We start from the raw sequence: 63,268 nt of genomic DNA on the forward strand, positions 1-63,268 counted from the left end.
TATGGCGAGCACGGGCATCTTCCTCTGCCTGTAATTGAGCAGCGAGTCGAGCGTCGCCATCTAGAGTATGGTTTCCAGATCCCGATGAATTGTACGGGTTTGCCGAGCCGAGAAATTTCTTGTCACTGGCAGCAGCCAGCGTAGAGGGTTCGGCGGGACCCGAGGCGTCATAGGATGGTGGCGGCTCGCTCGGCGGTCCATGTATTCCTGCATCTGCTTGGGGCGGTCCCTGGGGACGCTCCCATTGTGACCGACCAGTTCGGAGGTTTACAAAAAACCTGGGATCAATGTCAGTCTACCCGCTATAATGATCATCAGGTGAGTTGGACAAATGCAAACCATTGCTTATAACGGTCATCAAATTGGGCCTTCCATCCTTCGGGAACAGAAGGAGTGGGAGGGCCGGGTGGCGGGGCAAATGACATAAATGATATAAATAGAGAGGTATCTTTTCTTCGCTCCGGAGAGAAAGACCTTTAGGTATCAAGAAGCTCTGATCCGACCTTTGAATTTCACTTTGCGGAAGAAAAGATTGTCGTATGGACTTTCCTCATAAGCGTGAGTGAAGAGGGAAAGGATTATATACGTCGAGCGATACTTGACTCCCATGGGCATCGCCCCGTGGCGCTGCTCAGCCACGTGATGTCATTGCGGATAATCGGAGATTGGCATCATATATGCGCCAAAGGCGGGCGGTAACAATTAAGAACAATAGACACTTGCCCATGATCGATAGCTCGATCCAGTTCGCTATGTCATACATCATGGGAGAACTCATCTACCAAGGGGAATTTAAGAGACCAAGTCAGGATACCCAATAGAACAACACAATTGCAAGCATTGGTTGACCATCCATCTCGGACTACCGGAACAGCCTGCACGTAGCGACACAGCATTCTTTACACCGAGCTTCCGCGACCTCTCTTTCGGATGGATACCATAGCCTCGTATAAAACGTCCTTAAATCCAAACAAGAATGCTGCAGTAATTGCACTCTGCGTCACCTTCGGCCCAATTCCTGTTTGGCAGTGTAAGCTTCTTTATCAACAAAGACCGGTCCATTCGAATGAACTTGCCTTTGTACAAGCCAACATAACCCTCTTCCTCGATGATCCTCTTCAAACTCCCGTTCAAGCTCTCATTGGGTCCGTCTTTACTAGCAACATGCATGCGGCTTTTGACCGTAATGTAGGGGTACGTGATTGAAGTAGCGAGAATTTTACCAAGGGCACCCAGGTAGAACGCATCCTTGGGAGTCATACGTCTGCGGCGCTCGACGATGTTTTTCAATTGTTCGAAGATTGTGTATTGCAAAATAGGGTTGATCACCAAGATGAGGGCAGGTAGGACGCCAGCAAAGAGGGCTTTGGGGCCCTCACGGCGAAGCAAGTCCATAAGAGTAGCAATTGTCGACGCTCGCTTCTTTGCGCTGGGAGCACCAGGCAATGATTCTTGATCCGAGTCAGACTTGCGGGCTGTCATTCTGGTGTTCACTACCCAGATCGGATTGGTTATCATGACTGTTGCGATCCCGGCAATAGCCCCGGCAATCATGGACTCGATGGTTGTGAGTTTCTTGGACGCCCTTCCTGCCTTTGCGGCCGCCTTCTCGAAGGCCGAGCGCGTCCATTCGTACCAATAGTAGTAAACGAAATTGGTGACACTAATACCGAAGAGTGCTGACTCAAGGCCCGAATAGAGCCCGGCAATCCCTTCTCTCCGGACGATGCGACGAACTGCATCATAAGTGGTTGATTGGGCACGCTTTGATTCAACCTGTGCTCTTGTTGAGAGAGTGATGAGTGGATACCTTCGGGGGAGACCACATTAACAGAAACTCAGCCGCTCAGAAAGCAATACCTACGTCAACACCATCGAGAGAATACCACCTCCAGCGCCAGCCAATGCATGCGCTATGTTATCGCTCTGTTGCACGGCAGCGGATGCTGCCACGGCCTTCTTCTCATCCAAGAAACTCGCTCGAGACATTGGGTACAGAACTCTCGACACTGCGCCCAAACTGAAGCAAGTCTAGATCTTCTTCCAGGGAAAGCAGTCAAGAGGGGTTGGAACACCACAAGTATAGGTAGGCGAGCATAAGAGAGCAAACCCCTTTTGATCGAACCAAGAAAACTAGGGGATGAAGGGGAATGGTTGCATGAAACAATAAAGCCAAGAAAGTTGCAGGGTGTCGAAGAAACTAATCGTACCATGGGAAGGGGTAGAAAGGAGAAGTTGCAAGAATCAATCTTTAAGACACCGAGATATGTAGCCAGCGGACGCGAGAATGACTCGGCTCAAGGAGAAAGGCAACGATGCTCATGACGTTTACCGAAATTTGAGCCTCGGCTGATAAATGCCCTCCAAAATGTTCCCCCTCCTCCTTTGCTGATCGTGCGTTTTCGGAACGGTCGCGCCTTCACCGAAGGTAACCCCTTGACCGCAGCGATATCAACCAGACTTTAGCAGACAGCCACCGAAAGGTGCTCTAGCGAACTGGTACCCTACCCTGATGTCCCTAGATGTATTGGCATGCCTGTGTTACGCTTACGTGTTATCGTTATCGTGGATGATAGATATAGTTATGTTACACCTGGGCAACATCTCATGCAAGTTCTCTTACTAGGGCTCTTGCATGGATTATGGCTGGACCGACTCGATTTGAAAAAGGAAAGAAAGAGAGAGACCAGTCGAGATCAAGGAGTCAGATCATGTTCCTTTCGACCTAGGTAACAATGTTATGTTAATGCCAGTGAAGCTGCGACTCCCTCAGCACCTTAGTAAGCTGGCGCGGAAGAGTCAATTTCGCATGTGACATTCCCTCCCTGCGGTACCCGACCACCCAATCCTTCCACATGTGGGGTGCCACTCATTCGTGCTCGTGAGGAAAGTAGTAGTAGGAGGGTGTATCACGCATATACCTAGATGAGAGTAATGAGAATGAGGAGGGGTACTGTATCGACAACGATCTACTCCCCTCACTAGACGTTCCGGCTCCAGAATTCACTGTCTTTCTGCATTGACTTATGGGCCCCAACTGACTAAACAAGGCAAAACAATCCAACTTACTAGAAGAGAGATCAATCAGTGAAATACTTAAGAAAAAAGACACTAGTGAGGAGGAGGTAGAAAATCGAGAAGATTATGAATGGGAACCAGCGGAATAAAGGCAAGAAACAAAGAACAAAGGAAGTAAATCGAGACCTAGGCAGGGGAGAACAAAGAGGGAAATTAACAGAAAGCAGGCGAGGATGAAGAATAGCACATCTGTGGTGTGACAGTGTATAAAGACAAAACGCAAGCCCTCTAAAGCATGAAAAATGAAACTAGTCCTATGATCATCCCAGCATGAAGAATCTGTAACCACGCCAGCATCAAGAAGACAGCCAGCAATGGGGCGCAGCCGGTACATCTTTCCCATAGCTCGTCTCCTTAACTCCTAAATTTTCCTTCTCCCGCCCAGTAGTTCGAAGGATGGCACTTGGAATAGTCGCCTAGCAACAGCCGCCAGAAGAGCCAGACTGAACTCCCTGGCCTTGACCGACTTGCACGGTAGGCTTGTTGTTAACGGTGGCAGTTCCCATGCGCTCTTTAATCTGTCTAGCCATCGTCAAGAAAGCTTGTTCAACATTTGAGGCGTTCTTAGCTGAAGTTTCCAAGAAAGGGATTCCCAGGCTGTCCGCGAACTCCTGTAGCAGTCACATCTTCGGTCAGCCGCTGACCGCATAGCCAAGAAAGGACAGCGATTATGAACACGCACCTTGGCCACCGTGTATTCCACAACCTTCTTGTCTTCCATATCGCTTTTGTTACCCACAAGCAACTTGTTGACGCCTTCAGTAGCATAGCGGTCGATTTCCTGAAGCCACTGCTTGACGTTATTGAAAGAGTCCATGTCAGTCACGTCGTAGACAACGCAAATGCCATGAGCACCACGGTAGTAAGAAGACGTGATAGTTCTGAAACGCTCCTGACCCGCAGTATCCCACTGAGAAATTGTTAGTGATTCCAAATCATCCGATCGCGATCCCGACATCCTTACGATTTGGAGTTTCACTGTCTTTCCGTCAAGTTCGATGGTACGAATTTTCTTTGGGGAATCTGTCAGCAAGTCGGTCGACGAAAGGGCCGTGCGAAAGAAGACCCTGGGTTCGGCAAGACTCACAAAATCCACACCGATGGTGGAGATGTAGCTTTCCGTGTAGGTATCATCGGCAAATCGAAGAAGGAGGCAGGACTTTCCAACACCAGAATCTCCGATGAGGAGAAGCTTGAAGAGGTAATCGTATCTAAGTATTTCGTTAGTTTGACTACGGATGAGAAGCCGTGCAGTTCATCCTCGTTCTCGCCATTTGCGGAGGGAAGAGATCGGGGCAACTCTAAACAAACACACAACGTTAGCAAGGTGACGGGCGGCTGAAAGAGAAGAGGTCGAGGGATTGCAAGGGAGACAAGACGGGATAACAGAGTCTGCGGTGACCGATGCAGCAGCACACGCCCGGATGAGGTGCACGGGGCCTATTACAAGCGGATCAAGGCACTTACAACTCAGGGTTCATGATGGAGGGAGGTAGTTTGGGTCTGTGTAAATATTTGTAGGTGCTCGGAGGCTCAGAAGAGGTTTTGAGGGATGTTTCTAAGCAGGCTGGACACGTTGAACGAAGGGAAAGATGTGAGGGCGGCAGCAAGCTGTGATTGTAATTGATGCTCGGAGTGTCTATTTAGCTGAGTGACCAGGCGGTCGGTCTCTTGGAAATGGCGGTTGTTGCGTTGCTGACTGCAGGAAGGCAGGGGAGCCCAACGCGCAGGTTCCAGCGGGCGAGTGGGCGGGCTTCTGATCTGGGAACGACCGTTTCACACCACTGGGCAAACTGACCCACCTACCTACCTCGAGCCCACGCACACCAATCGGGCTTTGCACTGGCACTGTACAGCCTGGAGGCAGATCATCTTACCTACACTACCAGTAAGCTACCTACCTTAGTTGCCTATCTTTACTACATGATCAACTTTCCAGCGACGCGCTCTGCAGAATGTGTCACGGGTACAGCAAGTCCTTCTTGATACCACTAGGGCTAGTCACGCCGGTGAATGACAGTCTGCAAGGGTACCCGTCAACTCGAGGCTCGAGGTCGGCTCATCATTCGTAGCTTCGCGCAAATGACCTTCTCATTCTCATGTCACGAACCCTACTCTAAGTCTCACTAGGTGTTGCTCAAGTGATTATCATAGCGACGCAGGCCTGCATCAGGAGGCAACTAACTACACACGAACCACAACCGCCGATCCTGAACAATCAAGCATATCCGTGAGCCCGGAGCCACTCTAGGACCGGAATTTCTTCTCTCTCTTTATAATGCACATTTGTGCGGATGCTATCAGCCACAATGACCAGAGCGCGATCATAAGCACTTGTATCCTTATCCTTGAAGAATGCGGAAATATCGGCTTCAATGGTGTGATCCGCAAACTTGGCGAGTCCCATGCGCACAAAGCGCTCGAAGACAACATTGTTTGTCGACAGACGAGACTCAACCATGCCCCAGTGCGCTTTCATGTATTCCCAGAGCAGATGGCGAGAGCTTGAGTTTGAAGCGAGTGAGACAGCGCCGTTGTGTATGTCCTGGATAGCAACCTTGTCCGAGAAGACAAAATTGAGATAGTCAGTAACCAGATCAGGGTTCTTCGTCCGTCCGAGAGCTCCTAAGCAAATCTCTTTGCCGTCGACAGAATCTGTTTTCAAATATTCTCCCTTTACAGACTCGTACGCTTGATCAGCGCCCTCCGAGACTGCAACACCAAAGATAACAGAACGTAAATTGGTATGCACAGCATTTTTATCTCTAGCAGTGCTCCAAAGTTTGAAGCGTCGGGTAGCCTCGGAAATCATGCTAAATCCAACCGTTAGTGAAGCTCTCTTCCGCGATCATGAATCTCAAGCCAACTTACCTTTTATGGCCAGCATGGCATGCCATTCCAACCAGAAGCTTGCGGAGCTGTACAGTAAGATAATCATCATCCGGCTTGAAGTCCCACCCAATTCTTTCAGCAGCGGGTGAGACCAATTCCAGAGTAAATTTCTTCAACCCTGACGCCACTAAATCGTTCTGGGCAAATACAGAACGTAGATTTGCGACGGAAGTTGAGATTTGAGACCAAACACTAGGATGCGATCGTTTTTAGAAATCTTTCGCACACATGAGACGCACTATTTAGGTTCATGGGGATACTAACAGATAATTTTTCTCTTCCTTGAAACCGCTCAATAGGGCTAATAGAGCGGCAGTGGTACCATTGCCGGAAACGGCAAGGGCAGCCGCATCGCCGATAAGGCCAATCTTGTCCTCAGTACTCAAGGAATGTAAGGACTGGCCAAGTTTAGCCAAGTGATCAGCAGGATAGCTAGTACGGTAGAACCCAGAGAGATTCTTGTTTATCTTGTAAAAAGATCCCTGGCCAACACCGGCGATTGAGTCTGATCTAGACACCAGAGCGCCAGTACGTGTGTTGGTCACCTCCGGTTCCGACTTGATTCCAAGGGGGATCCACCATGTCGTTTCGTCCTCCTCTGGTTTGGCATCACCCGTCGAGAGAAAGCGATTTTGCCGGATGTTGATTCGGCCCGGCTCCTCCGTGACAGTGACCACCGGGAAACCGATTTTGCGTATCCAAGGATCCTTCACCATGCTGTCAGTTCTACTTGTCAGAAGACGAATTTGAGAAACTTACCATGAAGCTAGTGACATCCTGGTTAGATGCTTCACTAAGAGCCGACCATAGGTCATTTGTGGTAGCATTTCCTGAACAGATTCATTGTCAGTAACCCAATGATTGCAAAAATTGTCGTCACTGCCAACTTGCCGTATGCGTGAGCTTTGAGATAAGCGGCTACCCCGCGTAAGAAAGTTTCCCGGCCGAGATGATCACTTAGCATGCGGATGACCGAGCTTCCCTTGAGATAGCTTATGTGATCGAAAATCTGGTCCACTTCGAGAGCGTTGCGAACAGGTACCTCAATCGGATGTGATGCTCGCAAAGAGTCGAGCTGGAAAGCTTGTTGGACACCTTCAGCCTGTGCGCAGGTCAACATGGAACTGAACACTCGGGATTACCTCGGGAATTGCGCACAACAAACTGAGACCAGATATTCCATTCTGCATGTGTGTCAACTAAGTTCTATTTGGCCATGGACACGCTTTAGTGAGAACTTACCAGGGTAGAAGTGATCTACAGCAAGCCAACCGACCCAGGTTGCGAACCCTTCGTTAAGCCATAGCTCGTTCCACCAATCCATCGTGACGAGGTTGCCGAACCATTGGTGGGCCAATTCTGAGGCAAAAGATGTCAGACCTATGTTCGCAGTGCTGCGGGAACTAGCGACTCACCGTGAGCGACTACATAGGCAATGCGATTCTTGTAACGGGTATCGGACTTGCCCTCTTCAAACAGAACAGCAGTAGTTCGGTAGGTTACCAGTCCCCAATTTTCCATGGCACCCATGGCCTACGCAGCATCAGCGTGCCTATTCAACGTCATTGAAAGATTTAGAAGAGTAACTCACAAATTCATGGACGGCAAGAAGATCTGCCTTAGGCAAGGGATACTCTATCTCGAAGATCTCGGAAAAGTAGTCAACGGTGCGATGAGCACATTCCAAAGCAAATCGAGCTTGCTCTTTCAGACCTCTTGTAGTATAGACACGGACTGGTATACTCTTTCCCTGATATTTACGCTGGGTCATCGCCTCCACGTATTCGAAATCGCCAACAGCCCATGCCAGAAGCTGGATTATATGTTTAGAGAAATTACACAACGAAAGTTCTGGGAAGACTCACATAGGTGCTCATGACAGGAGTTCTCTCGAAGGAAACGACTTTGCGGCCCGGGGTATGTCCATCTCTCTCATCTTTGATGGGCATGTTGCTCAAGGCAATTTGGCCGTTGGGTACCTCGATCTCGAAATCGAAAGTGGCTTTCAGGTTCGGTTCGTCAAAGCATGGAAACGCTCGACGCGCGTCGCAAGATTCGAACTGAGTGCTCAACATGTAGTGGAAGTCGCCTTCTTTGGGGGTATCTCCGGCGGGTTCCACGACGGGGGTGTATTTAGAGCGGTAGAACCCGGCCATGGCATTGTTCATAATTCCGGTGAAATTGACCGAGAGGAGAATATTAGAGGGCGCAATCTCCGACGGAAATTTGAAAGCCACACGTTCTGAGGTTTTATCGTAGACGATATCTGATGCTTCCAAGAGCTTGGTTCCTATCGCAGGCTGTCAATATCATGCCAAATGGTACCAATTGTGAAAGAAGCCATTTGCAGGCAGGTGTCAGTTCAACAGACCATCTTCTCCATGGACCTCGACCTTCTGAACCTCAATTTCTTTGGAATTGAGCACAATCTCCTTCGTGGGGCGGGTGACTCTGGCATTGACCTTGACGATACCCTTGTAACCCCAGGAATCACCGAACTGTAGATCAAAGAGAGACACATCGTAATGAACTGGCTTGGCCCTATCAAGCTTTTAATTAGGACTGAGGTTATCGGGTACAGCAAGTCCGTCACGGTCTGTAACTCACACGTCCGGAAGAATGTCCCTGTCTTTTGATACCATTGTGCGGGTACGAAAGTCGGAGGAGCAACACCGTGCGGAGGAGGGTAAATGGCCAGTACAAATGGAGGTAGGAAGCAAATGTGTGCGCGAGGAAAATGGAAGAATCGAAAGATGGCGGGAACGTGGTGAGGAAGCGAAAGGAGGGGGAGAGGGGGAGACGGAGGGGCAGGAGGGGCAGTAGAGGGAAAGTGGTCGGACCGGATGAACCAGAAATCTTCCACGGAATGCTCGAGTTCTAACACCAGTGCACCTGGCTGGCGACGCTGTGGCAGCTGTGCTCTTAATGCGACAATTTCTCCCCCACATTAATGCTAGTACTTATACTAGTATCTGTATCTAAAACAAGCCTAGATGGGGATCCCGTATCGGTCTACGGCTATCTTCAGCGCATCAGTGACACGAAACCTCATTTACCTGTATTGATACAGGGATTGGGTGGCATACATACATAACTAGGTCCAGTGAATTGAAGACGTCGACGGAAAATAGTGGCTGAGACTCGGGAGCCTGAAACGGTTATCAGTTCGTCACGTTCATAGAGGAGTGAAAAGGACGGGGACGAGGGGGGTGTTGTACGTAAAAGAAGCTTTCGAGTTGCCGAGTCGTGTCCAAACATGTAGAATGAATGGCATAAGACCATCCATGCATTATTCAATTATCATTGACATCAACCGGAGCTCCGTCGGAGCTTGGACCCTTTTCGGGACGCAGAACGATCCTCCACATTGAATCTATTACCTAATCCCATGGGTAAGTAACAAGCAGGATCAGTACGTATTGTACGATCAGTAGTCCACTTCTATGCGTGCGTGCGAGCCACAGTGTGTCGTTTTATAACAGTAACAGTACGGAGTATGTAGCCGCATAAAAGGTATGTGACCGTGGACCCGTGACCATATCGACTAGTCCCAAAAACAGCTAAAGCCAACCTTCTGAAGCATATTCAATTCACGTTCATTCATCTTGTCTCCAACCCTCCTCTCGCATCTCTCTTACGATTCTCTCGATGGCCGATTCCGATGAAGAGTATGTAGGGGAAATCTCCGAGGATGAGGTTGATGGTAATCTAGGTTCATCTCGAGGCGGAGCCGCCCAACCGTCACGTTCGAAGAGGAAGAGAAACCGTGGAGGCGCCGAATGGGAAGTTTCGAGGACCTGGGAAAGTTTGGTTGAAGGCGCAGACGGCACGATAAACTCCACAGTAGAGGGACTACTAGAAGCTGGGAAAAGAAAGAGGTATTAATCTTCAGTCTTGAATCTCTTAATGCACGTAAAGGAAAAAGAATAATGATTCCAGGGTATGGTGAAGCTGACATTGGCATCATCTTGGCAGACTTCTACGAGACACCACACCGCTACAACGAGGCATTATCCGCCATCTTATGCTGGTCCTTGATTTGTCACAGTCGATGGCCGAAAAGGATCTAAGGCCAACGCGATATCTCCTGTCCCTTCGCTACGCCCAAGAGTTCGTAAGAGAATTCTTTGAACAAAACCCCATCTCTCAGCTGGGCGTTCTTGGCTTGAGGGATGGCCTCGCAGTACGGGTTAGTGACATGAGCGGAAATCCTACTGAACACATCAGTGCAATCCAACACCTACGGGACCATGACCCGAAGGGTCTTCCCAGTCTACAGAATGGGCTCGAAATGGCCCGTGGTGCTCTTTTGTACGTTCTCATCCTCCAGAGCATTGGCACGGCTGATCTGCGCCCACGAACTAAACTTATGCTCAACAGCCACACTCCAACCCACGGCACCCGTGAAGTACTAATCATCTTCGGCTCCCTGTTATCCTCTGATCCGGGTGACATCCACCGAACCATAGCTACTCTGGTCAGCGAGAAAATCCGTGTTGGCATTGTGGGTCTCGCTGCTCAAGTTGCCATCTGCCGTGAGCTCTGTTCCAAGACAAATCATGGCGATGATAACACATACGGTGTGGCACTGAACGAACAGCACTTTCGCGAATTGGTAATGGGTGTCACGACCCCTCCGGCCACACTTTCCCAGAAGCAGTCCGCAAGCTCCCTCTTGATGATGGGATTTCCGTCTCGTTCTGTCGAGGCTCATCCTTCTCTATGTGCATGCCATTCGAATCCTTCTTGTGGAGGCTACTCTTGCTCTCGATGCAATAGCAAAGTTTGCGGCCTTCCCGCCGAATGTCCTTCCTGCGGTTTGACACTAATTTTATCCACGCATCTCGCTCGCTCTTATCACCACCTTTTCCCACTGGTGAATTGGGTCGAGGTTCCGTGGCAACGGGCCTCGCGTAGCGCGGCCTGCTTCGCTTGCGGTATCACTTTCCCCCTCGTGCCTTCCAAAGATCAATGGCAGGCGTCAGACGTACAGTCAAAAGGAATGAGCGTAAGCAGTCGCTACGAATGTACTGTGTGTCGGAATCATTTTTGCATTGACTGCGACCTTTTCGCTCATGAAGTTGTGCATAACTGCCCTGGCTGTCAAAGCAGAGCCACGTCGCCAACGTCGCCCAGGCCTGCTCCTGGTGCTGATATTACTGACAGGATGGATACATCGGCATGATCTAGTCGATATAACTCAGTACTACTACGAGACGCTCCGTTCTCGCCACCCACTCTACGCAGGACGTGCAATATCCGTAAGCCGTACACTATGGATGTTGGTCGGGAACGAGACACGGAAGTCAGCCTAGCAAAGCGGAGCGGCGGCCAGTGTATGGGCAGTCAGCAGAAAATGTAATCGTCATATGCGAGCGTCTTGAGCGTGGTATCGTTGTAAACACATCCATGACAGCGATCCGCACATGGCATCCTGAGCAAAGTAGTATCAGTATTACATTGGGTGTACGATTCCTCCTCCGTCAATGAATGCCTCAAGTCTTTGGATTGGCGAAGACTGCAACTGTTTTAATCTAAGTTGCTGGTTCTCAACTTCTGTAGAAAATGAGTAGAAGCACTGCAGGTATTACCGCGGAATGTGTGCAGCAGACCTCGGCTAGTCTTGCGTCTAGCGCCTATGACGCAGCCCACACTCACATGCCGCACGTCCACTACACACTCCGATTGGCAAGCTCCCCGATATATTACTTGTGGCAAAAGGATCGACTTACTGCGAACCTATGTCACCATAGCCCCGTTCACGATTATGGATTACGATTCTGTCTCACAGGAGGGCTTGATCCGGTCTTTTGATAAAACAACAGATCCACATGAAGCTGAACATGAAAAAGACATCAAGTTATTTGAAAAACTGAGACTATATCCATTCGAAAAGGATCCTGAGTTTGCTCTTGGGCTTTCGATAATCCTCGGACATCCCGGAACACCAGCATCAAAAGCAGAGATTGATCGCGACGACGATATTACATTGCAAGCCAAATGTTTCTACTTCTCGAGGTAAAATTCCTCCGTCAACAAGACATTTGCATGATAGAGCTCTAATCAAGTTTGGCAATACTATTCTCGGTTCAGAAAAGAAAAGCTCGAGTTTCCAGTCAATGTCGCAGGTTATCAGGCATGGCTTCAAGCCAGGCCTACGGCAGTTCAAGCTAGTACTGTGAACCAGCAGCAATCCAGCGTGGCATCTGCAGGCCATGCAAATTCACGATCAGGGCAAGCAGAGCCCGCATATCCTTCATCATTCGCTCACATAGTCGAACTCATTACGACCGGGCAACCCATACCTGGAATTCAGCAGGTACCAGACACTGTACTTTCTGGTCAAGATACACCAAGTACCAAATCGAAAAGACGGAAGCCGTGGGAGCAGGAAAACGGCGAGGAGCCTGGCAACTGAATACTGACTTCGGGCTTATGTTTAAAGCGGTGCTCAATCTAGCCGACGCAGGAATTTTGCTCTAATTGAATGACCAACTAGGTCCTTAGTGGTATAGAGTAGCTTATCATGTCATTATAGTCTATATTTAATGATAGGAGCCTCTGCACAGTAGGTAGTAGACTAGTGATCAATAACTTTCACTGTCCGTAAACCCTACGCATAATCGATCATGACTTAAATCCAATCTTGCCTTTTCTAGAATATTTTGAGTGATAAAGTCAAAGGTATAGATACTGTAGCTCCCCAACTATCTTGCTATTGTTCCGTTGCCTGTTTCCTTTTCCCCTCGACTTGCTTCAGATAGAATAGAAAACAGTTTTCCTGGACCATGAGCCACAATACACAGCATAGTGCTATAACAGCGCATATGGAAGAATAAGATGTGAGCTTCATCCGACTTAAACAAGATCAACCACGCACAAAGCGAAGCGCACCCTTCGGCAGTCCCGCCATTGAACGAAGTATGAACGGTGTATAGGGCATTCGGTAGTTACTTGGAATAATCGAGGTGAAAATTTTGTTGAAAGTTCCTCTCGTGATTCCAAAGGACGCGTTTGGGTCAACACTCTTCTTGACACTTTCATCGGAATGGTGGGTAATTAGGGTTCCACTGATTTGTGCGGGTGAAGCGCCCGCCATGTTGCCCAGAGATCTGGTACCTGTCATCGCCAAAATTGCTAAACCGATTGACTGACAAGCCGGCGCCTGGCCCCGGGCGAGTCGTATGAGAAGGGTTACAACATAGCATGGCCACACGGGAACCAAACTTCGAGCCACGCAAAGACACCATGTGTTTTCTGCATGTCACATCAGTAACAAGTTCTAGGCAATCCAGCTGACCGGTATATACCTAATATGGCTGGCGACTAACTCACGCTGATGCGGCGCGGCATTAATCAATATCCATTGCACGAGATAATTGCCATACTGATCTCCTGCAACTACGCTGAATCAGAGACAGCCACACACATTGGATAATAAACTTACTATCAATCAATGGCATCCTCGGGCGATCACTGCGGCCTGTGCATACTCGGGCAAGGTAGCGATCCAGGAACTCGGAGCCACCTATCTTCAGGCATTTCTCCACAATTTTCGAAGCAAATTGATCCATACTGTAATCCACTGACCAGGCAAGAATGTGTTCGATGGCGCGGCTCTTGTCGTGAGGAACACCATGTTCACAAACATGCTGGATGCACCAGTTTCCAAATTGGCCATGTGCAAGTATGTCGATCTTCGATAGAACCTCTTCAATGGCAGGGCGCTGCGCATCGCGTTAGCATATTGCAAAGCCAGCAGGGTGGTTAATGTCTTCTGAGCAGAATGTTCAAGCTTGGATCGGTTGTCTGGATGGTCCGGGAAAGAATGAGAAAAGGCGAGGTATCACCTTTTCATCCTCAACGCAATTCTCGAATATATTCTGCACCACCAAACTTCCCGTTTCGCCCAACGCGACTTCATGCCACATCCCGCATAGTGCTTCGTTTACTTTACTCATTATCTGCGGAGGTTCTGCACTCCACCGCAGTTCAAATAGCTTCTGCCAGACGTGACATGCGTACCTATGAATGACAGTTTCTGGTATTCTCCGTAAAAGCTCATGGACCATAACTGCTTTATGCTCTTCAGGAACGCAATCGAAGGCCTTTTGTATCACATGGCAGCCGAACGGATCCATACTTAGGCTCAAGGTATTTCCTTTGATAGCATTGGCAATTGCGATGATCTGGTCAGGGGTCCCATGTTCAAAGCAGCGTTGGACGAGGAAATTCCCAAAGCGATTTATCATGAGAGGGTAGGCTTGGTGTACGATTGCCTCTATGATCTCATATTTTTGCTCGGTTGTCCCAACCTTGAGTTTTTGCTGTAGAAATATCGAGGCCTGCTGGTCGTTATTACACACGATCTTATCGACTATATATTTCCAATCGCAAGAAACATTTTTGTCAAGCAGTCGCCGGTAATTGATCGGTTCCAATGGTGAAATATATGTTTGACTGGAATTTGTGCCAATCTAGATATGTAAGTTCAAACCAAAGCAGCAAGAAAGAAAACGAAAACCGGTTTTCTGCTCACCGATGATGTCTGCCACGAGTTATTTGCATTAAATTCCGTGGCTGTTGGTGAGAGTGGAGTTCCGACTGGACGTTGGTGATATGGGTGAACTGGGTATAGCCCAACTTGTTGGTAAGTCCCATTGGGCCTATCCACAGAAAGCCTCGAGAAGGTAGACTCAGGACTTAAAGCAAAGGCTCCCCATGGAGTACCGTGAGCTGGAAAGCAGGATCCACCCCGGCCGTTCTGAGTAAAGGAGCGCCGTGGCCCTAGCGCTGGCCCTTGAATGTACCTAATTTGTTCTTCGGGAGAGTGTGCATCAAGTGTGAAAGCTCCCGTGACTGGGCCTGAGAACACGCGATGTGATGGGAAAACATCATGGCTTGAAACACTGGGACTCGTACTTGAGCCAGCCCAGAACCTATTCGAGTCCTCGCCATAGGGACTGTTGCTAGGCAGTGGGAATGGCTCTCCATAGGGTCTTTCCGTGGCCGGCGAGCTTATCGTTGTGTTCATGACTTTCTGGGCTGTAGAAGTCCATAAACCTCGACTTCTGTTGTATGCTCCAGCGGAGAGTGCATCTGACATGTCTGACTGGGAGTCTTCGTGCGTATTCCAGCCATCCTGTATAGACGTAAACCCAGACTGCGACGCTTTGAATGCACTCTGTAAGTTTGCAATTGTTTGCTCTGTCACTTCCCTTCCATTGAACTCAGCTTCAGAAGGTGGTCCGAGTGCTTGATCTATGGTATGTTTGATCACGCGAGTCTGGGCCAATTCCTGCTCCTGTAGAGCTATTTTTGAGTTGGCGGCCAGTAATTCCTGCTTCAAACGTAGGACCTCGGCCATGTTGATATGAGCATCATGCGACGGCTCGGTTTCGACCAGGCTAATAGGTGCTCGAGGAACTTCTGCTGATGGCACGCTGTGGGAAGACTTGTCAAGGTCTGCGTAATTATCACCATAATCCGAGTCCGTACGATCGTCATACATGTGATGGCTATGCCGCTTTAGTAGATACTGTTCGCTGGGTAGTCTCGAGAATAGGTTCTGCTCCACAGAAGACATGGTCTCGAATAGCTGAGGTTTGGGCGAGAGCTTTGCCAGGATCCTATCCATCTCTGTATGTGCGGTGGGAGAGGCAATACTGGAATGCTCCAACTTCTGCTTCTAGGCTTGTGAGATCTTGAAATGTTGGCGTGAGTCACGAGGCTCTGACCTTGCTTGATGTAACATCATAAGAAACTTCATCTGCCGAGAATTGAGTGCCTTCGGGCACAAATGGTTTCAGAGGCTCGGGCACACTGGCTAAAGCATTGGAATGCTTTTGAATCTAATATCGGAGCGGAGTTGTCAGCAACAAAAATGTACTTGCCTGCGTTGGGCAAAAGTTTTTTTCTTTCTTTTCTTTTTTTGGGATGTTATCATTTACTAACTGGGACTTCATGTTCAAAGCCTAGTACATGAACAGCACTTGCAGCACTGCGATGAGGCTCACTCTCAGTGTGGCTCGGCTTTGACGATGCTGGTGCCATGAGGGACATTATGTGCAATGACGGCAATGCAAGATTCAACTTCAAGATCCGCAGTTGTGCATCCGTCGAGTAGCATAAGGCAGAGTGAGAGACTAGAGTGACTTGAAGTCAACAATGTCAATTGCTTCGCAAGGAGTGTATGAGCGGTGGTTATGGGAGGGGCCGGGGCGACGGCAGTAATTGGTAAAATAGGGTTAGTACCCAGCCAGTGAGACGCGAGGCAAATAGTCACAAAGTCAGCAGTTAACTATATGAAGCGTCTGGGGTTCCAGTGATCCCGGAATATGACATGTAGAGTAGGGGTAAATGTGGAAGTAGCGATGGGAAGGCCGTCAGTATTAGAAGGGGCAAGGAAGCCTCCAAATAGTGACTATTGGAGGAAGTCGCGCACGGAAGGCCGTTACTATCAAAGGATATCCGGCAAAGGGATGTTTTAGCAGGAGTGCCAGGTAGCTTAATCTGATATCATGAGTTGAAAAGCTCCTCGATCTTCAATCTACAGCATCAAGTCCAACACTAAGCCCGGTAGCTGACCAAATAGATACGAATACTGACTGTCCTCTTTCCTCTATAAGCCCTCGAAGGACAAGACTGTTCCAGCTCTATACCTCTTCAATCTCAAGGCCTCGGACCGTCTTGAGGAAGCGGGCCATACATCCTTTCTTGGGTATGAGGAAGCTCTTCGGCTTCTACTGAGAGCTTGTTGTAGCTGTTACGGGGCAAGATCTATGTTTTCAGCGTGTGTATCTTTATCCCTTATTGTAAGAAATATAGGGAGTATATACATGTGGTGTACTGCAGGAGCAGGCATGATCACTACTGTCTTCGGAGATACTAACTTCACCGCTGAAGTACGCCCAAGTACAATGCCTTCAAGTATATTCCTTTCTACAAGCCAGTCCCATTCTGCATATGCCGTACATATATGTTGTAAATTTATTGCCGGTTGTACATCTATATCTGCGTCTTCATGCAAGCTCCGCTATCGCAATATGGATTGCACAAATTGTGGGTCGGTCTATTTGTCTTGTAGGCATGATCATTGTTCCCCATCCCGACAATGACTATATGTTGTATGTGAGTAAAAACAAACCGAAAAGGTTTCTGCCATAGCACGAATATTGAGCACGGCATGAGCTCAAGTTGGTTAAGTTGGTTAAATTAGACATGGATATCCTGAACGTAAGTTGGAAACAAACCCCTTGAGAAAAACGCCGCGTCACGGCACCTAGCATCCTCTCCTAAATACTCATATTGCTTTTCTGGCACGGTCATTGGCTTCAAAATCCGCATCGTCGTCTTTATCGCGACTGGAGAATTTGAGTGGTATCAAAAATCTTTGGGCGCATGCGAGGCCCTTCTTATGACGTCACTTAATTGATCGCCTCTGCTTTACTTCGATTCCTTTGTTCACACAGCAGCGTGACCGGAAGCATACGGGCCAGGCTTCGTACTCGCACTATTGGACCGAGATCGCATCATCTCGAAAGTTGCTACGACAGTGGTAGCGACAAATAGTGCCCTATTGGAATGTTGAGCGTTCAGTGTGTTCAGTGATTGTCTTTCGCCTCATAGTCGTCCAGACGGGGAACTTACCATTCAAATGCCCCAAAGACGGTCGCAGCCTGCAGTGCTCGACACCTGCTCCAGTGGCAAAATTCTGACGGTGGCAGATAAACACTCAAGGCGATGAAGCCTGCGAACCAGAAGATCATGGTGACTGCCTCGACCGCTAACATGATGAATATATGGGCGATCCGTGGGGAGTACATGGGTGAGAGAGCAAGGTAAGGCGTGGCGACAAAGGCTGTCCATATTCCGTTGAATAGCATGAAGTTCACGGTGTCACTGTAGCTGTACCAGCTGATGTCTGTTATCCGTCAGCTATGATTTTAGCTACTGTCCTCGGGGTCAACCGACAATATGCCGTCAAGCCAAGAACGATGACGGCGAAAATAACCTGAGCAACCCGAACTAAGAAGATCCAAGGGAGATTTGTCGCCATTGCCGATATGAAGATTGTTAACTTGCTCCTGTGGGGTTCCCGATCCGAGTAAGTGTCTGGAAGAGATAGCGTATGTTGTTTTGGTATAAATTATCGTATCCGACCTGAGATAGGCTGAAGGGGGTTTCGTACAGACTTTTGGTGATGGTGGAAGGGATAGAAGATAGAGAGATATACTTATATAGACTAAGGTCTGGGGAGATACTAGTTAGAACCTGTGCGGTTGCACGAATGTTGGCAATCCAGTTCTAGTATATATCGGGGGTGCATGCGCAAGTGGCTTGAGAACTGACTAAATATAGGTTCAATCACCAACCAGGCTCGCCTAGACATTATCAGACTAGGTATTAGAGCTGTTATATATCTCAGTAATTTTCGAGCTAACAATCTATAAGTATCTACCCGACGCCCCGGAGAATGCGGCCCTATAAGTGGGGCCAGCAGATTCCCTACTGCATGATCATGATCATAATTATGATCCTCCTCGACATCACCATCACCGCCCTAATTTTCCATACTGGAAAGACATATAAAATCAGAAGAGACAGATGAAGGAGACTTCATGAAATATTGAAAGTATCTTCAACGGCTTATTAGGGAAATCAGAGCCTGCAGATTGTGGCATTGACACTTATAGTGATAGATAACTGACAGGGGCGGGGAAAGCCGCGGAAGTTGAATCTTACTGAGTTAGCAGCAAGTTAGCAACTATCTAACCAGTTTGCGTGCGGAGGACGCAGACGATGACCTCATCTCCTTCGGCACATGACCTGCAAAGTACTCAAGCACTGGAGCAATGGTTGCCGACATCATGGATACTCCATGGATATTACGTAGTAGCGCATACCTCACTTATAAAATTCTACTATAATCAGAATGATGAAATTAATTATGATTATCCTTTCAAGAAATTCTTCTACCTTATTGTATATAGAGCGTATTGTATGTATGTAATGATTATTACATAGCACTAATGCTCATTAACCATGTATATTGTAAGCTTAAAAGAACAGTTTTGTTATAGGAAAGCTGTGCTCTATGTACCAAGCAAGGGCATATTGAAGCGTACCGTGTCATATACTACGGAAAAGCCTAGAATATGATACCGTAGCCTTGATATATCCATAGCACATAGAATTGATCGGATAGAACAGAATTTCTATGGTGCATTCGCGGAATTTCCTACCCATTGTTCTGGGAGAGGAAGATGATTTGGAAACAATAAATGTCAATGTCTCATACGAAACCCCGACAGTCGTCCGCAACTCTTTTACACTTGATATTAGATCTGCCTACCGGGCTGATCTTAACATCCAGTATACACTGGGTATGTGTGCCGGGACTACCTCTATTTTTCTTGTGTAACGGGGGGCTTCTCGGAGATAAGAATGAGACGGGAGACCATTAGAATGATTTTACACTGTTTTCTAGGAGGCGGAGCATCGAGATTGTGGCAATTTCAAAAGACAAGAAAGATTGATAATTATGGAATTGGCGCAAAATAGAAAGAATTGTACTATGCAACGGCATGAACTCAGAGATAATACAACTCATAGACTATTACACATGGTCGAAGAGCTCCCTGTCTGATCGGATCCAAATTTTGCTTGACTCAGGTTTGGCTGCAAAAAAACACAATTCCCAGTAAGTCTCGATGGCACAGCCATGATCCCTGACATACACTGTAGTCTATACTTGGCCCGATCCAAGGACCATGGCTGCTAATAAAAGATGAAGTACTGGTGTTATGTCTTTACCCGGTTCTCCAGGTGTGAAGAACGACCTACTATGAAACCGTCTAAATAAGAGAGTAAGACAATAACGGTACGTATCAGTTTGGTCTAACATTGACTTATCAGGAAAAGTTACAAACAAGAAGAGAAATGAGAAGAGAACCATAATATCTCTCTCCTTTACTCAATATCTATGTACCGCGATAAACCATACCTTTGCCCTAAGTCATCCTGCAAGTTTAGGTACAAGCTCCGTAGGATACTACATGATTCATAGGTAGGTCCATGGTCCTCACCCCCGGGCGGCGTGTCCTCAAAACCTGAGTATGATTCGTCAGTCAAGATTCGTCATCCAGCACTCCGCCCCTCGGCCCGGCCAAATACTAACCAACTACGGATTTTACTAGCACCGATGGACTTGCCGGAGAACTACCACCTCCTACTTGCTTCATTTACACTGCAGCCCTTAGATTACACTGGTACCGTGGGCCTCCATTCAACTCGAAGTATCAATAGAAAGCGACGTAGCGAGGGTTTTGCTACTTCTGCTCTTCAGACCTATCACCTAGGTTATGCCTATTGCCGCCGCGGATTTTGAGAATTTCCAGATCTGGCTTTGATGCACACTACCGTCCACTGTGTTGCCGGCCCCTCACAAGTTGTGGACGCCACGTCCTTCATTCTTGTCAATTTGCAGAACCCGGCCATCGCTTCATAATTTCTGTGATCCCTGCTATTGCCTTCTGCCGAGTCTCTGGACCGGTGCGCTTTTTGATTGCCCTTGTCCCCCTAAATCTGGTACGGTGTCACACATGTTCGCCCCGCCCTAGACCTAGCTAACATCACCAGCAATTTGCCTTAAGTAAAGTTCTAGTACAAGCACCCGAATGAGCACAACGATTCTGACCGGTACTGGGCGACGCCCTTCTGTGCTGCTCTCAGAGCTACATATGCCTGCAAATACACACGGCCCGCAACCAATGACAAGCCCGATAGACAAGTTTCCGCCGTTCAGTGACGAGTCGTCCGATACGCTGACGGAGCCAAGGGAACTTCACTCGAGTCCCTCGATTAGATATGCGTTTACACGCGGGGAGCCGCGAAAGACAGGGCAGTTTCCTTACGATGAGAAAACAGGATTGGCTAAGAATACGAGACAACGATCGAGGAAGAGTATAAGCGAAGCAATTAGCACCATCAGGACACGCAATGGTAGCGTGAGTGCCAATGCTCAGGAGCTGGCTGAGGCACTCAAGGCACCAGTCTCATACCAATTAATTGTAACATCTTATGTCTGGCTTCTGTATTCGAGCCATGCTGACCTGTTTCTAGACTCTTTGTCTCATCTGGTATATGACTTCGGCTTTGACAAACACCTCCTCAAAATCGATTCTGAATGCGCTGCCGAAACCAATTACCTTGACGATGGTACAATTTGCCTTCGTGTCTTTCTGGTGCCTGCTGTTGTCGTTTATGTCCAAAATGTTTCCCTCACTCAAGGGTAGCATACCAGCGCTTAAGCATGGCATTCGCACACCATCACGCGATATCATTGCTACTGCATTACCTTTAGCAATATTTCAATTAGCGGGTCATATCCTCAGCTCCATGGCCACCTCACAGATACCAGTCTCGCTTGTTCACACCATTAAGGGACTATCGCCCCTGTTCACGGTCGTAGCATATCGTGTGCTATTTCGCATTCGATATGCCAAAGCGACTTATTTGTCGCTCATTCCATTAACCCTCGGTGTCATGCTCGCGTGCTCCACAGGTTTCTCAACTAATTTCTTCGGCATTCTATGTGCGCTAATCGCAGCTCTTGTATTCGTCTCACAGAACATATTCTCGAAAAAACTGTTCAACGAAGCGGCACGCGCAGAATCAAATCTCGAACCCTCAAGTCGGCAAAAAATGGACAAGCTGAATTTGTTGTATTACTGCTCTGGCCTAGCTTTTGTCCTGACGCTGCCCATATGGTTCGCCTGCGAAGGATACCCCTTAATATCAGACCTCATGCAGGACGGTGCCATCTCTCTAACAGGAAAAGAGGATTCTCTTGACCACGGTGCTCTGTTCCTCGAATTTGTTTTCAACGGTGTGTCGCATTTCGCGCAGAACATTTTGGCGTTCATCCTTCTATCTATGATATCGCCAGTGTCATACTCCGTTGCATCATTGGTCAAGAGGGTGTTCGTCATTATTGTTGCGGTCGTTTGGTTCGGCAGTTCAACGACCGTTGTTCAAGGACTTGGGATTTTGCTCACTTTTGTTGGGCTTTATCTTTACGACCGCAACAGTCATGACGACTTGGCTGACCAGAAAGCAAACGCTGATCGCTTCCGCGCTAATGACATGGTACTCCCGTTGAACGCACGGGCACCAGGGAAAGCATGGCAGTCCAATGGTTTCGCTACAGTCTCAAGCAAAATAACGGACTATCAGCCGTTGGGTGATACGATCTCACATACGACCGATTCGAAGAAGGATGATAACTCGATTTACGCTCGTCCAAGAGGAAGCAGCTCTTCCCGAGTCTGGCTCCCCCCTGGTACCAGGCAAGAGACTACGTGGCATCCTAATGATTCCTAAGCGATGTCTTCTCTTTTCTCCTACCCTTTCCATTCACTATATATCTTGCCGGATCTAGTTGTGAAACAGTAGAGCTGGCAATAATGTTATCGATATTGCGAGATACCTAGGGACTGGTTTGGGGATTCAGAGCGCGGTATATAATGCCTTGATGATGTCCTGCCTACTTGGCCAGGTCGATTCAAACCCGATTGCGTAAAGTACACTCAATGCAGCGCCGTAGAACTGATACATAACATACGCTATAAACCAAAGCTTGTCGTACAGGAAGTGCCGTCATGTACCTCTGTATCTGCATTGAATGTTATGCGTATAGAGTCTTGGCACACCAAGGAGAGATTTACATGAATTTTGTCAGGTAGAGTACCGATCGTCGATTTTATGGTCGCGCTCTTGAAGCCTATATATATATTCACACTAACCTAATCACTAGAAAATTGCATGTGAATGCCGCCTGAATTATCTTCGTGATTTACTATTTATTATAAGACATGTAGCAACTGTCAGTAAAGAACGATACCTGCATCAGACCGCCTCATTTCACAGCTGTGAAGACGAGAACAGCCCTAAGGAGCTCCAGCTCAGTGCAACTATTCTAGGGCTATGTAGCAGAGGAAGTAGAGGAAAAGATGACCCTACCACCTACAATAATCATGCCCACGAAATGAGTTTATAAGTCTGAAGAGGAAAGAAGAAAAAGAGAAGAGAAGCAAAATAGGAAGACGGAGCTTGTTTATAGGGAGAAAAGATGTGTGGCTCGGATTATATTATCTCCCGTACATCCGAACCAATCCGCAGACGGCAATTTGCGAGTGACGCTCCGACTTGTGTCTGGCAGAATCCGAGCCAGGCCAGAGTGCACTCTCTCCAAGGACACCCTTCACTTCAGTCCTCTACCACCCTATTGTTGCCTACCCTTCGGGTTGACTTCGCTCTAACCCAACCCTTTCACATTTGACACTCGTCACAGTATGCGGCCGCAGCTGTATCGTGCGGCCGCCCGGCTCATCCGGGTCCCAAAGGTCAACCATCTCAGGGCTCTCGCGACGACATCCCCTCGCTCTGCCGAAGTGGAACTCACCATTGGTCAGTTACTGTGGCTTTGAAGTCACTTTGATGGCTTTGCTAACTTATTGTTCTAGATGGGAAGAAGGTTTCAGTAGAAGGTGACTTAATCTTCCTCGTACAATTTCTGAACTCCCCTCTTACACTACTTCACAGCCGGCTCGGCTCTTATCCAAGCCTGTGAAAAAGCAGGTGCTACAGTCCCAAGGTAAGAATTACGATGTGATATAATACATTTGAGCGCAAATCACTAACTCTTGATAGATATTGTTACCATGAGTAAGCCGACGGATATTCTAGCCCCTTCTAAGAGAACAACTAACATTGCTGATACCTTACCAGGAAGCTATTGGTTGCAGGTAACTGTATGTTTGCGTTCGGACATTATTCGGCTTTGTTGTCGATATTGACTGCTCTTTAGGTCGTATGTGCCTCGTCGAAGTCGAGCGGGCACCTAAGCCCGTGGCGTCATGTGCTTGGCCTGTGCAGCCTGGAATGAATGTCAAAACCAATTCGCCGCTGGTGCATAAAGCTCGGGAAGGTGTTATGGAGTTTCTGCTTGCCAACCATCCTCTGGATTGCCCTGTTTGCGACCAAGGTGGAGAGTGTGATCTTCAAGATCAATCCATGCGATATGGTGCTGACCGTGGACGTTTCCACGAAGTCGGGGGCAAGCGTGCCGTCGAGGACAAAAATATTGGTCCCCTTGTTAAAACGTCCATGAATCGTTGTATTCACTGTACACGCTGTGTTCGCTTTATGAATGATGTTGCTGGAGCTCCCGAACTCGGAACCACCGGCAGAGGAAACGACATGCAAATCGGCACTTACCTGGAAAAGAACCTTGACTCCGAGCTTTCTGGTAACATCATTGATCTTTGTCCAGTCGGAGCTCTTACCTCTAAGCCCTACGCTTTCCGTGCTCGCCCTTGGGAACTGAAACACACTGAATCTATTGACGTGCATGACGCTTTGGGGTCGAACATACGGATAGATACTCGAGGCATGGAGGTGATGCGGGTACTTCCAAGGCTGAACGACGATATCAACGAGGAATGGATCAACGACAAATCTCGGTTCGCATGTGATGGTCTCAAGACTCAGAGGCTTACGACACCTCTAATCCGCCGGGAAGGGAAGTTCGTCCCCGTAACGTGGGAGCAGGCTTTGACCGAAATTTCGTCAGCCCACCAGCGACTTCGGCCGACGGAGAATGAGTTCAAAGCCGTTGCCGGGCATCTGGTAGATGCTGAAACATTGGTGGCTATGAAGGATTTGGCTAATAAGCTTGGGTCTGACAATCTTGCACTGGACCAGCCAGGCGGCAGCACCCCAATTGCTCACGGTGTTGATGTTCGCTCCAACTATCTTTTCAACTCTAAGATCTATGGAATCGAGGAGGCCGATGCGATCCTTCTGGTTGCTACAAATCCTCGCCATGAAGCCTCCGTTCTCAATGCGCGTATTCGCAAGCAGTATCTACGGTCTGATCTTGAAATCGGGCTTGTTGGCGAGGAATTTGAAAGCACTTTCGAGTTCGAGCACTTGGGTGCCGATGTTTCCTCCCTGAAGGCAGCCCTTTCCGGAACCTTCGGGGAAAAGCTCGCTACGGCCAAAAGACCTATGATCATTGTTGGCAGTGCTGCTGCTGAACACCCTGATGCTAAGGCGATTTTCGAGTCCATCGGCAGCTTTGTAGAGAAACACGCAAACAACTTCAATACTCCAGATTGGCAAGGCTACAACGTTCTCCAACGCGCAGCATCCCGTGCGGCTGCCTATGAAGTGGGCTTCGCTACGCCATCTCCCGAAGTCTCTCAGAGCAAGCCCAAGATGGTTTGGCTTCTTGGTGCTGATGAAATCGCTCAGAGCGAACTTCCCAATGACGCCTTTGTCATTTACCAGGGACACCACGGTGATAGAGGCGCTCAGCTCGCCGATGTTGTTCTGCCTGGCGCGGCGTATACTGAGAAATCTGGAACCTACATCAACACGGAGGGCCGTGTGCAAGTCACTCGAGCTGCCACTTCCTTGCCTGGTGCTGCACGTGACGACTGGAAGATCATCCGTGCCGTTAGTGAATTCCTCAGCATACCTCTTCCTTACGATGACATCGAGGCACTGCGCGACCGTATGGAAGAAATTAGTCCTGTCATGCGCCGATACGACGTGGTTGAACCAACATCCTTGAGCTCATTGAGCAAGATTCAGTTAGTTGATCAGAACAAGGGCTCTCAATCGACCAATACACCTTTCAAGAAGATCATCGACGATTTCTATTTTACTGATTCCATTGCTCGGAGGTATGTATCAAGCACAAGCCTCTTCCTCTGATGCTCGTTGCAAAGCCGTACTTGTCTCCTTGCTAACTGCTACTCTAGTTCTCCCACTATGGCTCGCTGCTCTGCCGCTAAGGCGACTGGAAACCCCGAGACAAACTTCATGGCCGCTGGAGAGATGTCTCCGAAGGCTCTGTATGGCTAGATTTCCGATTTTTCACTATTGACCCAGTTTCTTCCTATTTGTCTGGTGGTCTAGGCGTTGTTGTTGTAACACCTAAACAACTTTTTCCTTCGATGCTTTTGCCCTAGTCCAATGTTATTATAGTTCAAGTACTGTGCTTTCTCGGCCTATTCTGTCAAATCTCACAATCACACCAAGGGAAGTCTCAAACCACATCAGCAGTGATGAATTTGTACATAAGATCGAAAAATTATATTTGGTGGTACGACAGAGCCATGCAACATTCGCTTGTTCACCAGCAGACTCTGTATTGATTGGTTGCCTACAGCCCATGTAGTAAACCAGAATCCGCCGCATCAGAAGATTATTTCGAGGGCCCGCGTATAACAATCAAGGACTACAAAATGCATCATTCCTTATGCCTAAAAGCTATGCCCTGAAGCTGCTGGCAAATTCAGGCTATAGCTCATCGTCGTCTGTCTCTCCTGAGCTGTGCCCAGATTCTTTGTATTCAGGCCGAACTGTTCGCATCCCTGCGTTTTTTCCCGTGGTCTTCGCGAATGGAAGCTCTCTTCGAGGTGGAATGACTTGATTCTTGCTTGTAGACTGTGAATGAAAGCTTTTTGAGTCAAGCTTGCTTGTCTGGGCGTCGTGAGTAGAAGTAGTAGACATATCTTCATCAGTAGTAGAGCCATCTTCCTCTAACGCTTGTTGCGGCGTTGAAGACGGCTCGTTGTCTGTACCTAGTGCTGCTTCAAGGCTTACCCGGCGGTTTTCCCGTTCTAACTCTAAATTTTCGATGTCGTCTTCACTACACGACATAGTATGTGATGGTTTCGAGACTGAACTGCCCGCTCCCCCTTTAGCCGTCGTGATTTGCGTGGATTCACCCGGAGGCGCTTCCTGGTTTTTAGACCTTGGAGCTTTTCACTGATCAGCTTGGATATCTAACTTCAGATTGCCGTGGTGGAACACCTACTAGTCTGTGAAGCAAAATCTGTGGAAGCCAATACGCGCTGTTGATTGCGGATCTTCAATTTCTTCTCGTTGAGAAGCTGCATAAAATTGTTCACCAACTGTTGTTCGTGTCGAGTCTTGGCGTTTATGACTTCATCAAGCTGTTTCCTTAAATTATTTATGGTCTCCTCAGCATTCTGACAGCGGTCCTGCAGAGTCAAACAGCGCTTCTCGAGGAGACCAGTCCTCTCGGCGGAGATAGAAGTCCACTCGTAGAGATGAATGGCTTCTTCATCCTTCTGATTCAGGATTATAGCCCCCAGTTTTTGCTGGATATTATCAGTAGGAGCAACCGATTAAGGCTGCCTAAGCCGGTACGTACGGTTATAGATTGAATCCTCTTCCGTATCACGATTGTCATCTCATTGCCCTTGGCTTCAGAGCCAGCGATTGAAGCCGACGTTTCCACCCCTGTAAGTATATCCTGCCTCATCCTGGAATATTCCAATTGTCCTAGTACATGAAGCATAATGTGAGCCCACTCGTCTTCGGTGCCTTGATAGTTCTTTGAGCGATATGAGTTAAGGCGAGTCTGTCGCACTATGACAAATGTGTTAGACTGTGATGCATCGGTCGTCGATCTCCCACTAATGATGGGACGCTACATACCTGTGCCGGTATATGGGCACTCCCCTTCTGTGCCGATAAGATTCAAATCCAGTATGGAAGCGCCGCAACAAACAATGTGCAATAGTACGCACGCATTTGGTTCATCAGATCGTGGAATGCGCAGAATCCGGGAAAGTTGGCCAACATCGTTCGGGGGCATCTTGGTCTGTCAGGATGTCTGCTCAGAAAAAGGTCCATGGAAAGTACTTCGGATACTAAGCTTAGCCTCTGCTTCTAAAAGGTAGTGAGTGGTGTCACCCCTGTCCCACTCTTCCTACTCTCTTTTTGTAGTCACTTAACTTGGTTAGTTAACGTAATCGGTAAGCGAGTGGCGCGTGTAAGTGAGCAGCGCAGAGCTGTATTTAGTATTAAATCTAGATATTTTAAACTTATATAATTCAACAACAAGAATATTTAGAGAACTTAAATAAATATATTATAGAAATAAGTATATTAATTCTTTATAAATCTTATTTAAAAATATCTATATCCTTTTTAAAGAAGTTATTCTAGAAAAAGAATAAAATATAAAAATATACTATATTTTTCTATATTAAGTCTTATTAAGCTTTAAATTAAAAAGCCTTAATATAAGTACTAATATATAACTATATAAAACTATATATAGGATTATATAAAATAATATCCAGAATTAATCAAGATATAAAGAATTAAAAATTATTATTCTATATAGAAAATATAGTATACTGCTGGCTTATATACACTATTTACTTACTAATTAATATTATCAGTAAACAAGTGGTCTATATGGATGAGTAGCCCAGCTCTGTATTCTATATAAAGTAGCTCTTATTAAAAGCTAAATATCTTAACCTTTTCTTATAAATATTTTATAAAACTTAGAATAAGCTTAATATTACTATAATTATCTAGTATAGCCTAGAAAAAACCTAATATATATTTTAATTACCTAGATATATATATATTTTTAGTATTTTTTATAATTTAATATAAATTTTAAATATTTTAAGAAATATAATTTTCTAGTCTTTAAAAATAATACTATATATAAAAAATATACTTGATTAATATATATTTATATTTTATATTCTTAAGTATTATAGTTATTAAGATATTCAGCTTTGAATAATAACTATTTTATAAGGAATACAGAGTTGGGCTACTCACCTATATAGACCACTCGCTTACTGATTATATTACATTAAATAGCCTGGCACTTACTAAGTAATATAAGCATAAACTAATGTAATCCACAAGCGGGCTGGCCATCTCTGTATTCCATATAAAATAGCTACTTTTTAACTCTTAATATCTTAATAATAAAGCTAATTAATTATCTAAGATCTTAAAATATTTAATATAAGTATCTATATCCTATATAAATCTACTTCTATAAGCCTAAGAAGATAAATTAAAATTTTTATTATATTAATATTAAAAATACAGAAAGTTATAATATATTTTATATTACCTAATAATTTAAAGTTTATATAAAAGATTTTTTAAAAATTAAAGCTTAGATATAAGTACTAGAGACTATATATATAAATATATAAGATAAGAAGTATAATTTACTGAGATATTATTACAGTAGTTGATGGCTAAGCTGAGAGATAAGTAAGTAAGAAGATTAAATTAGGAAGAAATCTCAGGAACAGTTAAAATTCAGAGATCTAAGAAGTCTTTTCCTATGATAATATAGAAAATAATAAAAAAATAGAATATAGAATCTTTATATAAACTAAGATTTATTATATATATTAATTTAATAAACTTAATATCCTTATAAAGTAATATTATATTATATATAAATAATAAATAAAATAAACATATTAAAAAATATAAAATAATTTATATTTATAGGATAAAGAAAAAAATAAATATAAATATAAAGAAATAATAATATACTATAATCAAAATAACTAATATTTTTTATATTTATAGATTAGATTATATACTTTAATTTTTTTATAAATTTATATATAGAGTAGCTAACAGTTAGGTCAGATTAATAGTAATAGTTAAAAAAACAATTAATAATTAAAGTATTTTATAAAAATTAATAATTATAAAAATACCTTACAAATAAATATATTATATATTAAATATATATATTATAAACTAAATCTATTCATAATATATTATATACTTAATATAGTAAAATACCAGACAGTTAAAAATTACTATAGAAAAAAAACCAGAAACTAATTAGTTATATATTATATATAGTCTAGCTATACTGGACTATAATATAAATATAATATTTATATAAATAATATATATCTATTAGATCTCAAATTAGAAACAAAGATATATAGATATTAATTAATCTAAATATATTTTTAATACTCAGTTTTTAACTTTTTTTTTAACTGTTAGCCACTCTATTTATATATTATTAATTAAATTTTATTTAGATTAATAAATAAGATATTTAATAATAGATTTTCTAATATATTTATATAAAATAATATATTTTAGAATAATAAATATTTTCTAATATCTTTTATTAAAAAATCTTTTATTAATAATATAAAAAGACTAGAATAGTATATAATTATAATAATAAATTTTTATAAAGATGAATTTAAACTATATAATAAAAGTAATAAAATAAATAATCTATAATTTAAAAAATTAAGATAATATATATAATAAATAATAATTTGAATAATAGGGAAGAAATCAATATATTATTATTTTAATTTAATTTTAATATTTTTGATATATATCTATAAATACACAGAATTATTAATATATAAAAATATAAATTTATATTTTCTATTATATATTTTCTATATATAGATAATTATAAACTTAAAAACTTTTTTAATATCAAAATATAATAAAGAATCTTAACTAGAGTGGCTAACGGCCAGGTCAGGTCAGGTTAATCAAAATTTTTATACCTGACTGCAGGTTAATGGTCAGGTATAAGAAATATATATTCCTGCCCAGGTTAACCAACGGTTAACCTGCAGGTCAAATTTCTCGGCAACTAAGCCTATTAAAGAAGGTAGTAGGTTTAGGCAGAATATTTCTGCCTAATTCTTACCTGATTTGTGCCTAATCATGCCTGATTTCTGCCTGATTCTGCCTGATTCAGGTATAACGGTTAATCTGATTTTTATACCTTAACCTGACTGCCAGGTTAAGGTCAGGTTAAGGTTAAGGTATAACGGTCAGGTTAAGCCACTCTAATCTTAACTAGTATTAATTTTAATAATAAAAATCTTTTAAAAATATTAGAAATATTTTTTAATTTACTTAACAAAAATATTTTTATAATAGAAAAAATAATAATTTTAATTTTTAAGTATTTTAAAATTATATTTTTAATAGATATACTAGTATTTTTAAAAATATTAATAAATTTATTTTTAAATAACTAGATATAATTTAAGATATTTATAATAAAATATTAGAACTATTATAGATTTATACTTAAAAATAATTAATAAAATAATTTATTTATTATAATATTTAGAATAAAATTAATTATTAAGATAATAAATAGAAAAATTTAAAATTAAAATTTTTATTATATTATAATATAATATATTATTATCTTAATAATTTAAATTATATATCTTAATTGACTATCTATTTAGAACTATAAAATAATAAAATAAAATTAATTAATTTTAAAATATAAGAAAAGAATTTTCTAAAGAATAAATATAAAATATATATTATAAGTAAAAATAAAAATCTTTAGACTACTTTAATTATATTTTTAAAAATAATATATAATAATAAATTTCTATTTATTTATTTTATAATAGATCATTATTTAATTATATTAATATATTTTATAAACTTATTAATAATTATAAATATTTAAATATTTTTTTCTATTAAAAAATTATAAAAAAATTATAATAATTATATAAATAATTTTATAATAAAAATAATTAGTTATAAAATATTATATAATTAATATTTTTAAATTCTATTCTTAAAATATATGAAATAATAAAAAATATATTTATAAAATAATTTATATATTAATATAAATAACTTAAATAGATTTTTATATTTTAATCTATTTAAAATATAATATAATACAATATTATAGCTATTATAATAATAAATATCTAAATTAAAATAAAATTAATATTTAAAATCATAATAAATAAATTTCTTTAAATTTATAAATTTATATTATAAATTCTTAAATATCTTATTCTTTATTAATATTAATAGATATTATATAAATAGTATAATTATAATAATTATTAAAATAATTTTTAATTCAAAATGTTTTATAATCTTATAAAACTAAAGTTTTTTAATTATAATATTATATATAATAATATAATTATTTAGTAAAATTGAAAAAATAATTTATTTTAACTAAATTTATAAAAATTTTTTAATAATTTAAAATTTATTTTTAAATATATTAAAATAAAATATATTAATATATTAATCTAGAAATATTATAAAAAGAATTATAAAGATTTTAATAAACTTAAAATTTAAATTTATTTTCTTAAAATAACTAAATATAAGATTATAATAAATAAAATATTTATTTAGATTCTTAGAAATAATAATTATATTATTAATATTAATATAATAAAATTTTTAAGATTTTTATAAATTAAGATTTATCTAATATTATATATATAATATTAAGTTAATATATTTTATAATAATAATATAGAATATTTTTAACTATAATATATAATTATAATAAATTAATTAATAATTAAAAAAATAAATAATATTAATAATAAAAATAAAATACTATTTTTAGATTATCTAAAAGATTTTTTCTTATATAAAAATAGAATAGTAATTTAATTTAGTTTTTTATTAATAATATAAAAGTTAATTATAATATAATTCTTAAAAATATTATTTATAGTATACTATATTATAAATATTAAATAAAATAATAGAATATATTTTATAATATATTATATTTTTTATAATATATAAAAAAATAAATATACTATTAATTATTTCTTAATTATATTTTAAAATCTAATATATATAAAATTTAGATATATAATTTCTTTATTTTTTTAAAAAAAATTTATAATTATTAATTTTTAGAGATATTAATTATACTAATATTTAAATTATTAAATAAAGCCTATATAATATATAATATAAATATTTTCTAAGTTAATAAATAATTTTAGAATTATTATAAATAATAATATTATTAATATTAGGATTATTAATATAAAAACTAGACTATATAATTAAATATATAAATTAATAAATTTAATATTATGAATATCTAAAAAGTTTTATTTAAAAAGATATTTAGATTAATAATATATACTAATATTTTAAGCATATACTAATAATAAAACTTATTATTAATATTAGTATTCTTAGAATATAGAATTTTAATATAAATAATAGAGTAATTAAACTTAATAATATAATTATTAATAATATATATTATAATAAAGAGAAAAGATTAGCCAGGTATAGAATTAAAATACTAGTATTATATAGATATAAACTAATTCTTATCTTTCTAAGTTATAGCAAGGCCTGGATATTTAAAATATAGATTTTACTAAATTATTAATATTATAATTATTTTATAACTAAAATATAGATTTTCTATTATAATAATTTAGTTTTTTTTAATAGTAGTTATTCTTAATTATAAGATAATAATATAATATTATTAATTTAATAATTAAATTAATTATTTTTATTAATATAGTATTTAGTAGTAAAAATTATAATATTAATTTATATTAAATTAATATATTTTAAATAATATTTTTTTATTTTAGAAATATAATATTATTTTTATTATAATTATAATAACTTTTTTATATTATATATTTTTTATTTTTTTATTAACATTAGATTTTTTAATTTATTATTATTTCTTTATTATAAATAGTTTATTTTTATACTATTTCTATTATTAAATATCTATTAAAATATATATAAAAATTATTTTATATTCTTTATTATTTAGTAGTACTAAGAAATTAATAAATAAATATAAAATCTATTATTTATTATAATGATTTTAAATATAAATTACTATTTTTTATTTAAGATATTTTTTAATCCAAAGATTTTATTTTATTTAAAATATTTTAAAATTATAATAAAATAGTTTAATATAAAAATAAATAAATCATTTAAACTTAATTAATATTTTAATATAGTATTAAATATAAAGTATTATTAATATACTATAAAAAATTTAATTAATTATATTTAGAGTAGCTAACAGCTAGGTTAAGTTAATAATAATAGTTAAAAAATACAGCTAGTAGTTAAAGTATATTATAAGAATTAATAATTATAAAATTATCTTATAAATAAATATATTATAAATTAAATATATATATTATAAACTAAATCTATTTTTAGTATATTATAAATCTAATATAGTAAATACCAGATAATTAACAATTACTATTAAAAAATCTAAAATTAATTAATTATACATTAAATACAGCTTAGCTGTACTGGGCTATAATATATATATAATATATATCTATTAGATTTTAACTTAAAAACAAGGATATAAAGACTTTATTTAGTCTAAATATATTTCTTAATATTTAGTTTTTAACCTGTTTTTTAACTATTAGCCACTCTAATTATATTATAAATTATAGTTAAAATATTTAAAAATATAAAGAAGTTAATAATAATTTTTTTTATAATTAAATTTCTTTTAAAATATTAATAATAAAGAATAGGATACTATATTTTATAAATTATATAATATAATTATATATTTTTTATTCTAAATATAAATTAATAATAATTACTAAAAAATTATAAATATAAATATTATTTAAATTAACTTTACTAATAATTTATTAAAAAAAATATAAATATTTATTATAATTAAATTGAATTTTATTATATTTTTATATTTTAAATTAATATTGATTATAAATTTTTAATACTTTTATTAAATAATACTAGTTATTTACTTTAAATTTATATTATTATTTTTATTTAGATATTATAATTACTAAAATTATATATTATTTTATTAATAGAAATAAAGAAAAAAAATTAAGATTAATAAAGTAGAATAAAAAATTTTAATCTAAATTATATATAATTTATAAATACTTTTCTATTTTAGTAATATCTTACTAATAATAATATTTTATTTCATAGTTTTTTTATAATAATTATTAAATAAATATTAATTATATTTATATTTTAAATTATATAATAAATATAGCTGTAGTCTAATTAAATATAATATATTATTATTTTATCTTATTTTATTTTATTATTATTTTAGATATATATTTTATATATATCTATAATTTTGATAACTAAATTTAGTTAAGATCTTAATAACTAAATATGATTAAAATAATAAACTATACTAAAAAAATTAGTATTATTAATAAATAGAATATTAAGTATAATATTTTCTTAATTCTATATAAAAAATAGAAATATTCTATTATATTTTTTTATAAAAAAATATTATTAAGTACTAGATTATTAATATCTAGAAGCATAAAAATTATAAGAAATTATTACTAATAATATCTATATTATATTATCTAATTTTATTATTATTTTATATATAAATTATATAAGTATTATATAATAATTTATCTATTATTTAATATTTTTTCTTTTAAACTTTATTTTTTAAAATTATATATTTTTATAAAATATTTACTAAATTTTTAATTAGTAATTATTAATTATATTTTAAAAATTGATTTTTTATTTTATAAAATAAAATTAATTATTTTATAATATAAAATTAATTATTTTATAGTATAAAATTATCTAGTATTTATTTTATTTTTATTTATTATTATTATCTAGATTAAATATAAATAATTATTTAGTTTTATTATTTTAATTTCTTAAGATTTTAGGAAAGATATATAAAAGATATTATATATATAATTATATTTTATTAATAAATATAAATATATTATTTTATTTTTTAATTATATTTATAATTCAAAATAACCTAATAAATTTAGATACTAGTTTATAAATTATTTTTTTAAATTTTAAGTTTTTAATAAATAATTTAATTAAATTATTTTTTTAAAAATATATATTATTTTATTTCTTTCTTTAAAAATTAAAATATTATAATAATTATTATAATAAAATACTTATTTTTTTTATAATTTTTTATTAAATTTATTATAGATTTTTTAAAAATCATTAAATTTTTTATTTTTTTTATTATAAATAGTATCTCTATTTTTATAAAATTATTTTTAATCTATAATTAAAATTCTAGTATATAGCTTATAAAAATTTTAAAAAAAATTATTTTAATAAATATATCTTTATAATTATTATAAATAAATTTAATTTAAAATATATATCAATTTAATTATTTTAATCTTTTATAATAAAATATTTTAAATAATATTCTAAAACTTTATTTACTTTTTTAATCTAATTATTAATCCAAAAGTAAAATATTATTAATAATCTTTTTTATTTTAGTTTAGAAATAGAGATCTAATTAGAATTAATTAATAAATATAAGTTTTTATTAGGAATTATATTTATAAATAATTTATATTTTAATTTAATTTTTTAATAGAAAATATTAGCTAATTATTTTATATCTATTATATATAATATAAATAAGAAATCATATTTTTTTATAAACTATATTTTAGGTTCAAAAAATCAAATAAAATTAATATTTATAATGATTATAGAATAACTAGTATTAATATATATATATATATATATATATATAATTATATTTAGATTAACTATATATAAGGACTAAGGGATGAAATAGTATAATAAATAAATATTCCTTATAAGAGTCAAAGGTAGTATTATATTATCTTAAAGTATTATTACTAGTTTCCTATTTTTATAAATAGCTGCTACTTGTATAGTAGTTACAGCTATTTACTTAGTTTTTTATATAATCTCTTATCTTATTCTTACAGAAGTAGTTAATATTTCTTTATAATAAGCTTATCACAAAGGTTATAAGGATATTAGTTCTTACACTTTAATAATAATAAAATATTATATATATAATAATTTCTTAACTAGTTACTTTCAGTGTTCTTATAATAATTAGATTTAATAATATTAATAAATAAAGTCTTAAAAGAATTAGTAATCTTAAATAATATAAATTTAAATAATTAAATATTATAATACAAATATTTATATTATCTATTATATAATATAAAACATATGATAATTATTATATAAAATAAGTAAAATTTTAATTTATATAAGAATATTTTTAATTTTAATATTCTTAATATCTTAGATAATATTATTACTAGTATTTATAATATTTATATTATTAATATATCTATTATAAGTATTATTATAGTCTTTATAATAATTACTACTATTAGATTAATTATAATTATACTCTTTAATTTAAGATTGATTATATATTTATTTATATAACTATTCTAATTATTATTTAAAGTACTAAATATAATATTTCTTACTTTATTTATAAATATAATAAAATTCTTTAATTAGTACTATTAAATCTATTATTATAATTATATATATATATATCTATAACTTAACTAATTCTTTGAAAATAATCTAAGAATTAAGTTCTAAAACCAATATTAATATTAATTTTTTTAAAACTTATTATTATTATTCCAAGACTAATTACTTAAAATAAGTAGAGAATTATTTACTATAGTTTAGGTAAAAACTTATATTTTCTTTGCTTAATATAGAATATAAAAATAGACTTATTATTATTATTATTAAAATTATTAATAATTATTTAATTACTAGTTTAAGTTTTAATTAACTCTACTAGTTCTAATATAATTATTAATTATAATTATCAATATAATCCTTATTATATTTTTAAGATTTTTTATAACAATTATTAAATTTTTAATAAATATAAGATTTATAGAGTTTTAAAAATTTAGATCTAGAATACTTTTTATATTAAATTATATAAATGAAAATTCTTTAATTATATTACTATTAATTAAATTATTTAAGAAATTTATTAATTATAATATTTTTATTTGAATATATTAATTCTATATAGAAATATAAATTTAAGTAGTTCTAGATATAAATTAATTATTAAAAAAAATTAATTATATCAATAATATAGATATAATAGATTATTTTTTAAATAAGTTAATTAATATATGTATTAATTTATATATTAATTATTTTATAAAATTAAGTATTTAATTTTATTTTTATTATATAAAAACTTAATTTAAAGTATTTTTTTAATTTATGAAACTACTTATTATTTAATAATATATTAATTATAAAATATTTTTTTATTTAATAAAACTAATAGTATACTATAAGGACTAAGGGGTGAAATAGCATGATGAACGAATATCCCTTGTGAGAGTCAAAGGTGGTGTTATATTGCCTTAAAGTGTTATCGCTGGTTTCCTATTCTCGCGGGTAGCTGCCACTTGTGTGGTGGTCGCGGCTACTCGCCTAGTCTCTCACGTGATCTCTTATCTTATTCTCGCAGGGGTAGTTGATGTTCCTTCGCGATAAGCTTATCGCGAAGGTTGTAAGGATATTAGTCCTTACATATACTATATAAAAACTATACTATATATATATATTTATAAGTTTAACTTAATTATAAATTCTTTATAATACTAATAAATAATTTTATTAAAATATTAAAATACTCAATAATGTAGAGTATATTTAGATTAATAATATTAATATTATATTATTTAAAAGTAATAAAGTTAATTAGTTTTAGTATAATAAAACTTAAAATTAATATAATTAAACTACCAGATTCTTTAAATAATATAGAATAAAATATAAAAATAGATATAATTATTTATAATATAAATATAATAATAAATTTTAATATAATTAAAACTTTAGAATATATATATCCTAGTAATTATTTTAGTTTAATAAAAAACTTTAGTAATTACTAAAAATTTAGATTTAATAATTAATTAAAATATAACTCAGATATATAAAAAAATTAATAAATATAATAAAAAACTAAAATTCTTATATAACATAAATTTATTAGTATTTTAGAAAATAGAATAAATATAATATTTTTAGATATTATAAAATAAATATAATAATAAATAAATATTAAACTTATTATATAATAATTAATAATTTAATAAATTAATTTTAAAATATTTAAATAATAATCCAGGAATATTAAAACTAATACTAAAAATTAATGATATAAAATATAATAAATAAATTAATATAATAAATAATAAATAAATAAAAATAATATAAGATAAATACTTAGTATAATATAAAAAAATTTATATAAAAATATTAATAATACTAAGTTCTAGAATAGTATACTAATTTAAAATTATAAATAATATAATAAATTAAATAGATTAAAATTAGAATAAGAGTAATAAATTAAGATTCAAAAATTAGGTATTTTATAATAATAAAAACAGATATAATAGATAAAATTAGAGATAATTAGAAATATACTAATATAAAAAACTATATAATTAATTAAGTAAAGAAAAAAGATACTAATATAGAAAATCTAGTATATAATAAATAAAAAATAAATAAATATAGAAATTAGAAAAAAAATAAGATTTAATTAATATAAACTTTAATATAATATTTTATATATCAGAAAACTAGGATATATTATTATATATTATAGTAGTTAATAGCTAAGTTAAAAGATAAATAAATAAAAAAATTAAATTAAAGAAAAATCTTAGAAATAGTTAAAATTTAGAGATCTAAAAAGTCTTCTATTAGAATAATATAGAAAGTAGTAGGAAGACAGAACAGCAGAATCCTTAGATAAGCTAAGGTTCACTACAGATATTGATATATAAAATATGGCTCTATTGTATGGATAATACAGGTGCCAGCCTGCTTTAGTAGCCAGCCCGCTTGTGGATTACATTAATTATAGGAACTTACATCTTATATAATTATTCATAACTTATAAGTCTATAGTGATATTTAATCTATTATTATTTCTACCTGTACTTGGTAGTCTATAGTTAAATATATATGGATATTTATATTATTCAATATAGTTCTTTCTATAACCCCAAAAACCTGATAAAAATAGTTTAAATATTATTTGAATCAATATCTTCAGTTTGCAAAAATCCTAGATCCCAAAATTATAATTCTAAGAAAACTTGATGTAAACATAAGCGGACTAAATCAGTATTATAAAATTAAGCATACAAAGTCATTCTAATGATAAATAACATTATTAGTTTTGAATATTATACAAAGCTTGGAATCATGATTTCCTAAATAAAGCTGTATCTACCCTATTTTTGGTATAGTGCTGACAACAAATTTCAACCAGCGGTATACTGCTTTATAAGTTAAATATGGTTGATCTTATAACTATTACTTGATGCCCTCCTCCTTGGTCTCTTACCTGTTTTGTTGTATCTACTGTATAATCACAAAGAATTTGCAAAAAAGAAAAGAAAAGAAAACAAAAGAAAAGAAAACTTTGCGAGACCAGATCAGATATACAAGCGAAAACGCGGCCCGCAAGCAGCTACTGGAAAAATGACTGGAGCTCTTTGATCGTAACCGGACCTCAAGTGGTTGCTCTGCGTTGTGGGAATTGTGATTTGCATATTTCTTGGTGGAAAGCTACATAATTGTTACCTGCTGCCTTCCACCCTTACCTCAAATACCTCACAACCCAAACGGAATCCGTCCAGCCGCCGGCTCCTCCGCCTCTGCCTCCACCACCACGACGAGCCCACTACCACCTTCCACATCAAAGTGCTGCTGCAAAGCCTCTAGTATCTCGGCTCGCCCATATGTTCTCATCGACTTTTGAGCTTCATCTGAACATGCAAGCTTGACCTATGCTCAGAATTCAACGTCTATATATTCGACGCAGCGGCAGAGTTTCTTACTGTTTCGTTTGTCCCACCTTCCCTCGAGATCGTCCCATACCACTTTATCATTAAATCACGAACGATTGGGAGTCAAACTGTCGAGATCTTTTGCTTCTGCTATTGATGCTGCCAATAGGAGCACCTGGCTTTGGATTGGTTCTCTTCAGCGCGGGATGAATCGCCTCCTTCAATCTCGTCTCAGCGCTGTAGTGCTCTGAGCCTGCCATCGGCGACCAGAAACATCCTTGACAACGTGTCACTTGCCGGCTATGGTCTTCAACTGAGATCATGGCTGCCTTGACCCTCGAATTACGAAATCACGACGAAGAAACCATCGAGTGCTGGGATGACGATGAAGACCTGCAATGCTATGATGGCCTCCAGCTGCGTACGGCGTCGAGTGCCACCTCGGTAACAAATTCATCAGTCCGCCAATCTGGCCATAGGGACTCCATTTCGTCGCGTCGCTCTGCGCGTTCTGATTTGGAATCTAATTGCGGTGGTGATGAGGACTGGCAGGTTCAGCTGCTGGACAACGACGAAGTGGTCACCGAAGAGGCTATTTCCTCTGCCAAAGACGCCGGAATACCTTTGCCAACAAACATCCCTAGATCAGCCCTTGTTGGTGGCACCATCAAACGCCTGGGGCGGAGGAACAATACAACAAACGTCGTCGACGATTGGGCCGATGACGTGGATTTTCCCGGTCCCGATGGCGTACTGCAATTGAAAAGTCTACTCGATACGTCTTTCCCTGAAGCACTGCGGCAAGTCAGCTCCGTTGCTGTAAGCCCGGTCAAGACTTCGGCGTCAGCCGTATGGGATCGAGACATCCCAACTCGACTACAGTCTGCTTTAGTAGCGTCGGCTAATACCAAGATGGGTCACGACACGGATGATGCTCATGACATCCCTACAATCAAAGTTGCGAGACCTCGCTCCCAAGACAAACCCTCTCTTCTCAATAACCCCATGTTCCACAGAGATCATCTTATCGCGGACGATTTTGAAGCGGACTTTGATCTGTCAAGCGGTGATGTTATGTTCCGACTCTCTCCTTGCAAAGCAAATGCAGGACCCCTGACTCCATCGACTGAAGATGCCGAGCTAGATTGGTCGGAAGGCAGTATTGGGGTTCGATTTGCTGGAACTACTAGGGAGCATAGATCGAACCCCTCATCTGTGTCCGTTATCAGCCCGAGCGCTTCAAGCTGTCCCACGGCCGGAAGCGAGGACGATGGCCTCGATGGTCTCGTGATCCCCGAAGAGCCTCTGGACTTAGAATCACATCTCAGAAAGCGAAGATCGCCTGCAGATCAAGACACGGCTTACGCAAAGACTCCCTGTGCCACTCAATCTTCAACCAAGAGCGACGATTTCTTCCTAGGACTTGAAATCGAGGACGGCGAGGTCTTTGATCCCCAAAGGCTGTCAATTAATCCTAATATCAAGTGCAAACCCGAGCCCTCTCAAAGTCCTATGCGACACTCAACGATGACTCTCACATTTACCAACACGACGACATCTCCCAAGTCTCGGATTCCACGTCCATCTGGCCCTGATCGCCCGCACTTGACACAATTAGAGACCGTTTCAGAAAGCGGAGCACCACTTTCGCGATTTCGGACATCACAACACCGAGCTGGGACTCATTCGCCACAATCTTCTGTAACTAGTCTCCCATCTGCTCAACAATCCTCGACGCCTCACCGACGGCATACAAGTCGAAATAGCAAAGAAATCCCAGCAGAATGTGTAACGTTTGGGAGACATTTGGCTTCGAAACGTTCAATGCCAACAATGCGCGATGCGCAGCAAATTGCCACGACGCTCTCAAGCCAACGCCTTCCTATCTATTCTGATGTGTCAAGCTCGTTTTATCATTGTATGTCTCGTCCTAAAACCCCGGTAGATCGCTTGGGGAACGATATGAAACAAGTGATACGAAAAGCTCAAGTGCCATTCATTCCTGCTGGGGCATCAGAAAATCAGTCACACCATGCAAGCCTTAAGAACTACCGTCAGGGTCGTCGCAATAACTCTGACATTTCCAATGATATGTTCTTCCCAAGCTATAATGCTCGATTGTCACGGAGTCGCCATGATCCGCTTAGCAAAAGCCATCCCGAATCTAGCCCCGAGGCATTAATCGCTGCTACTAAACGGACTCTCACTCGGCCGACTCGACGCCGGAACTTTGGAGACGGATCGGAGCTGGCTTTGTTCGATGATTTGCCTACGTCTTCCTCCGCGGAGAGCAAATTTATGAAAAACCCTTCCGGGCGAGGTGTTCCACGGTCACTGAGAAACAAACTAGGTCCTAATCCGTCGACTTCTCCCAGAGCAGAAACTTCATCTCCACGACCTACAAGTCATATAGGTATCTTGCCCAAATCTGATACTACTCCTAGGTTTGCACGAGACACCAATGCCTCTAGAAATGCAAGGGAGCAGCGCATTGCCTCTTTGTCATCTAGTACGAAACTACGCGAGAGTCACCCGCTTGCTGCTTTAGGCTCAAATGCCAGAACATTTAATGTCACACGCGTGCCTTCCGGCTCGGATTTCATCAGAAGGAAGAAGTGTAAAGCCACTTCGCTGCCTGGGGCCAAGCCTCATCTGATTAAGCCACTGGGTACCGGTGTACAGGAAGCGAAGTGTAAGTCAAACATAACTTCTGAGCAAGTGAAAATACCACGGCTAACAATTACATACTTTGTAGCGGTCAATGGTATGCGGTACAATCCGAGATCTTTCTGTTGGGAAGGAAACGAAAACTCGGTTCGTGCGTTTGAGACAACCGTACCGAAGTCTCCCAAGCCAACGCCCGCTCTCATCACAAATGTTGGGGCAATGCAGAACGTGCAGGTTGTTGGTGGAATGGTATTTGATCCGCGGCGTATGTGCTGGCTAAAATTGGCACCGTTACAACCTGGACAGGATGGTTTGGTGGCTGTCCAGGACGAAGATGATGTTTTTGCTGGTCTGGATGACTTGAAGGAAGCCTCCGATACGGTGGGTCGACGTTCAACAGCTAATCAGGAGGATCTGTGTCTTGCAGCAAGCGGAGACGACCGAAGCTACGGGGACTCTTCAGATGAGTGGCCCATCACTGAAGAATTCGATGTTGGCCCTGAGTTTATCAGGAGACAGCGCGTGGAGGAAGATAAATGGAGGCGCAAGGTGGATAGATGGACCAGACTTGATCGTGCGAAATTCGGTGACGGTTGGAGATGGGCTATCCGAGATTTGGTCCGCTTCAATGGCGCTATTAGTGCCCCGGATGGTCACCATGCATGACCAGCAGTTGGCATGGTTGCAGCGGCGATGTAGGCTGGTTGCACGCGATACCTTATCTGCAGCGACACAGTTCCTTCATGGTGCTGCAGCAAGTAGATAGATTCTGTGCCTGCAAGGTGTCCGTCTTTTCAGGGCCTTATGACGCCAGGTCCATGCTCGTTATACGACGTTACGAAGAAATGTGTGGTAATTTGTCCCTAATGAACTGGCAAATCCTATACCTACTTTAATCTATGAAAGCGCATATAAAAAGCACGTACATGTGACTCTGTTCGTATACTGGTGAGGGATTCCTGCGGGCTCTATATTCTCTTTACGTCACGCGAATACTTCCGAGTAATCTTGCTTGGCTATGTACTGTACACCAAGTCAAGTCTGGAAGTGTTATTGTGAGCTCGGAAGCCATGAAGTTCGTTGGCGTACGAGGCATTGGCCTTGATTTATGTTCCCCCACACGTAAAAGTTCATATGGTTGCCAATCATCTGATTGGTTCCAGAGGTGGCTATGAGGTTAAAGCTCCAGATAGGTAGGTACAACAAACGTATATCATGTTCTGATGGATGGTCTCGAGCGATTTTGCATATTGCGTCTCTAGGCTTAGCGAAAACCTTCGGTGACATGCAGAAGATTCAGCTTCGAGTGTAGATCATATTGCTTCTGCGACAATACCCCCCTATGAGCCATTAATTTAACTCGGATAATCTATTGCCATTTTATTCCTTCCGCCTTACAATAACTTGTAATGACCATGGTACATGTGCCTCCAATGACGTCTGTTCTCCTTTGTGATTGGTAATTGCCGTCGTCATTAACGTAATCGGTAAGCGAGTGGCGCGTGTAAGCCAGCGGCGCGCTGCATTTCCCATATAAAATAGTAATTTTCAATCCCTTATATCTCGACCAATTCTGGATATTATTCTATATAATCTTGTATACAGCTTTATATAGTTATAAATTAGTACTCATATCAAGGATTTCTAATTTAAAGCTTAATAAGACTTAATACAGAAAAATACAGTGTATTTTTTGTATTTTATTCTTTTTCTAGAATAACTTCTTTTAAAAAAGATATAGATATTTCTAAATAAGATTTATAAGGAATTAATATACTTATTTCTATAATATATTTATTTAAAATTTTTATGTATTCTTGTTGTTGAATTATATAAGTTCAAAATATCTATATTTAATACTAAATACAGCTCTACGCCGCTGGCTTACACGCGCCACTCGCTTACCGATTACGTTAATGGGTACTCGATGTTCCACCAACCCACACCCTGACCGGTTATGGATCGGTGACACCTCACAAATATTGACCTCTTACAGATAACTTTAATTTGTATAGTATTTATATATAAATTGGATTTTTTAATACTTTTTAAATATAAGTTATCATATATCATTTATCTATTAAATCTTTTACTTTATAAATGTATATATATATAATATAATCAAGAAATCTTGATGTCTTTGTACTTTTTAAAATATAATAATTTATTTTTTTAATACCTTTTTAAACTCAAATTATAACTTGATTTTTCCTTAAGATATAAAGTATAGGTAGTTTTATTTATAATTCAGATTCTAAATCTATAACTATTATATTTGAAAATTTATACTAAAAAAGTAGATTTTTAGAATAAAATTTACTAAGATAATATTTAAACAGTAGACTTAAACCTTATTCTTTAAGAGACTTATCATTTATATGTAAACTAGTATCTAAAAAATATATTCCCCTAGTTTTAGACTAATTTAAAAAGAACTTGTTGAGTTATCATTATTTAAAGCTGGATTTAAGAAATTATCCGTGAGACATCGATATTCGTGAGGTGTCACCGACCCATACCCGGTCAGGGTGTGGGTTGGTCGAACGACGAGTACTGAAAGAACTACCGAATGAGACTGGAAAGATGTCGTATTAATTTGCTAACTGAGGATGATGATCGTCACCCATAAAAACTGCGGTGGAGAGGGGAGGAGAAGGAGAACCAGGTGGAGCGAAAAGGGAGGTTGCCAGGAAGGCGCCTTCGCCCCTCACCACCACAGTACCTTGCCTACCGTACGTACTTTGTAGTGTTTGTGTGTGACAAGACTTACCAATCCGAGCCAAACAGCAAAGATTCTAAGTTAGAAGTGTCCCAGTCTTAGGTTGAGCTTCCTACCTAGTATGGGCCAGCCGTTAACTGTTAACGCACACATGAACTTTGATGATTCAACTGTAGCCATGTCAACTCGGCTCGCGTACTTCAGGCGAGGATCCCAAGTTCCGCCCCAGTTTCAAATTCATAAGAGCCCTGTCCCTCGGTCCCGTTGACGCGAGAGGCTGGGCCAGGCAGGTGCTTGGGAGCTATACGTGGAGTCGGTGTACTGAGGAGGATTTAGTTTGCTTTCAGAGTATCTGCACCCATCACCAGCTATCATAGTGTACAGTCTTGTCTCAGCTTCGGGCTGGTGTAGTGGCACCTATTTCTAGGCCAGATCTCGCTACCCTTTTCTTACAGGATGTTGCTGTGTAGTTCATACAGGATAGATAAATTCAATAGCCTGCGCAAGATTGAGTCGCACCTCCGCGACAATATTGTCACAAAAAGACACGTGAGACACATCGAGAAGAAAAGGTCCCGGGGGTTTGATGGCCCGCGGTGTAGGGCACATACATTACTCTACCAACGGAGGCAATACCATTGAGCAGAGTTCGGGTACAGATAAGCACAGCCGAGTAGAGCTGAGCAAACTATATCTCGTATGAATATACTCTCAAGAGCACTGTGAAATGCGTAATAATAGAATCAGCAACGATTAAAATTCATTGCAAGACGGTATTATATGTACACTACCCGGCGGCGTCATGGGCAATATGAGGTCGATGTATTCTCACCATGAGAACAGAGTGTTGATCGACCTGGTTCCCTAACTCCGATCCTCATGACATCTGGACAATCCAAGGACATGATGGCGTGCCAACTCAAGTTGAAGGCTATTTGCTGTCAAATTCCAGCCCAGCCTTTGTATGTACAAAGAGTCAGCTTGTTATCATGTACATGGGATCATACATATGGTGATGCAGTATTCGGTAAGTCTGAGCAGCCAAGCACAGGTACAGTACAAGGACCCCGAAAGACCACTAGCAAAGCAACGAGGGAAGGGCAAAGAATTATGGGGGGGTAAAGGCGGGAGAACGAAAAGGACGGGAACCCTGAATGAGCCCTATTTTGCCCTTGAGGTTGTCTTTATGCAGTATTCCGGTTAGCTGCATGAGAAGAATTGTCTCCTGTTCCTCTCGGCCAGCGCGGCTCGTGGCTTTCGCCTACAGCTATTCAGAACTTGACTAGTTAATCTTGGATTTTTTTTATTGTCTTGCATGCTCGACTCGTATGCCTCATGCGTTTGATGAACCCCAGGGAAGCTCTACGTTGTAAGTACGGTACCAGCGCCGGGCTTTGGAATACGGCTGCTGGTGGCTGAGAGACATGAGATCAGATCCCCATGGTTGGGGGTTCATGAATCAACGGGACAGGTTGAACATTTAGTACTTCCTTCTCAGAATGATTTGTTAGATATGAGATGATTCTGTTGTGTTTTTTTCTCCCTCCTCAAGGAAACAGATTTCGGGGTTCCCGATCGGACTCCTTCCCCTGGACCATGGACATGACCCGCGACTTCGTACTTTGAGCATCGACCTGGCACGGTCCCTTATCGCCTTGACCCATGTGGAAATCTCTCAACCTTCCAAAGGCTAGGTCTTGGGAGTCGTGGGCAGATAACGACCAATAGGCGCTCGTGACAGTGGGCTAGGCATTGGAATACCGGGTAGGTACCCAAGGGCTCAAACCTTGCAGGGTCCGAGTAATACCTAGTAGCATTACACCTTTCATTTGCTCCTAGAAGATAGCAAAAGCGGCAAATATGCACATCAAATCTAAGCTTGCATTTGGAACACCATAGAGAGAAACGGGCGTTCTCTTCGGGTGCAATCATCATCATCTTCATCATCCTCATCATCATCATCCTCATCATCATCATCCTCATCATCATCATCCTCATCATCATCAGTTATATCAGCATTGCCATCTAGAAACAGCGAGCGTGTGTATCACTGCGCTGATGAAGCCCTAGGGCTGTGGTGAAGTCGCGCCTTTCGAAAGTGTTTTTGTGATTCTAGGGCATTCAATGCTGGACTACTTTCCCTACTTTCAGGGATTTACTTAAAAGACATACGGCCAAGTCTCTAGGAACACGTTGTTACCTATGGCCTCTATGAATCGCCTTGTACTAGCTTCACTTCTTTCTAGATACGCCCTCGTGCTACCAGTTAGACGTGCGTTGCGCTTAAAGTGCCTATAATGAAAGTTGTCTGCCTTGATTAGCCTCCAGCACGACTTTGGGCCTCGTACTGGGACAAGTAAGGGAGATCGACAAGGATGGAAAGCAGATTCAATCTTCGAGATTCACTTCTCGTCCGACAGCTTGATCTACTTGGTGTCTGGTAAAAAAAGAAGGGAGAAATGACATTTGCTCATTCGTACATGAAGTTTGTACTAAGTTCAAGTTATCTCAGGCCACGGTCACAAACACTGCGGTCAAGTTTTCAGAAGACACGCTGAATAGTGTGTGCTACGCATGTTTGAATCATGTCTATATGGGTCCTTCAAAAAAATATACAGACAATTAGGTTTGTTCCGGGGCGATCGCCCAGAGGCACCCGTGGCTGACGTGCTTGATGTCCTGTAAGGCTGCTTTTCCACTTCTGTCGCCTATTTCCACCGTCTTCCTGTGACCCCTGTTATCTACGTGTGCATTACCCAAGTCCATGTTCTCTGTGCTCCTCCTAGTATTATGCCCTCCATGCTTGAACCTTGTACGTACGACAGATCTCTTTGACTATCAAGAATCTTGCTGCATGTCTTGACTATATTCGGTACCTTGAGCTAGGAGCAGACGCTTACAGAACCTCGCCCAATGTTCCAAATGGTTGCACTGACTGCTATTGCCTCCCTGCTGTACCCCTACTTCGACTTCGTTGATTATGCCTCCCTGGCTTCTTCAGTTTCCAAAGCTGCCAGGAGCACTCCATGCAATCAAAAAGAAGCAAATGGACACCCTCTCATTCCCAGGGTCATACCGAGTTGATGATGTCTCGGCAGGCAAGACAGACGAGTCGTCTCAATTACATCCCTGCCAAATAATTCACCTTGTTTGGACGCATCTCGTAGTGGCAAACCTTTGTACATAGTCACACTGGAGCTATTATGCCGGAGCTCACTGAGAATAGTCTCAGTCTACTCGATGCTTTTTCCCCCATCCTTTAACTGTCGCTGAATTCCCGGCCTAGATTGATCTCGGGAGCTTCATTCTCTTTCTTGTTCGAACTACCACAAAGCCCCTGACTCTGGAGTGTGTTTTCAGGGCTATTCGCGTATCACAGTCTTTCTCTACTTTTCTATTTGAAGAGCTTCTCGACAGGGAGCTCCTATCTAATCATCCAGATCTTTTGGCTCCATACTCATAAAGACAAACCATTGGATAATTTCGCCGCGGCCGGATCACCAAACCTACTATATTGACTCAGATTAGCCTTTTCAAGGTTCTAGCTTGCTTGTTACCAGCTTCATATCAAAATGAGTGGCTTTACAAGACGCAATGACAATCATGATAGCTACAGTTTCAATCACCAAATGGCTCTACCACTTCCATACAGCCATATCGACAATAATGACTTCAATGTAAATGAATCAGGGGCTTTCACATTTAGCCAACCATCATTTCATCCATTCACACCGCAATTTGCATCTCCATTTAGTCATGCTGGCTTATCTTCGACCACACATCATCTTCCTTCGAGTAACCATTCACCAGCGCATTCAATTTCCTCGACGCCTGACCATGTGCCCCTGCGGCAGCATCCTACACAGTATCTATCTCATTCGCGCTACATCCAGTCACCTGGTTATTTCAGTTTTCGCGAAGCACTTGGCGATGCAGAAATCGAGGCCCAAGACTCCAGCAATGAGCACACCATGCTTTCAGAGCCAGTTCTCCCACCGTTGGAAGGCTTTCCCAACGTAAGGGAGTTCGACCAATTGATGAAGAGGTGCGCTTTTTCATTGATCCCCCCAGAGACTTGATACCATGGCATGTCACAGTGATACTCATGATCACGCTTGTTAGCTATGTCGATGATCTGTCCGTCAAAAAGCAAGATAAGGCTTTGATCCATGCCAAAAGGGCGCGAAACATCAAGACAGTGCTGTTGGACCCCAAAGATACAGCTATAGAATCAGCTCAGTTTCGGTAAGACCGACTTTCGCCTCATGACATGGCTAGAGAGATTGCACTGGCACCCTCAGATTCATGTCGAATTTACCGAATAATTCCTTGCTAAGACTATCTTAGGTTCTGGGTTAAGAAGATGTTCAAGCTCCAAGCCGTTGGTCCTGGGGTATCAGATGTCAGTATTCTTATTTATCACCAAGCCACTTCCAAATACTCACTCGTGTACGCCAGCACAGTATACGAGGCTGATTTGCCATGAAGGGAAACCAGTGGCAATTCGAGAGAAGCTATTCAAAATACTAACCAGGGCACATCAACAATGTCAACATGGTGGGAGGGACAAGACCTCAGCTCAAGTTCGACAGATCTATTCGTGGTATGTGAAACGCAGTTCTCATCTAGCTTTGGCTTCTTCGGTGTCGGTGTCGATGTCCCAACTCATCTGCATTGCCATCTGAAGCCTTCCATGCATTTAAACGCAGTCTAACCACTAGGAACCTCCTCCAAATGTCTAAAGGGTCCCGAAAGAGCTTATCTCACGCTTTGTCAAAATATGCCCAACTTGCCAAGTGCGTCGAGGAGGCTCACGGTTGACGCCACCTAGTTCACGAAGGAGCTCTCCTCGTTTGGAGGCAGTGCCGCGCTCCCCAACACTTCCTTCACCACCGATATCGAGGCGCGACTCCAGCTTGAACGGGCAGTTGTCGTTGGATAGATCCCAGGCCGAATTTTTCAGTCAATTCAATAGTCATGGTAATCATGGTCCATGGATAGACAGTCAGCGGAGCATACATGAACGACAACCGATCTCTTCAGTTAACATACGCTCATATGGAGGCGGAGCATTGAGCCATCTTCCAGGGTCTGTTTCCGGGGCTCTAGAGCCCTTTCAGAGTGATATGTCAGTTTCATCACCTCAAGTCGGCTATGGCGCAGGCTACGCTTCCTCACATGGACCGTCTGGTCAGCGAAGCTATTGAAGTTCGCTGGACCTTTATGAACAGGATACAATCTGTCCTGGCTCTCCACATTGCTCAGGAAGCACAAAACTAGGCTATTGGCACGTTGTGCGCATTATTCCCTAGTCATGTGTCATGTTTATTTTCAAGTTCAGTCCAATGCTCTGATTTTCCTGTTCTTATGTGCGTTAATGATATTGAAATTGTGGTGGTATTATTATCCTTCATGAGCCACGACACAGGTCTCGCTCTGTAAAAATCGCGTCGTTGGTGTCTTGTGCTCGTGGGAATAGAAAGTCCATGGTCTCTTCCGCAATACAGACTGACTACCATGAGTAGGAAATTATATGATAGACGAGGTCAGCCAGAACCCAGAATCTACAGTGAAGGCACCGTTAATGGGCGACGACACACTAGAAAAAAGTACCTTGTTGACGGGTGATGTTCTAAATCTCTATTGATACAGGGTTATGCTGGGCAAGCCGCAGCCGCGCTCGTCGTCGAGGATATGGAGTACCACTCTGGCTAACAATATATGAAATTTCACGTATCGAGCTACTCGGTAATATTCTTCCAAGCCCTATGTCCTTCGCCGAAGGCAATTTGCACCGGAGCTGAATTAGACTGGTAGTGAGAACTTTTTACCCTTCATAACCCTGGGCCAACAGTCAGTTAATATAGACGATAGGCTGCGTATCAGAGGTAAATCACTTATTATAGTATATGTAGAAGAAGTCCGAGTAAAGCAGTGTTTGAAGGATGCCAGCGATGACTGGAATGGGTTGAAAATGGCGTTCCGCATAGTACCGGTAGATCCAGTTTGGAATATAGAGAGCGCGGTACAGACCTAGCGCAAAAAGATAGTGTGTTGTAATAGTGTCTGCTTCCCCAGTACGTTGGAGCATGAAGAGCTGCGGGAGAATGGCAACCGATTCTAACCATATGGAAAATGTCCAAAGAATCTGCATGACGTGTTGAGTGGTAATCTCAATGCTTGGGGTCCGGTTACTGACCTCGGAGATACTGTAGTCGTGGGGAAACAACACAGCCAAAAGCGCACTGAAGCAGAGAAGGTACTGCACCTTGAAAGTATCGAGGTTTGGATCATGCGTGGGTTTGTACTCGGTAAGCATGAGGTAAATGATATAAGCTGAAGAGCCAATAAACAGGAGTTTGAATGTGGTGTTATAAAGGGAGTCGGTGAAGGCCCAGAACAAATCTGAAATCAAGACTCTGGGTTAGGTTCATTTGTTGCAACTGTCAGTAGCGAGACTCACCAAGATATCGTGTAATGAACACTATCAGGTAGAGAACCTGCGACTTGAATGACAACCCAGAGCAGCTCTGTTACCATGGTCAACGACACGTCGCAAGCCTACATATGCTGCTAACTCACACTCGATATCTTCATTTTATGCAACAGAATGAAGATGGATGCAAGATGAGAGAAATCCGCTAGTTTGAGCTGCGTCAGGATTCGAGGTTGCTCCTTGAGGGCGCCCTGGTACATACCGGACAACCTGAAAATATTCATGGTGTGAGATCAGAAAATCCGACGAAAATTAGTTTGATTTGAGATATAGCAAGTGTATCTGAGAAGAGAGACAAGTGAATTTAAAGGATAATAATCATGAATTGTGAACGGGAGTTCTGAAAGAAGAACTTAAGGAACTTTGTCTTAGTACGTATGGTAGATAACTTAATGTTGACACGAAGCCGCAAGCTACGCGCGACATAAAGGGCGCGCCCCACACTTACATGATGCCGTAATACAGCACAGCAATACGGGACACCAATCACGGAAGAGTAAAGAGTAGGTACTGCGAGCTGGATTGTGCGCAAACAAACCCCATTCGATAGATTAGATAGACCATTGGCAATATAACAATCTGTCCGACAGCCCTTGAAAAGCTGGGATTGCCTGGTACAAATATTTCTCTGTCGGATAGTTATGGTAACCTCGCATCATTGAGATGGGTACAATTCACCTATTTCTCAATGTGGAAAGATACCTCCAAGCGCTTCTCCTTGATCAGGCAGGTTTACATGTTTGGTAGCAATGATGGCAGTGTAACAAGCAAGGCAGTTGCAGATTAAGATTCCCTGAAAGAAGATTGCAGGACAATTCCAGAGGAAGCATCATAGTGCGAAGAGCTGAGAAACAAGATCCCCGATTTAAACTATCTCAGAATGTCATGCCAATATGCATGCTGTCGCTATCACTGATTCGCTGCAAATGCCCCTCTGCCAGTTCGCTTTTCAGCGCACAAATGGAGCTTTCCCTGTCTAATCTATCCCAGTCACGGGCACCAAGACGATTCAGGCGCTGATTGTCAGTAGCCTGCTCAACAAGCCGATCTCTGTCCGTCTCTAACAGGGAGAGACGTTTCTCGATGGAGGCGTCAAGACCCAATGGGAGAGGCTTGCCTTCGGGGATAACTGCGCGTAATCCCGATAATTGGCTAGAGAATCTCTGTAGACGCGAATGAGTGATTCCGGTAACACTGCTCTGTCTGCCAGATGAGGGTCGGTTGGACTCAACGACTGAACCTGTAGCGGAGAGACTACTGCGCGGACCAGTCGGGGGGGCTCCATGAAGCCCAGCGGATAGACCCCCACGGCGCGCTGTCGATGCTGTCCAGGGGTTTTCCTTAAAGTTAGCACCGCCACGCGGCCGAGTTGGAGCTGAGAGTAAGGATATGCTCGACCCGCGAATTTGCTGGGGTAAGGCTTTGAGGCCATGAGAAGGGCCGGACGGTGGCGCCTGCGTTGGCATGGAGTTGTATGCTTTCGGCTGTGTTGGTACATTACCGGAGTACAAAACGGGCGTCTGCGAGATTTCTGCAGTGTCGAAAGACCGACGCATGTCGGCTCTATCTGGGTTTCGTCTCTCCGTAATGTTCGCTTGCTCTATGGCAGGCAACATAGGTTTAGCTTCTTCAAGACTGGCTTTATCTTTCGGGCGTACACGGGCATCCCGGCGGTTTGAGAGATCTGAATGTTTCGAATGACATCGAGAAGGAGTACAATGCGAGGGGGACCGATCCCGGATTTGGTGAGGAAATGTGCCAGGTCTTTCATTAATCGGAGAAGACCGCCTCGAGTTTGGAAGTGAACCAGAGGCCGATGTGCGCATTGGGGATGGATCGCCCCTGGCAGATGGGGATAATCGCTTCTGAAATGTAACAATGTCTGAAACTCGTTCTCTGCGTGTTGGATGTAAAGGACTGCGTGGTCGGGGCAGCGGAGGCATGCGACCGCTGCCATCTCGGACAGAGAGTTCAGCTTTTGCATACTTATCGGTGGGCAGAGAAGGACGCTCTCTACGGGGTTGCCTAAAATCTTGACCGGGAGGGGACGGTTCTCGCAATCTTCTCGGTGTGCTTCGTCCCCTTGCCATCTCTCCGCCATAAGGGGATCTTGATTGCCAGAGTAGCTGAGGGGGTGATCGGTTTCTGCCCTCCCGCCTCGGTGAGTAGCGTCTGGTTGGAGAGGATGTCTTCGAATAAGGGCCCATTACAGTGTCTCGACTGTAAAAAGGAGGGCTACGTGAAGAACGACGCCTGAGAGCGGGTGACCGACTACGAGCACGGCCATACGTCCGATTACTGGGAACCCAGGTGTCCGCAACAAGACGCGGAGAGTGAATTCGAGAGGGCGATCTACTGCGACGAATATAACCCCGGGAGCCAGCAGGGCGATAGCTCTCGCCGCCACGGTGGTCATCAAACCTATGTTGAAAGGAATAATAATTAGTCTTGATTGATGCATGGCGGAGGATCTTCAGCCAAACCTTCTACTCCGATCCCAGTCCATGCTGTACTTGTTGTGAGTACCCGAGTGATGGGAAGTAAGAGGTTCAGTATTGTATATTTCTGTTCAACAGCTTGTCGATGTTGAGTTTGGAGTTTGAGCTTCCAAGAGTGAATCAGTAGCTAGATGCGTTGTTGCTTTGCATTGCGGTCATCTCAGCAGATTCGGCCACTCTTGAGCCGGAAGCGCCCGCCTTGGCAGAATTATGCAAGAGATCTCGTGTGCTGCTTTAGAGGATATAAATATGCGACTTAATTGATAAGAATATATAGCAGTAGTTCCTTACTGAGAAAGAAGAATAATTTTTCTATTGGATTCTTTAGCGAAAACTTGACACTTTGATTATCTGGATTATATCTTCAAATTATGAGGTAAATAGTATTATTTTATTTTCAAAATTATAAATTTTTTATTTGAAAATACTAATTATGTTTATCTATTCAATCTGTAGTATTTATAGCATAAATATATATCATTACATGTGGCTAAATTAATATTTAGGAAATATGTTCTATATAGTTAAGTAAGAATCCTGTCTACTAGGCAGTATAAAAATAATAAAAAGTATAAAGTGAAATATAATATACTTTAAATAAGAAAAACTGGAATTTTTTAAACTAATATAAGAAATTAAAAATATCAGTACCAAAGATATATTTTTATTCATTGTCTTTAGATTTATAATTCTTTCATAGATTAGTGTAATAGTTACTAATTATTGAACTAGAGATAAGAAAGAAGTAGAAAGATTGTGGAAACTAGCGGTTTTGGCAAGGAAAAGTATGAAGCCTTGATAATTTGTAGATTTAGTTATTAAAGAACTATCTATATAATTTTACAGTATTTATATTTTATCAGGTTATATAACTTAGTTAGAGTGGCTAACAGCCAGGTTAGGTCAGGTTAATCAAAAATCTTATACCTAACTGCAGGTTAATAGTTAGATATAAAAAATATATATTTCTGTCCAGGTTAACCAACAGTTAACCTGTAGATTAAATTTCTCAGTAATTAAGCTTATTTATAAAGATAATATAAGATAATAGAATATTTCTACCTGATTTCTGCCTGATTCGGCTTAATTTTTATCTAATTTAGTTTAATTTCTGCTTAATTCTGTTACGTGTGGCTGGAAAGATGATGAAATATGATGATGAATTGATGGCTTCAACTGAGGATGTGTCCTAGGACAGGCGAGTAAGAATTCTGCCTGCTTAACAGTAAGAAAGACAGCTGAGGAAAGAAATAACAGAATTCTTAGATAAATTAAAAAATACTATATATACTAGTTCTGTAAGATTAATATTTATATAGATTAATAATTATATATATACCTTTCTTAGATATAGATAATAGATATAGTAGTTAATTAATAAATAAACTAAATTATAAAATAAAAAAAAGAATATAAAAATACTAAAAAATAAAAAAAATAAAAAAAATAAAAAAGTATATAGATAAATAAGAAAATAAAAAAATATAATATTAAATATATTAGTTTTAAAAGAACTAGGATTCTTTAAACTAATAAAATAATTTAAAATTATTAATATTAGAGATATATATTTATATATTATTTTTAAAATTATATTTTTTTATTTAATTAAGTATTAAATTATAGGAGTATAATATTATTCTTAGAATATAATATATTTAATTAAAATAATTTTAACTTTTTAATATATATTATTATTAGAAAATATTTTATCCTAGACTTATAAAAATTTTATAAAAATTTAATTATAAAAATTAAGATTAGTAAGATTATAAATAGATTCTAATTATATTACTAAAATAATAGAATATATTAATTAATAACTTTAATAATAGAGAAAAAACTAATATATTATTAAATAAACTTCTTCTTAATAATTATAATAATTAGTATAATATAATTATAATATAAATATAAATAAATATAGTTACCAGAAGTAAATAATATAAATAAATAATAATTATTATTTAAATATTTTATAATATAAATAAAGATAAATTTAAGAATTTTTTAATAATAAAATATAATAAGAAATCCTAAATATTATTAATATTAGTTATAATATTTTTTCTAGAATAATTATATTTCTTTTTAATATAATAATAAAACTTTTTTTACTAGTAGTTAGAGAAATAATAATCTTAATATATAAATAATATATTCTAAAATAGATTATTTACTTATTAGATTATTTAATAATAAAAATAATAAGATTAATAGAATCTCTCTTAATATTATTAATATTTAACTAATTATTTTTAATAATATCAAAGATCTTTCTTAGAGTATCTAGAATAAAAATATTTAAAATATTTAAAATATTAAAAATATAATTTAGAATAATCTTTTTATATATTATCTTAATTAAATATTAGAATTATTAAAAAAAAATATTAAATATTAATTTATATAGAAATTTCTCTATAATAACTAAGAATATTAAATTAATTATAGATATATTTAATAATAATATAAAAAATTATATATATTTTTAGATAATATTATAATAAATTATAACTTTAATTATTTAAATTATATATTTATTTTAGTTATTTATCTGTAAATAAGTAGTAATATTATAAAATTATTTAATTTATAATTTTAAAAATAGAGTTTTTAAAACTTAAATATAAAATAGATATTTTTATTAAAAATAAAAAAATATAGAATATTCTAGTTATATATTTATATATATTTAATTAATATAATACTCTACTGTTTTACTTTCTATATAGATTTTTTAAAATATAAACTAATTTATTTAATAAATCTATTAATAATTATTAGTAAAAAATATAAGAATTAAGTCTATAAAAAATAAAGTAATAAAATCTATAATTATAATATAAAAAAAAGAAATAATTAATTAAAATAATTTATATAATTTATAATAATATATCTTATTCTATAAATATATTAAATAATATAATTATATAATTATTTTTAATCTTAGTAAATAACTAAACTATTAAATTTTTTAATATATTTATTATATTCTTAATACTGATTATTATTATAAATAATTTTAAAAATATTAAGAATTATAAAATAAAAAAGATATAATTAGGTTTTTTTAAATAATAATAAAAATATTATTTATAATATCCTTTTTACTAGAATAAAAATTAGTAGAATTATTATTTTTAAAATTAATTATAATTTTTTTAGTAAAACTATTATAGATAATATATTTAATTATATAAAATAAATTATTATTATATAAATATTTTTTAATTATATATAAGATATTCTTCTGTATAGAAATAAGATATAAATTGAATTTAATTTTATAATTTATTTTCTAAAGACTAATAATAATTTTTTTCAAAATTATTATTAATAATTTTCTATATTATAAAAACTAGATATATAAAAAATTTATAATTAATAATATATAATATTTTACTAATTTAGTATAAAAAATTAAAGATTTTATTAATAGTTTTTTAATCAAGTTATAGAATATAATAAATTTTTAATTTAGATATTTAATTTTTTTAGTCTTTTTAAATAGTATATATAATTAATAATTTTTTAGAATATTAGTAATACTAATATTAAAATTATTAAATATTATCTAAATATTATATAATATAAGGACTTTTTGAAATATATAAGTAGTTATATTATTTTTAATATAAATAATAATATTATTTATAAATTTTATAATAAGATTTTTATTTATATTAGTAATATAAAATAAAGATTATATTAAATATAAAAAAATAAAAAATAATTTCTATAAAGAAGCTTCCTGTAAAAAATAAAATAAAGATTTAAAGAATTTAAAAATAGATTTTTTTATTTCTAAAATACTAATATTTATAATAAATATTAATAATATTAAAATATAGATTTTTTAAAAATATATCTTTAACTTAAGATTTTCTAGAATATAAAGATAAATAATTTAATTTAATAATATTATTTTTTATTAGATATATTATTATATAATTATTATTTATAAGAATATTAACTTAAGTTTATTAATTAAAAGTTATTAACTTTATTAATTTATTAACTATTTTAATAAATAAAAAGTTAATATTAATAAGATAAGTATATAAAGAAATACTAGTATTATTATATAATTTAAATATAAAATTAATATTAGAAAGATTTTTATAAATCTTAATTAATATATAGACTTTTAAATAAAATAAAATAATTATAGATTAAATTATATATATAAAGATATTAGTTCTATTAATCTTAATAATAATTTATATTATAATAATAAAATTATTATATTTATAAATAACTATAATCTGCTTTTTAAATATCTAGAATAATATTTTTATAGTTAATTATATTAATTTTAATAAAAAGATTTAATTAAAAATTCTTAATAAAAAATACTTTAATTATAATATAAATAAATATAAAACTAAATATATTTTTAGTTTAATCTTTAATATAAAGAAAATATAATTTAAAATTTATAAATTTTTTGATTTAATAACTAGAACTAATTTTAATAATATTAAAAAAAATTTTATTAATAAAATAAAAATAATAATTAATTTTATTAATATAGTATTAATAATTATAAATAAATAACTAATATTTAGATATATTAAAATATATAATTATATTATATTTAATTTAGTTTATATTATTATAAAGTACTAAATATATAAGAAAATATTAGAAATAATATTTTTCTTATATTAATTTAATTTAATTATAGAATTAGTAAAAAAATAATAAAAATATTTTTTATAATTCTAATTTATAAAATAAATATTTATATAAAATATTCTAAAATAAAAAAATATTAATATTTATAATTATAAGAACTTTTAAAAATTTAATATTCCTAATAAAAAATATATTAGATTAATTAATTTTAATAATATATATTTTATTTAAATAAGTATTACTAGAAGTATTCTTAGATTTATTATATAATTTAATAAGATTATCTAAAAGTTTTTTAATAAATCTAATTATTAGTTATTATATATATTTAGATATTAATTTAATATAAAAAGTATTAATATATAGAGAGTTTATATATATAAATTAATATAGAAATATATATTTAAGTTAAAAAAATATATAATATTTATACTATTTAAAAAGATATTTATAATATTTTAATATAATTAGATTAATAATTATAATATATATATTTCTTAAAAATCAATTATTATAATAATAATTATAATTATTTTTTTAATTATTCTAATAATTATATAAGATTTTATTATTCTTACTTTTATTAAAATTATTAGTCTTACTACTAGAATTATTAAAGTAAATTTTAAAATTAATAATTATTATAATATATAAAAAACTAATAGATAGTTCTATATTTTAATATAAATATTAATTATATTATTAAAAAAATATTAATCTTATTACTACTATTTGTAATATAATATTTAGATTTATTAATATAATTAATAAAATTATTAATTATATTAAAAGAAAATATAGTAATTACTAAATTATTATTAATTTAAAAATAAAATATTTTCTTAATTTAATTTTCTAAATTATTTATTAGTATTTTAACCTTAACTATTTTAATTATAATAATAATTATAATTATATTTATAACTTTAAGATTTATATCTTTAAAGTATTTAAAATTTATAAATATTAGAATTTTTATAAAAGTTTTTATTATTTCTATAGAAAATTTAAATTTAAATTTTTTAATTATATTAATATTAATTAAATTACTTAAGAAACTTAGTAATTATTATTTATTTTAATAATCTAAATATATTAGTATATAAATAAAAATTAATATAATTCTAGATATATACAATCTAGTTAAATATATTATTTATTTATATTATTTTAATATATTAAATAATATTATAAATAAATTATTTAATTTATTAATTAATTTATATATTAATAGAAATAAAGTATATAATATTTAATTTATTTATAATATTAAAAATATTCAGCTTAAATCTTTTCTTAAATTTTTTAATCTAATTATTAATTAAATTAATATGAATTATTAAGTATTTTTTAGTTTTAGTAAAACTAGTTATATATTAAATAAATATAGTTTTTTAAAAATAAATTTATAAATTTACTTTAATTATAACTTTTTTATAATATTAAATAATATTCTTAATATAATTATAAAATATATTAATATTTTTATAATATATAATATAATTAATTTATTTTATAACTTTATTATTAATTATATTAAAATAAAAAAAACCTAATTTCTTTAAACTTTATTTTTTTAGTATATAGTATATAATAGATAAATCTTTAAATATTTAAATTTCTATTATTTTTAGAATACAAAAATTAAGAAATATTATTAATATTATTAAAAGATAAATCTCCAGGAAGATTTAAATAATATAAATAAATTAATAAATAATATAAAATTATTAGATATAAAATTATTAAAATTAAAATTAAAATCTAGATAAATTAATAAAAAATTTAAAATAAAAATATTTTATATAGAATAATTTTTTAATATTATAAATTATTTAAGAATCTACTATAGAATATTTTATAATTAATCTTATTATTAATTTTTTTAATTATAAAAAATATTCTAATATTATAATATATTCTAAAATTAGTATTATATATATTAAAAATATTAAAAATATCCTAATTACAAATATTTTAAAAATAAGAAGATTTAATTATATTATTTTATAATATATATTTAATTATAGGATTAGAAGAAATAATAATTTTTATAAAATATATTCTAAAATATAAAAGATTTTAATTAGTATTTAAATTTTTTTAATAATTATACTAGAGTATAGAACTACTTAGATTAAAGAATATATCTAATAAAATTATAAAAAAAATAAAATATTTAATTTAATTAATAATAGAAAAGCTCTAGAAGTATTAAGATTTATAAAATAATAAAAAATAATATTATTATTAGAATTTATAAATTTAATTAATTCTTTTTAGAGTAGTTAGAACTTCAGGATATATTTAGTTAAAGATTTTAAAATAATTAAAATTTTTTAAATTTACTAGAATAAGTTCTTTTTTTTTAATAAGATTAAAAATAAAAGTTATAGATATTCTAAAATATAAAAATAAAAATAATACTAAGAATATAATTATAACTAAGATAGATTTTAATTATATTTAATTAATTATAGATAATACCTCTAGTTCTTAAAAATCTTTAAAAATTTTCTAAATATCTTTATACTAATAAATATATTAGTTTAAAAAAAGAAGATATTAGATTTATTTAATAAAATTAATAATATTTTTATAAAATATAGAGTAAGTAATATCCTAATTTAAAAAATATTTTTATTATTTTATAAATAAAAAAATTAGTAATCCTAATAAAATAATAAATATAAATTAAAATATTACTATTAATCTAACTATAAAATTATTTTTTTAAATATTTTTAAAATTAAATAATCTAATATATTATTCTTAATATAAAATAACTTTGAGTTAATATTAATATTTATAATTTAATACTTATATCTAATGATCTTCTTCTATTAATATATTATTTATAAATAAATAAAATAATATAAAGATTTTTAGAGAAAAAAATAAATAAAAATAATTAATTAAAAATAATTTCTATATTTACTAAGATATTTAATAAAAGAAAAATAAAAATAAAAAATAAAGAAAAATTATTAGTAATTAATAAAACTAGAAATAAATAAATAAAAAAATTAGAAAAAATAAATAAATAATAATTTTTAAAAAAGTATAAATATATTTTTAGAAAAATATAAATATATATAAATTTAGTTACTATAAATTAGATAACTAGATATAAAGGGAAAAGGTTAGCTAGATATAAAATTAAAGTACTGGTATTATATAGATATAGACTAATTCTTATCTTTCTAATATATAGCAAAGCCTAGGTATTTAAGATATAGATTTTATTAAATTATTGATATTATAATTATTTTATAATTAAGATATAGATATTCTATTATAGTAATTATTTAATTATATAAATTAATTATAATAATTTAGTTTTTCTTTAATAATAACTATTCTTAATTATTAGATAACAGTATAATATTATTAATTTAATAATTAAATTAATTATTTTTATAAATATAATAACTAATAATAAAAAGTAATAATATTAACTTATATTAAATTAATATTTTCTAAATAATATATTTTTATTTTAGAAATATAATATTATTTCTATTATAATAATAATAATTCTTTTATACTTTTTTTTCTTTTTTATTTTATTAATATCAGGATTTTCTAGATTTTATTATTTTTTATTATAAAATACTTATTTCTAAACTATTTCTATTAATAAATATTTATTAAGAAATATATAAATATTATTCTATATTCTTTATTACTTAATAATACTAAATAATTAATAAATAAATATAAAATTTATTATTTATTATAATAATTATATATATAAATTACTATTTTCTATTTATAGTATTTTTTAATTTAAAGATATTATATTATTTAAAAATATTTTAAAATTTTAATAAAGTAATACAATGTAAAAATAAATAAATTATTTAAATTTAATTATTATTTTAATATAGTATTAAATATAAAATATTATTAATATATTATAAAAAAAATTAATTATATTATTATA

General features: G+C 36.1%; 15 protein-coding genes across 15 annotated transcripts in view; 6 read left to right on the forward strand and 9 right to left on the reverse strand.

Annotated features, from left to right (window-relative positions):
• The window catches only part of BO97DRAFT_481382 (WW domain-containing protein), a 1,338-nt gene extending 777 nt beyond the window's left edge, over positions 1-561 (reverse strand). Inside the window, exons 1-2 of the mRNA XM_025700809.1 lie at positions 340-561; positions 1-278 (exon numbers count right to left, since the gene is read on the reverse strand). The exon at positions 1-278 is cut by the window's left edge and continues 777 nt beyond it. Coding sequence (XP_025546469.1) covers positions 1-278; positions 340-425 — 364 coding nt within the window. The 5' untranslated portion in view covers positions 426-561. The remainder of the gene's footprint in view (positions 279-339) is intronic.
• Positions 562-899: 338 nt separating this feature from the next.
• On the reverse strand, positions 900-1,989 carry pmp47 (putative peroxisomal membrane protein Pmp47; the record flags this gene model as incomplete). Its single annotated transcript, XM_025697917.1, has 3 exons — positions 900-1,018; positions 1,077-1,810; positions 1,865-1,989. The coding sequence occupies 3 exons, from the start codon at positions 1,987-1,989 to the stop codon at positions 900-902; spliced, it is 978 nt and encodes a 325-aa protein (XP_025546470.1).
• Positions 1,990-3,494: 1,505 nt separating this feature from the next.
• BO97DRAFT_429443 (Rab family GTPase YPT1) lies at positions 3,495-4,559 on the reverse strand (the record flags this gene model as incomplete). Its single annotated transcript, XM_025697363.1, has 5 exons — positions 3,495-3,689; positions 3,761-3,988; positions 4,043-4,090; positions 4,166-4,289; positions 4,546-4,559. The coding sequence occupies 5 exons, from the start codon at positions 4,557-4,559 to the stop codon at positions 3,495-3,497; spliced, it is 609 nt and encodes a 202-aa protein (XP_025546471.1).
• A 583-nt stretch (positions 4,560-5,142) lies between these two features.
• BO97DRAFT_481385 (M1 family metallopeptidase) lies at positions 5,143-9,119 on the reverse strand. Its single transcript, XM_025700810.1, has 13 exons — positions 9,061-9,119; positions 8,578-8,992; positions 8,342-8,511; positions 7,836-8,260; positions 7,562-7,783; positions 7,386-7,503; positions 7,213-7,329; positions 7,129-7,154; positions 6,862-7,072; positions 6,730-6,800; positions 6,235-6,677; positions 5,950-6,162; positions 5,143-5,891 (listed from the first exon to the last, which is right to left on the reverse strand). Exons 2-13 carry the CDS (start codon positions 8,916-8,918, stop codon positions 5,297-5,299), a joined length of 2,952 nt encoding a protein of 983 aa, XP_025546472.1. The 5' UTR covers positions 8,919-8,992; positions 9,061-9,119; the 3' UTR covers positions 5,143-5,296.
• A 458-nt stretch (positions 9,120-9,577) lies between these two features.
• BO97DRAFT_378801 (TFIIH/NER complex subunit SSL1) lies at positions 9,578-11,463 on the forward strand. Its single transcript, XM_025693132.1, has 3 exons — positions 9,578-9,848; positions 9,946-10,281; positions 10,351-11,463. Exons 1-3 carry the CDS (start codon positions 9,619-9,621, stop codon positions 11,153-11,155), a joined length of 1,371 nt encoding a protein of 456 aa, XP_025546473.1. The 5' UTR covers positions 9,578-9,618; the 3' UTR covers positions 11,156-11,463.
• A 215-nt stretch (positions 11,464-11,678) lies between these two features.
• Positions 11,679-12,528, forward strand: BO97DRAFT_378802 (DUF5572 domain-containing protein). The gene is made up of 2 exons (XM_025693133.1): positions 11,679-11,988; positions 12,064-12,528. Exons 1-2 carry the CDS (start codon positions 11,738-11,740, stop codon positions 12,386-12,388), a joined length of 576 nt encoding a protein of 191 aa, XP_025546474.1. The 5' UTR covers positions 11,679-11,737; the 3' UTR covers positions 12,389-12,528.
• A 271-nt stretch (positions 12,529-12,799) lies between these two features.
• BO97DRAFT_464015 (Pumilio-family RNA binding repeat-containing protein) lies at positions 12,800-16,032 on the reverse strand (the record flags this gene model as incomplete). The annotated part of the gene is made up of 6 exons (XM_025699479.1): positions 12,800-13,227; positions 13,281-13,371; positions 13,418-13,697; positions 13,821-14,447; positions 14,510-15,658; positions 15,925-16,032. 6 exons carry the CDS (start codon positions 16,030-16,032, stop codon positions 13,011-13,013), a joined length of 2,472 nt encoding a protein of 823 aa, XP_025546475.1. The 3' UTR covers positions 12,800-13,010.
• Positions 16,033-17,021: 989 nt separating this feature from the next.
• BO97DRAFT_409122 (MARVEL domain-containing protein) lies at positions 17,022-18,369 on the reverse strand. The gene is made up of 3 exons (XM_025695999.1): positions 17,944-18,369; positions 17,620-17,893; positions 17,022-17,545 (listed from the first exon to the last, which is right to left on the reverse strand). The coding sequence occupies exons 1-3, from the start codon at positions 18,026-18,028 to the stop codon at positions 17,434-17,436; spliced, it is 471 nt and encodes a 156-aa protein (XP_025546476.1). The 5' UTR covers positions 18,029-18,369; the 3' UTR covers positions 17,022-17,433.
• A 1,843-nt stretch (positions 18,370-20,212) lies between these two features.
• On the forward strand, positions 20,213-22,587 carry BO97DRAFT_400389 (putative ER to Golgi transport protein (Sly41)). The gene is made up of 3 exons (XM_025694290.1): positions 20,213-20,559; positions 20,611-21,041; positions 21,094-22,587. The coding sequence occupies exons 2-3, from the start codon at positions 20,649-20,651 to the stop codon at positions 22,351-22,353; spliced, it is 1,653 nt and encodes a 550-aa protein (XP_025546477.1). The 5' UTR covers positions 20,213-20,559; positions 20,611-20,648; the 3' UTR covers positions 22,354-22,587.
• Positions 22,588-23,198: 611 nt separating this feature from the next.
• Positions 23,199-26,181, forward strand: BO97DRAFT_446979 (putative NADH-ubiquinone oxidoreductase, subunit G). Its single transcript, XM_025698714.1, has 7 exons — positions 23,199-23,439; positions 23,496-23,519; positions 23,575-23,626; positions 23,683-23,697; positions 23,761-23,783; positions 23,840-25,721; positions 25,800-26,181. Exons 1-7 carry the CDS (start codon positions 23,325-23,327, stop codon positions 25,900-25,902), a joined length of 2,214 nt encoding a protein of 737 aa, XP_025546478.1. The 5' UTR covers positions 23,199-23,324; the 3' UTR covers positions 25,903-26,181.
• BO97DRAFT_464029 (uncharacterized protein) lies at positions 25,886-27,667 on the reverse strand (the record flags this gene model as incomplete). The annotated part of the gene is made up of 4 exons (XM_025699480.1): positions 25,886-26,780; positions 26,855-27,167; positions 27,221-27,438; positions 27,508-27,667. The coding sequence occupies 4 exons, from the start codon at positions 27,665-27,667 to the stop codon at positions 26,341-26,343; spliced, it is 1,131 nt and encodes a 376-aa protein (XP_025546479.1). The 3' UTR covers positions 25,886-26,340.
• Positions 27,668-40,622: 12,955 nt separating this feature from the next.
• BO97DRAFT_356761 (putative cytokinesis regulator (Byr4)) lies at positions 40,623-43,634 on the forward strand (the record flags this gene model as incomplete). Its single annotated transcript, XM_025692181.1, has 2 exons — positions 40,623-42,993; positions 43,057-43,634. The coding sequence occupies 2 exons, from the start codon at positions 40,623-40,625 to the stop codon at positions 43,632-43,634; spliced, it is 2,949 nt and encodes a 982-aa protein (XP_025546480.1).
• Positions 43,635-49,259: 5,625 nt separating this feature from the next.
• Positions 49,260-50,983, forward strand: BO97DRAFT_464039 (integrase zinc binding domain-containing protein; the record flags this gene model as incomplete). Its single annotated transcript, XM_025699481.1, has 5 exons — positions 49,260-49,732; positions 49,810-49,932; positions 50,035-50,089; positions 50,151-50,290; positions 50,432-50,983. The coding sequence occupies 5 exons, from the start codon at positions 49,260-49,262 to the stop codon at positions 50,892-50,894; spliced, it is 1,254 nt and encodes a 417-aa protein (XP_025546481.1). The 3' UTR covers positions 50,895-50,983.
• Positions 50,984-51,299: 316 nt separating this feature from the next.
• On the reverse strand, positions 51,300-52,562 carry BO97DRAFT_378820 (ER lumen protein retaining receptor). The gene is made up of 6 exons (XM_025693134.1): positions 52,386-52,562; positions 52,270-52,328; positions 52,151-52,217; positions 51,887-52,092; positions 51,585-51,835; positions 51,300-51,529 (listed from the first exon to the last, which is right to left on the reverse strand). Exons 1-6 carry the CDS (start codon positions 52,405-52,407, stop codon positions 51,493-51,495), a joined length of 642 nt encoding a protein of 213 aa, XP_025546482.1. The 5' UTR covers positions 52,408-52,562; the 3' UTR covers positions 51,300-51,492.
• A 131-nt stretch (positions 52,563-52,693) lies between these two features.
• BO97DRAFT_400405 (uncharacterized protein) lies at positions 52,694-54,817 on the reverse strand. Its single transcript, XM_025694291.1, has 2 exons — positions 54,667-54,817; positions 52,694-54,604 (listed from the first exon to the last, which is right to left on the reverse strand). The coding sequence occupies exons 1-2, from the start codon at positions 54,687-54,689 to the stop codon at positions 53,059-53,061; spliced, it is 1,569 nt and encodes a 522-aa protein (XP_025546483.1). The 5' UTR covers positions 54,690-54,817; the 3' UTR covers positions 52,694-53,058.
• Between the last annotated feature and the right edge of the window lie 8,451 nt (positions 54,818-63,268).

This window comes from Aspergillus homomorphus, assembly GCF_003184865.1.
Source record: "Aspergillus homomorphus CBS 101889 unplaced genomic scaffold BO97scaffold_69, whole genome shotgun sequence".
Classification (NCBI taxonomy): Eukaryota; Fungi; Ascomycota; class Eurotiomycetes; order Eurotiales; family Aspergillaceae; genus Aspergillus; species Aspergillus homomorphus.

Bases quoted from the DNA above. Each gene is read 5' to 3' on its own strand.
- BO97DRAFT_400389 (XM_025694290.1), top strand. From the start codon at position 20,649: ATGAGCACAACGATTCTGACCGGTACTGGGCGACGCCCTTCTGTGCTG. The intron at 21,042-21,093 runs GTAACATCTTAT...ACCTGTTTCTAG, and splicing joins CAGTCTCATACCAATTAATT to ACTCTTTGTCTCATCTGGTA.
- BO97DRAFT_481385 (XM_025700810.1), bottom strand. From the start codon at position 8,918: ATGTGGGGGAGAAATTGTCGCATTAAGAGCACAGCTGCCACAGCGTCG. The intron at 7,330-7,385 runs GTGAGTCGCTAG...CTTTTGCCTCAG, and splicing joins TGCCTATGTAGTCGCTCACG to AATTGGCCCACCAATGGTTC. The intron at 7,073-7,128 runs GTGCGCAATTCC...ACCTGCGCACAG, and splicing joins ATATCTGGTCTCAGTTTGTT to GCTGAAGGTGTCCAACAAGC.
- BO97DRAFT_446979 (XM_025698714.1), top strand. From the start codon at position 23,325: ATGCGGCCGCAGCTGTATCGTGCGGCCGCCCGGCTCATCCGGGTCCCA. The intron at 23,440-23,495 runs GTCAGTTACTGT...TTATTGTTCTAG, and splicing joins CGAAGTGGAACTCACCATTG to ATGGGAAGAAGGTTTCAGTA. The intron at 25,722-25,799 runs GTATGTATCAAG...CTGCTACTCTAG, and splicing joins ACTGATTCCATTGCTCGGAG to TTCTCCCACTATGGCTCGCT.
- BO97DRAFT_378801 (XM_025693132.1), top strand. From the start codon at position 9,619: ATGGCCGATTCCGATGAAGAGTATGTAGGGGAAATCTCCGAGGATGAG. The intron at 9,849-9,945 runs GTATTAATCTTC...TCATCTTGGCAG, and splicing joins GAAGCTGGGAAAAGAAAGAG to ACTTCTACGAGACACCACAC. The intron at 10,282-10,350 runs GTACGTTCTCAT...TATGCTCAACAG, and splicing joins ATGGCCCGTGGTGCTCTTTT to CCACACTCCAACCCACGGCA.
- BO97DRAFT_409122 (XM_025695999.1), bottom strand. From the start codon at position 18,028: ATGGCGACAAATCTCCCTTGGATCTTCTTAGTTCGGGTTGCTCAGGTT. The intron at 17,894-17,943 runs GTCGGTTGACCC...GACGGATAACAG, and splicing joins TCTTGGCTTGACGGCATATT to ACATCAGCTGGTACAGCTAC. The intron at 17,546-17,619 runs GTAAGTTCCCCG...ACATTCCAATAG, and splicing joins GTCTTTGGGGCATTTGAATG to GGCACTATTTGTCGCTACCA.
- BO97DRAFT_400405 (XM_025694291.1), bottom strand. From the start codon at position 54,689: ATGGACTGGGATCGGAGTAGAAG. The intron at 54,605-54,666 runs GTTTGGCTGAAG...CTTTCAACATAG, and splicing joins GACTGGGATCGGAGTAGAAG to GTTTGATGACCACCGTGGCG.
- BO97DRAFT_378820 (XM_025693134.1), bottom strand. From the start codon at position 52,407: ATGAATATTTTCAGGTTGTCCG. The intron at 52,093-52,150 runs GTGAGTCTCGCT...TCTTGATTTCAG, and splicing joins GTTCATTACACGATATCTTG to ATTTGTTCTGGGCCTTCACC. The intron at 51,836-51,886 runs GTCAGTAACCGG...CACGTCATGCAG, and splicing joins ACGACTACAGTATCTCCGAG to ATTCTTTGGACATTTTCCAT.
- BO97DRAFT_378802 (XM_025693133.1), top strand. From the start codon at position 11,738: ATGGATTACGATTCTGTCTCACAGGAGGGCTTGATCCGGTCTTTTGAT. The intron at 11,989-12,063 runs GTAAAATTCCTC...TTCTCGGTTCAG, and splicing joins AAATGTTTCTACTTCTCGAG to AAAAGAAAAGCTCGAGTTTC.